The following is a 71,290-nucleotide window of genomic DNA, read 5'->3' as shown; positions in this document are numbered from 1 at the left end:
GTGCTGATTTGAGGAGGTCTTCAAAGGAACATGAGCTGTCCATTAGCCATGAGTGGAATACAATGAGATGCAATGAGAACCCGATGTTACATTATTTTGCCATCAACCTCGCTGCTAGAGCCATCTCAACTACACTGCAGGGTTCTGTTTCCCTTTTCAGATTTTTTTAACATGGGGAAGAAATCTGATATCCATTAACTTAGATTATGTGATTTGTATTAGACATCTGTGTTTTGGGCAACCAGGTCACCAAGTTCTTTTATTGTGGTTTCTATCCAGAGAGAATCAAAACCATGACGTCTAGGTTTGGTTGGATTAATGAGGCATGTAAAACCCTTGAGTTGGCCGGAGTTAGCATGGTTGTATAATCTGCTGTGTAATGTTATGCAAGGTGAACTGGCAGGTGCTCAAGAGTAAACCTCGCTGCCACACTTTTGTGTATCTTGGAGGACATCGTATTCAAAGCCTTTGTTCTTGAGCGAGAAGGATAACAAAAGCCACTCATTCTTTATAGTGGGGTAAAGTACGTAGGCCAAGGAAATGTTCCCAGTACAACTCAGAGGCCTTGGCGAATCATTGTAATTCATATAATTTGTCCGATGGGTAAAAATGCATTGAGAAAGTCTTTATTTTCCTACTTACTTACTTGTTCTTGTCGTACTTAACACTATTATAGTGCTGTGAAACACAGGACAAAAGGAAAGAACTTTGCTTTTACCAAACCACAGCTGATAATGAAAGGCTCGGCAGACCTCTCTGACTTAGGTTTGATTGTTTCCCTCTGACAAAGAGAAGAAGCGGTGAGTAGGGTGAGTGCCATTTTCCTGCAGAGATGGAGATTTAAAAGCATCCCAGAAACTCTTGAGAGCTCTTCCTCTCGCACAATACATTTCCCTGTGACCGGGTCATGATCGTTGTGACGTCCCTCCTTCTCTCAGCTTTTGAAATGCTCCTGTGTTTGAGTACACTAGTACACTTTACCTTTAGTGCTGTTGTATTACCTTTCATCTGAAGAATACATATAGAATACAAATGAGAAAAATATATTCATACTGAATTGTGTTGGTGACAAGAACCTAAACTTGTATCTGAACCAGTTTTTTGTAAAATAACTATGTATTTTGCAGCACAGTCCCTTTTTGTAGTGTGCCTTTTTAGATGTGTGGTCCAGCTGTCATTGATAGTTCAGATGCATGTTACAGCACTCCAGTGTTGTGACGGCATGTCACATATTGTGTATATTTCCCCTCCCAAAAAACATCCTCCTCTATATTGTGTACCTTTGGCAGGGGATTATTTCCCCCTTTTCCCAGACCGAGATGTAAACGATTGCAGGCTGAACTACCTCTTGTGCTCCAAGAGTCTCCAAGGTCCTTCAAACATATTTACCCCTTAAGAATACATGGAGGATCAGGATATGAAGGCTTAAGGAGTTTTTATTATGTCATGTTTCTTCGGTACAATTGAAATTCTCATTTGCAGGACATCTCTCATTACATCTGAAAATTGGGCTGTAATTACAGGTGATACAATGACAGGGAAGGGCGTGTATGAAAAAAACATGTAAATACAGATCCTTTTTTAATAATTATGGTTACACCACAGCTCGCTTCACACCAGTGCACATTAACACAAAGATTGAAATAAATGTAGGTTATATTAGTGTACTTTTTACTTTGTTTTTGAGGAAAGAGCCAAACTAGCAAACACTCTTTATGGAGTTCCCCCCTTTTATGTTGTCTGTCTTCTGAGATAAAAGCTTCCAACTCTCTGTGCCGTTTAAAGCTGGCAGAAGAAAAAAGACAAATCATTCACTGTACATGAAAAGAATGACTTTATTTGGTGTGTTTCAGTGTGTGAGCTTGTTCATCCATTTGATTGGTTCCTGTACTCTTTGCTGCAGGTGTGTATTGTGGCCATGCTGAGGTAGCGGCGGCCTGCAGGTCAGGATGTCTGAAGAGGAGGAGAGGCTCAATGGGAGGCAGGAGGAGACAGACGTCTGCTACATCAGTGATGAAGACCTAGACAACGATGGAGATGATGAAGATGAGGGGATACCCGGTGAGTAAAAAATGATAGAATATGACCTGATCACTATTGAGTGTTCACAATGCACAGACCAAGTGAGTTTAAGAGATACTATAGGTATTTAATAAGTATTGTCATTGATGCATTTGTGTATTCTGAATATAATATGTAGGATAAGTATTTGAATATGTAGGTGTATGTTAGTTCATTAGCTTTGTACAATCGCATCAGAAACATGGCGGCTCAAAATAACCAATCCAATGCCAGAATCTGTGACGGTCCTCTTTTATAAAAGCTGGAATTGATGAGGAGAGGGGATATACATACATGAGAGAACCACCTTGAGCCCAAAGGTCTGTGCGTCAGAGAAATATCTTCAATAAATGAAGCAAGGACACAAGCCGTGGTTTGGCTACAATTTTCCGTTTGCATTGTTCCCATCTACGCCTTCCAACTTTAACAGCTTGTTATTTGTTAAATAGTAGTCATCAACCTGTCATGTGAAAATTGCATTCAAATGGAGCTGTTAGAAGAAACCTGTTCTATGTGCACATGTGTGAGCAGACAAGGCCTGTCCTCCACATCAGCCTTTGGCCTAACTGTCCTCCCAATGGAAAGAAACTCCTCTTAACTCTCTCGCCTCCTCCTCTCCTTTCATTTCTTCCCTTGCCAGCATGTGTTACATAACGCCATGAATCACATATTAGCTCTATTAGATGCCGGGCCTCCTGCGTGTGTGAGATTTTTCTTCTTTTTTTAGGAGGTAAGATTGAAACTTTGGTTGGATAACTGAAATGGCGTCATTCTTTGGAAGACTTTGACCTCATTTCACCATCACAGAGAGAGAGAGCAGCCTGCAGGTCTTTAGTATGTTACAGTACAGTAGGATGTGAGATGATGATGGATGGAGGAGCTCAACATATTGTAATGTTGGTTGCTCTGGTTCTTTTTGGCGGGAATATTTTTTTAACAGAGCTTGCCTCTAAAAGATGTTTGAAATTGACTGACCAAGGGGCCGAGAGACATGCCGACCTGCTCAAGAATTAGGGTGCCCTCACACTAGGCATGTATATTGTGCCAAAGCACGATTGACTGTTAAAGTGTCGTTTGTTGGACCAGTGTCAGTGCTCCTAACATATTCAAGCACAGTACACTTCCCTGGCACACTGGGAAAAGGTGTGCTTGGGCACGGTACAGATGGTCCTGACGTCCAATGATATGAGACTGTTCCCCGCTACCAAATACGTCAATGTGCACAACGGACATTTAAAAAACTAAATTTGCAGAAGGGTTCGTGTTGGTCTGATGTTGAAATGGAATGTTTGCTGCAAATATGTCCGGATGAAGATATTCAAAATCACATGGCTACAAATACATTTGAAAACCCAAAACCGGGCTTCAAAGACGTGTTGACATATCAGCTAAAAGCAATCTTGCCTGGGCCTGGCCAGCGGGGGGATAAGAGAGGGGGGACAATCGCGCTTGAGCACAGCACGGATCAGCACATTTTGTGCAGTCAACACTTCTTTAAAGGGCTGTTGTTTAGGGTATAAGGTTAGGATTCAAGGTTAGGTGATATAATTGTTATTATGTAAATGAAGGTCCTCATAAGCATATAAGTAGAAAAGTGTGTTTGATTTATGCTGACCCAGTCCTACTTTTCACTCCATAGTGGGAGGTTTCACACGCACATTATGAAAGCTGAAACACCCTCCACCCTGTGTGCACACACACACACACACCACATCTGTGTGTTTCTCTCTGTCTTTTCCACAGTGCCTTTTACTTTTTCTATTTCTGCCGTTATAACTACCTGTCCCCTCTCTCCCTGTCTATCTTTGACATGCAAGCTAGCTAGCTTAGCATCCATTAAATCCAGCTATCCTGCACATTCTTTTGGCTTAGATATTAAAAGCACCATTCTTTTTTTAAATGTGCTCATCTGTTCTATTATCAACCGCAGCTACTTCCAGACAATCTAAACAAAGACAGTGTCAGCAGTTTTAAGAGGTGTATTTTATACAGCCAGATAAGGGGGAAATGTGGGGTCAGGTTTCTAAGCCTATATGGAGCTGTGGTCTCATCATCATTGTGAGTCAGTGTTGGATAACTCTTTAATGTGGCAGATTGCTTGCTATGTTTGGGCCTGGACTAGAGACATGTGAACCCGTGAAGAATGCCACACACACACACACACACACACACACACACACACACACACACACACACACACACTCTATTCCCTCTGTAATGCAAGCACTCCTGCTCTCACTCACTGACAGACACACACATACACACACACACACACACACACGCGCGCACTGTACATGTTATCCTAATTACATCAGTACATTGTTTCATGCCTGTATTGCATGACTATATAAGCATTATGCTTTTCAGCCTGCTCCTTCTCGCATGCATCCTTTTTTTTCTTGATGGATTCTGATGGATTTATCTATGTTTGTGTTTGATCTTGTTTACTGTGATCTTTTTTTCTATTACAGTACGTTGATTGTTTGAGATTAAAAAAAAATCTAATTTCAATTCTAGTTATGTAGTTATGTAGGCCGCTCTCAGAATGTATACGAGAGAAAGAGAGGGGAGACAAAGATTATGAATAATCATACAACAGACAACAGGGTTCCAGGTCTCTGTACCTGTCTACTGACTGCTTATAAAAAAAAAATTATCACATCAGTTATGCAACTCTTTGTATAACTGACCCAGCATAGCAGCGAGGTTGGCAGCAGTCTCAAGGGGTGGGTTTGGGGCTGTGAGGTTGCCTGTGTGATTCCCTTAGGAGCTGGGAGAGTCCTGGTGGGATAAAACACATGATGTGGCTGCATGTGTGGCATGTTGATGTTCAGTACTGAGAAAAGAATACATTGACACATATTGTTAAAGGTATGTCGTTGTGTAATGGTATTGCAGTTGTGAACAGGTTTGGTTCTCGGATTTCTGTTTTTGTTTCTGAAGGCATCTAACATCCAATGTCTGTTGTTGAGGACAAATAACAGGCAAACACTGATAGAAAATAAGGTTGCTCCCTGGCAGCCAAATGTTAAACCTTCAACGGTGTGTTGAAGGTTTAACATTAAAAAATGCACCAATAAAGTAGAACATTTTTAAACAGCATCTTTTGAATTGACAATATTGCTGCAAATGTGGCAAAAACTTTGCTTGTTTTTCTTTAAAGCAATATTAAATGAATGGGAGGGAATTTTAATAAGGAAATAAACCTCAAGACTTCTGTTATTTTTGTTCAAATGTATCTTGTGTTGCAGTGATATGTGAAAGTAGGCCTATATGTCAAATCAGTCCTGCTGTATATATTTTCTTCACATTATTTAAATTGAAGTAAATGTTACAGATTCGCAAAGTCAGTTTGAAAACTGTTGAACAATCTTTTCCGGGCTGGAAAGTGTATTTGCTGAGCATGATACTCTAGCATGCTGCTTTTGCTTTAGAAAGCACAGATCAAGAGTTGAACACTAGTTCTTTTAGATCCTAAAGAGCTCAAGCTCTCAGATTGTGTCCTCTTGGCAGATGGTGGAGAGAGTGAAAAATTGTTGGGGAAAGAAAAACACATTTACATGTTTACTGTGCCAGTCTATTTTACTCTGCTGACATCATCACCCCCCCCCCCCCCCCCCCCCCCCCGCAGTGTCATGCGTCTGCCCCTTTGGTCGCCATAACAACCGCATCAGGACGCCAGCCCCCTCGGAGATGTGACATTTCCCACATCCCCTTCTCTTTCTCTTTCAACCCTATTTTTCTTTTCTCCTTTTTCTTTCTTTCATTTTCCATTCATTACATTGTTCTTCCATGAAATGTATCTTTGCTCTGTCTGCCTTGTAAGGCATCTACATATTCTCACACCTTAATGTTCTTCACCTCCTCTTTAAACAACAAAGTTTGGTCTTGCAAACCCACCAAAGCATTTCAAAGACCCGACAATGTCAGTTTCCAGCAGTGTACCGAGTAGAAAACAGTACAATAGAACATGGAAAGTAATAGTAAAGTTAGCAAAAGTTTTATATCATCGTCACAACATCGTGCAAAAACAGAAAAAGTATAAATGGAAACGTGTAGGTGGATTGAAGATTTACAATTAACAAGAGTGTCCACAGCTGTCCAATGTATCGTCACGTTTACAGTTTTGGTCAAACTGAAATAGTAAATATTCTGACCTTTTTGGTCTTCTCTATGAAGAAGTGTGCAGTTGTCATGGTGATCACTGGCATCACATTAGACAGCCATAGAGAATGTGCAACTACCTACCTACCACTGGGGTGAGGTGGAAGTTCAATTGGAGATGGACCTAAAATCCAGGCCACACACACACTCATCCTGTAGGAAAACAAACAGGGAACGGGCACGAAAAAGAAGCGAGGCCATTCGTCAAAAAGTGACATTGAGAAATGGACTCTGGGAGGTGGGACCGGCCTCCTGAAATAAAACCGTCCTACTCAGCATTGTTGTGTGTGTGTGTGTGTGTGTGTGTGTGTGTGTGTGTGTGTGTGTGTGTGTGTGTGTGTGTGTGTGTGTGTGTGTGTGTGTGTGTGTGTGTGTGTGTGTGTGTGTGTGTGTGTGTGTGTGTGTGTGTGTGTGTGTGTGTGTGTGTGTGTGTGTGCGCAGATTGAGGGCTGTGTACTGCTTGTTATTGGCGGTCGTGAGGTTTAGTCACATCTTTCATAATACACACACACACACACACACACATATGTACTCAGGCACATGCTGACTCCAGAGAGCTGGATTGTAATAGTCTGTTAATTAGCCTGTTGCTCCCCTGCATGCGTGTAGGCGTTGGTAAGCAGAGAACACACTCTCACTCTCTCTCGACTTCAAACCCAAGAAAAACAAGTCAACACGTTTCCTCCCACGAACATTATTCACCTGATGGTTTAATCAGCCATAATGCGCATCACATTGCCAACGGGAGCGAGTTTACACCAGGTAAAAGGGTGATCGTGGTGTTATATGTTTCACGTCCAACATCCAACATCCAGCCATAAAGAAACCAAAGCATAATGGTCTTTTCCATACATAAATGGGGAAGAAATGATGACCGTGTTGTTATATACTTTAACTTTTTTATGCTCAACAATTGTTATTATTTTAACAAATAGTATTGCAAAATAGTTTTGGTCTTTTTCTACAACAATAGAATCCAGGAGAGAAAGAATGGAACCTGATTGGTTTAACTTTAGCCAATACAGATCCATTCAGATAGGCCTGGACCAATTCTTAGCATCTGCATTCTTAGCATCTGCTCAGGACATGTCCGTCTGCAGTAGAGTCAATTATTGTATACTCTTGTTTAATTTTGTCAAAAGAAAACTAGACCATAGTTACATGTAAGTTAAATCTTGATGGAGACAATCAGCTAGATTCAAATTCTTCATAGAATAGCTGTTCATCATCTGTGTTTGGGATCTATAGGCTGTGACTCTTATCTGACATTTCTCACACTGTCAGGTCCTCACTCATGTTATCAACATTGGTTTGTTTCTAATCAGATGGATAGGAGAACCACTGCTCTATGGTTGTGTTCACACTGCACAACACTGATCAAACTACATATTTTAGATGTCTTATTCTATTGAACAGCTTTAATCCAAGACTGTAGACCTATAGCCGGAGTCAAGAGAAAGTGAGGATATATGAGAAAAATCAATTATTATATAATCAAATGGGAATAATCATCTGGGAACTTTATTATTATTATTTGTAAAATTTAAATTTTTCAACTTTTTATTTGATGAAGCCAACTGTCAAATGTTTGATTGATATTGATGTTGCTGGGTTGCTGTTCATTCCAAGGGATGCATCTAATTGCTGGTGTTTAGGACCGATCACTTTCAAACAATGTATTTAGTCGAATCAGTTTTTCTATCATTTATTTTGTGATAGATGAACTCAGAAGGATATTAGGTAACACAAGCTACATCATTGTATTGGTTAATGCATACACCCCACACCGTTTCCATGCCTTTGTATAAGCAACGAGCCGATATACATCATTCTCACTCTCTCTGTTTCTCTATTGGTCAGTCTGGGTTATGTAAACAGTGAAATGTGAGCGTTCCTCCACAGAAGGAGGCGTGGCTAGAAAGCAAAACTGTGGTAGTGTGGCAAAGGTGAGTGTGTGTGTGTGTGTGTGTGTGACTGGGTGTGTCTTATGTGAGAGATTGGGTGTTTCATAGCGTATGATACGTTTCCAGGCAGTCCTCCGCTTCACATTGCTGTCACAGCCTCCCCTATGTATCCTCCCTCCCCTCACTATTTCTCTCTCTGTAGCCCCTCCCCCAGGCTCCCAGCAGTGTGTGTGTGTGTGTGTGTGTGTGTGTGTGTGTGTGTGTGTGTGTGTGTGTGTGTGTGTGTGTGTGTGTGTGTGTGTGTGTGTGTGTGTGTGTGTGTGTGTGTGTGTGTGTGTGTGTGTGTGTGTGTGTGTGTGTGTGTGTGTGTGTGTGTGTGTAATCCCACACCACCAACGTTGGTTTACAAGGGTCCCTGAGTTCACACTACCTTGTTGTTAAGAAAGAGCCACCTCTCCTTGTTGCCACTGCTCTTTTCTCCCCTTAAAGACTTCTAGTATTTGAGCTAATTGTTAAAACATCAATACATTTACCAAAAGCAAGGTCACTTTGAACCCAACATTTGATTTTATGCTGGATTGCTGTTGACTTTTGATTTGTTTAATTATTTTCTATTCTTCCTTAATCACCCTCTTTCTTTTCCCTTCTACATCAATCTTTTTTTCCTTGCATTTCTTTCCTACCTTGCACTCTAACTTGTCATCTCAATTCTCTGTCACCTTGGTCGACTCCAGTTTAATTTGTCTCGCATATGTATACTCACATCACTCGAAATTCCTCTCCACATCCTCTCCATTGACCACAGTTGAATGAAGTGTTGCTGGAATTCAATTGAAGTGTTTGCAGTGTGTTTTATGATGTGTTTATTCCTATTTACGATGTGCGACTCCGCCACCGTGAAGCCAAAGTTGCATTTTCTGACCCGGTCGTGCACTGTGCACAAAGTAGTGGCACATGACTTCATTCATCTCTGCTGCTTTTTTTCTGTTTTTTATTTTTTTTTCTCTCCCCCTTCATTTTATTTTCTTGATGTCTCTTTTCTTCAATTTTAGTTTTCCCTTCTTCACCTCTCTGTCCGTGTATGAATGACAGCGCCACCCTCAACACGATCATAGAGAAGCGTGCATGGTAATCTGCGTGGTTTGTAAACACATTTTTTCAATTTGGTTTTTCTTCCCTCCTGTAATTGCAAAGTAACTGTTGCATAAAAGCCACAGGGACACATCAGAAGAAATGACACGAAGTTGAGTGTGGTGATGATTTTTGTTATGTTATTTAAAAAGTTGGACAACATAAGAGGAACATTTCACAATATAGCCTATAACAGTCCATGACATGACAACACCACAAACCGAGTTGAATCTGGTCTCATCAATTATTCATTCAACATAAAAGCTTCACATACAGTCTCATTGAATGTCCCTGTAGAACTCTGTCAACATTTATTTTTTTCACTTGAATATATCTTTAAATATGATTACAATGGCAGAGACTTGTTATGAGAGAGGAGCGCTTGTAATGTATGCCATGCCTCAGTCTAATAATACTGATGAATATTATTTTGGTGTTTAAGCCACTTTTTCTCTTTTTCCCTAAAGCCTTACAGATTTGTCTTTGCACTTTATAGAATTTATTTTCTCATTGAATGCCAGTTATTAAAAACAAATTTAAATCTAAACAAGATTCCAGTAAAGCTTTTAACGATGCAACATATCATTTTACGTCCCTTCCCTTTTCTCACACTCGTCCCCCCTTGCCTGTGTCCGTTCATCCTTCCCTTGCATGAACCCACATTACCCCTGTTACCTAAGGCAGCCTCTATGGGGTGGGCGTGGCTTAGTGACATCACACTCGCTCCTATGTCAGTTGGCTGGAGGGGGAGGGGTAAGAGAGCGAGAGAGGGCAGGAAAAGCAGCACAAGTGTAGGAGGGGGATTCCTACACACGGCAGACTGGGGCACCTTTGAAGCGACCTCATTGTTTTGTAATTGTCCCAATGGCCTTATGTCCTCCAGCGGAGCACTGGTAAAGCTGCAAAGCTGCAAGACGAGACTAGAGCTGGATGTAGAGAGCCTCACACACACACACAGGCAGACAGACCTAGACGGGAGGAAGTGTGTTGGTAGTATGTTGATGTTTAAAAGGAGGAAAACAAAAGCTGGAGATAGATACAGTGATAGAGTAGAGAAACAATGGCTTTCTTACCAGAGTAAAGGGACCAAAAAAAACTTTGAACCACATGACATGGGTGAGTAGCTTAAAAAATGATTTCAGAGTGAGTGGATCAGTGTGTAGCAGCTTTTGCTTGTAGTTGACTTCTTTTTTCTCTCTCACACATCTCTACGTCAGTGCCGGTATATCCCCTCCCGAGTGTGCTCTTATCAGTGTGCTCGTAAGTATGCAGGCACAAAGGGGTGGGGGGTTCTACCACACTGACCTAGATGTGGTGCAGTGCCAAATCGCTGTCCGGGCCACTTCGGGCTCAGCACAGCTCAGAGCTTTCGTAAGGCGTGTTATCAAATGGATGCAAGAGGGTGCTCCTTGCTCCCAATGAAAAAACTTCAACTCCATTCACAACTTCAATGTCAGTTTGTTCGGATAAAGCTTTTACTGGCCGAGGCCCATGGGGGTGTACCCCCTACCAACTGAGCTAAGGGCACCCCTACACATTGTACTCTCTTTACATGGATGTACTTCTACACTGTCTATGTTAACAACTACTCATAAAACAAAGAGAGCTTTTTGATGGGAAGTGGGGGGACGTTCTTGTTGAGTTACGAGTGGAGGAAAAACTACTTTGAGGGGAAATTTGAGTCTTTGACTTGAACGTTTGACAAAGTTTTGTGGAAATTACCTTTTGAATTACAGTATTTAACTCAATAACATTGTGTGTGTGTGTGTGTGTGTGTGTGTGTGTGTGTGTGTGTGTGTGTGTGTGTGTGTGTGTGTGTGTGTGTGTGTGTGTGTGTGTGTGTGTGTGTGTGTGTGTGTGTGTGTGTGTGTGTGTGTGTGTGTGTGTGTGTGTGTGTGTTAATGTCCTTTGTTTCATAAAGAGGATTACGTATGGATCATGGAACCATGGAGCGTCTGAGACTTTCTTGAAGTCGTTGTGTAGTAGTAGTTTAACAGACCTCGACACAGTCAGACCCACATTCCATTAGATAACAAAAATTAGCTGAGATAACTTCAGTTCAGTTTATTAGCTCAATTTGTAACATTTAAACAAGACTGCTCAGTCTGTGTGAATCTCAGGACAGAGAAACAAGAGCAAATGATTCACTGAGGTTTGCATTTCATTCAAAACATTTTTAAACTGTAAACATAGTTAAGGTGGTGTTTTTTTATTATTATATGCCAATAGGCCTTCTGTGATGCGATAACCAATAATTCATTTATGTTATTATTAGTCTACTTGCTTGATTTCTTTTTAAATAGCCTAAAGAGACACTTGGAGACACATGTGGACATTTATTTACTGCAAATCGCGGCCTTTCGCGCGGATATGACCATACACAAGCACACATCACGCTTGCTAGCACTTTAAAAAAAATTAAAAAAAAAAAAAAGTTGCAGGGGAAGTAAGATTGGCCTATCATTCTTTAAATCGAATGTACAGTTGGCTTAAACCGATGAGGATTGAAATAATACATAGCCTAGGTTGCCTAGGTAGATTAAATATATTTATTCAGCACTTTTTTGTTGGGCAACCTGGCATTGATACCTGGTACGTATATTGTCGAAAGTGCAGACAGCTGCAGACATTGAAATGAGAGAGTGAGTAAAAAAGACTGTATATGTCTAGACAGGGGGTTACTGTGTGTGTGTGTGTGTGTGTGTGTGTGTGTGTGTGTGTGTGTGTGTGTGTGTGTGTGTGTGTGTGTGTGTGTGTGTGTGTGTGTGTGTGTGTGTGTGTGTGTGTGTGTGTGTGTGTGTGTGTGTGTGTGTGTGTGTGTGTGTGTGTGTGTGTGTGTGTGTGTGTGTGTGTGTGTGTGTGTGTGTGTGTGTGTGTGTTGAAGACTTATTTTTTTAGAAAGCTGCTAGAACAAGGGTCTAGCATCCATGGATTTGTGTGTTTTTTTGTGGGATCTATTCCTAAGAATAAAACCACTGTCATAGTTTTCAAATGTAGTTCTTTGTGTGTGTTCGTGTTATGCCCATTTTCTATTAATGTATATTGTACGTCCTCTGCATGTTTTTTCGGTTGAAGTGATCCAATGACATACATTTCCAATGTCTTTCTCCTCTTTCCTCTTGTATGACCCTTTTTTTTTTGCGTAACTATTTTGTGTAACTGACCAACAAACCTACAAACCAGGCAGCATGACTGTGTGGGCGGCTGCTTCCGTACATGCTCTGTAGTCCATATTATGGGGGAGTGGTTTTCTCTAGAAAGGGGAGGGACTCATACATAATGGATCTGAATGTCTGTCCGTCCTAGTCCCCCCTCAGCGGGGCCCCAGCTCCAGCATTGAAGGCTTATGTAAGTTTTTCAGCTGCTGCCAGCCCTCCTGCCTGTACTGTGCCTATGATGCCTCACACTCACACTGCCGCTCACACAGACAGGAGCACACACACACAGAGCGGTCCACTAGTATTCAGTCAGTCAGTCAGACAGTCACTGAGGCAGTAGATTAACAGACCCGCCGAGTGCAAGGCGGAGGATATATACACCTCCAATTACTTCTTTTTAAAGTTAGATTTTCTCCATACGAGGAGGCGTTTTTAGAGCGTTTTTTGACAGGGGAGTTTGAGGGCATAGAGAGAGGAGAGGAGAGAGCAGCAGAGAAGACACCAGGCTTTTCTCTTTACTTTGATAACCATGCTGCTCCTGGACGAATCCGAGCCATTTGCAGGTAGGTGTGACATCCCTGTAACCCATGGGGCATAGGGGGGGGGGGGGTTGGCGAGGGGTTAGGAAGGTTTGAGATGGGGCGATGCTTCGAGAGCAGGAGAAAAACGCTGCATTTGAGTTTTATATTGAGAGTGAATGAACGCTTCATGAATGAAAATATGTGAGATGAATGAAAGGCTAAAGAGGACTGGAGAAGAAAAGCATTTCAGGAGTGTCTAGAATGTGCTGCAGTAGTCTTTAAGTTACTTAACGTTGTTGTGTAACACTGGATCCATACCTCCTTACGTATACTCTCTCTCTGTCTGTCTCTCTGTCTGTCTCTCTGTCTGTCTCTCTCTCTCTTCATCTTCTGTTTTTTCCCCTCTGTCTTCATGTCTACTGTCCCTTCAGTCACACTCATTCACACACTTTGTCCAAATTCATCCCATTTTTGTGCCTTTTTGTTTTCTACTTCCATCTTTCCCCTTCCATTAATCTATCCCAACTCGTGCCGAGCCGGCTCTGTTGTCTCGTGCCCGCCCTCCCATTGGCTGTTACTACGGCTACCCAAAGCGATGCCGCAGCGTGATTGGTTTGGATTATGTTAGGGATTTGGGACCATGCTGGAAATGTGTGAGCGCGTGTCGTGTCGTGCAGTGCAGTGCAGGCAAGGGGGGAAACATATGGTTGATCAGAGCACAGTGCAGTGGGTTAGGGGGGTAAGCGCGTGAGACAGGCAGGCAGGCAGGCAGGCTGGGGACAGAGCAGCGCCGCAGTCTGCTGTTTGTCTGGATGAATCAACGTTAAAAGGCAAGAGACTCAGGAACTGTACAAGCTCAAATTACTGTTAGTTACCCCCCAACATAAAGGGAGCTAAACCTTTAACACCACTAATAAGACTGGAATGTAGATTTTGGATACAACTTTGTCCCTTTGATGGAAAACATTCTGAGTTTGATGCTCTTTTTAAAGTCATTTGAAGACATCATTAAAAGTTAGTTTCCAGAGATAACTCTTTAGGTGTCTCAATAAAAGATGCTGATCACACAGTTGAAATCCTAGTTGTTTTGTGTCATCTCCTGGCTCCTTGTTGTTATTGTGATGTGAGTGAATGACAGTCATGCTATCAGCATTGTCTTTGGAGTCTGTGTGCACATTGGATTCAATATCCGTAAAGTCTGTTGCTGACTTCAAGATTTGTATCAAGGATGTTTGTATCAACTTTAAAGGGATAGTTCAGTATTTCAGTAAATGCTTCCCTGAAAACTAATTATCTGTTCAATTGTATGCAAAAAATCTCAGATGTTTCTTCCCTGTTGATTTGTGGATTTAACTCTACGCTGCACCAGTAGCCATATTGTTCTCTCAACTCATGCTGTTGCAGTGCAGCGTATCAGTCCACAAAACAGCTGTGAAAACATCCTAAATTTAGTGTACAATTAAATGGACATTCATTTTTAAATAAGAATGTATATACATTTTATCGCTGGACCACTCTGTAACAGCACAATGCTGATGTCTGCCCCAGAATCCTAAAAATGACTGTGTTGATCGCCATGTCCATATTGTAACAGACTAACTATGCCTAAGTACCCCATACAATCCCACTACAAAAATACTGAACTATCCCTTTAAGACATAAGACAATGATGGCAGGCCTTATTAATACATAGACTCCCAATGTTAAAACACTCAAGTAAATAGACTAATAATATAGAGGCAGACAAAACTAAATTGAGCGTCTATTTTCTCCCACGAGTGAATTAGGATCATGTGACTAAAAAGCTCTGCATGTTTAGCATTGTCATTACATTGTCCCACATGTTAACCCTCATTGCTTTATTTTAGATCCACAAACAGTACAGAGACAAAACAGTGAAAAACAAATACCTGTCCTGACCGTTATCAGCCTCTTGTGTGGAGAGATTTACATAAGCGTGGTGGAAGTATGTGTACACCTGGAGGTTGGAAAAGGCATTCATTCAGTTACCTGCGGGCTATGGATATACCAGGAGAACGACAGCGGTGTGGAGTATTTGAAGCAAAGGCAAACGTGTCTGAAAAGGTCATCCGTTCCCTATTGAGCGTCTTTGAACTGATCAGTGAGACACTCAGACTAGTTCTCCCATTTGCTGTGGCTCGGGGGCAGTACTGTCTCTCACTGTGTGCTCTTCAGGATTCTCTCTCTACGGAGGAAGAATAACTTGATGTCTACATGCTCGTAATTCTTGGTTATTGCTCTGGGTGTGTTTGGCTGGGCCGTGAAGACAAGAACACTGACAGTACTATGCCTCGTCATCGACGCAAAATGTTCCATGTCGGAGGAGGAGAGCGATAAAGCCTAAAAGAACACACTGTTCTCCCCTCCAAGCCCCCGTGTGTGTGTGTGTGTGTGTGTGTGTGTGTGTGTGTGTGTGTGTGTGTGTGTGTGTGTGTGTGTGTGTGTGTGTGTGTGTGTGTGTGTGTGTGTGTGTGTGTGTGTGTGTGTGTGTGTGTGTGTGTGTGTGTGTGTGTGTGTGTGTGTGTGTGTGTGTGTGTGTGTGTGTTTTGTTGTATGCTTCCTAGAGAGGACAATCTGCCCATCAGTGACCAACAACCGTTTCTTGTGAAAAGAATAGAAAATGAGTAATTTCTTTATAAGAGCAGTAGCAGCACTTCTGGGGTCCAATCAAATACAGGCAGGGGCTTGTTGTACCAGATTCTAGTTCTCCATTGCGCTCTCTTCACTTGTAATTGGTCTCTAGCGCTCACACAGACACAGACACACACACGCATAGACAGACACACAGCCACACACCGGGCAGGAACAACCTGTCCAGTTCAGAGCAGGGAAAGGCGTGTGGTCGTTGCCAATTTGGGTGAGAGCGTGTGTGTGTGTGTGTGTGTGTGTGTGTGTGTGTGTGTGTGTGTGTGTGTGTGTGTGTGTGTGTGTGTGTGTGTGTGTGTGTGTGTGTGTGTGTGTGTGTGTGTGTGTGTGTGTGTGTGTGTGTGTGTGTGTGTGTGTGTGTGTGTGTGTGTGTGTGTGTGTGTGTGTGTGTGTGTGTGTGTGTGTGTGTGTGTGTGTGTGTGTGTGTGTGTGTGTGTGTGTGTGTGTGGGCTAGGCTGGCTGCTTTCATAACACAGCAGCACTGGGAGGATGTAGGCTTCACCGGGCCAGGCCACATGGCTCTCATTCCCCACTTCCTGCCCTCTCAGATCTGCTGCCGCTTGCTTTGTTCTCCCCATACAATCTATATATCCTCCGTTTTAACTTCTCTTTGTTGACTGATTTATTTATTTTAATTTTCTCATCTGGCGCCATACTTTTCACATTGTGCCCCCGCCCTACCTGGTATATGTCAACCAAGGGGGGCCCAACGTAGCTAGCATCATGCCTGTTTACAGAGCCTAGGCTGTGTATATTAACACTGGATTATTTGTCAGTGCACACACAGGGCAGACAGGTTGGTTCGTGAGGAGATATTCACTGATTTTGACTAAAAGTGATTTTAGACAACAAAAGCTCTCCAGGAATGCAGACTCCCCCTTTAAATGGCCACAGTGCCGTAAAGTGTTTGATACTGTATAGTTTCAACAGTCAAGGGCAGTGTCAATTATTTTTACATCGCAACCAAAGACTACCTGCTTTACAACCAGCACCTTTTAATGAAGCCTATGGCTGTGGAGCCAGTATGTGCAGTACCTGATATCACAGAAAAGGATTAAACTCATCACTTAAGTAAAACAAGTTCAAATGCATTCCAGCTTTCCACTAACTTGAGGTCAGAATGCTGTTAGGACCAGGACAAACTGTGAATCTGAAGATGCGCCAACAGACGCTGACACAGTGAAAATGCTCGTAGTCAGTCTGATGTGTTTTGACACATTATTGTGGAGGTTGAAAGGTTTCAGTGCTTTGGATTTGTGTGTAGGTGAGAGGTTGACCAGTGCTGTGATAATGGGTGGCAGCTTCCAGACGTGTGTGTGTGTGTGTGTGTGTGTGTGTGTGTGTGTGTGTGTGTGTGTGTGTGTGTGTGTGTGTGTGTGTGTGTGTGTGTGTGTGTGTGTGTGTGTGTGTGTGTGTGTGTGTGTGTGTGTGTGTGTGTGTGTGTGTGACCCCTTCTCACTCCTCCTCTTCTTCCTCCTCTTTCTTAGCAGCAGTGACACACTTTCCCACAAACATAGTTCCACCTCACCTCTCCCCTACACTGCTCTCTGTCTCTCCATCACACAGGCAATGTCTCTCAACCTCTTTCTCAATTCGTCCCCAATTTCATTGTCATCTCTCACTGCCATCAGGGCTCTGACACACACAAACACACTCACATAGACACACACACACACACACACACACAGCAGGAGTGCTTGATGACTCATCTGTAATAAAGTGGCCATATAAACTTATTTAGGGCAGTCTGTTATATAAGGTGTGTGTGTGTGTGTGTGTGTGTGTGTGTGTGTGTGCGCGCGCTGTCAGTCGAAAGCTAAATTAGTCTTCTGATTTGGTCTTTCTCAAGGCAAGTTATGTAAGCCAGTTAAATCGTGGTGTGAAACCACTACTGTTTTCCACAAGTAATTTAGTTCTTTCGTTTTTTCGCTTTTGCTTTTTTGTCTCTCTACACCTGCTATTTTGCCTCAAGATCAAAAGATAGTGTAGCACAAAAACACTCATGGAATTGATGTATTATTGTGTTGATAGTGAGAATAAATACATATATAAAGCTATATACAGGTTTCAACATGTCCACCTGCATCACTTTGTTAGTCGTGTCTGTCCACTTTGACTCATCTCAGACATTTGCACTTGTATCTGCAATTTCTAGAAATGGTCTGCTCTACTCTGCTGTAGAGCCGAAGCAAGGTGAAAACCCATTAACAAATCCCTCTATAAGTGTGACAAGATGTTCTCCAAATGTCACTGTATTCGTCTGGCTCTGTGTTGCTGGTGTCTGTGTGTCTGTGTGTGTCTGTGTGTGTGTGTGTGTGTGTGTGTGTGTGTGTGTGTGTGTGTGTGTGTGTGTGTGTGTGTGTGTGTGTGTGTGTGTGTGTGTGTGTGTGTGTGTGTGTGTGTGTGTGTGTGTGTGTGTGTGTGTGTGTGTGTGTGTGTGTGTGTGTGTGTGTGTGTGTGTGTGTGTGTGTGTGTGTGTGTGTTTTGTGCGTACAGGACGTACTTGTGAACATGCTGGTTGTGTAACAGCCAGAGGCAGCGGTTATATAAGCGTCCCCCCCCCCCTCGTTCGACCAGCCCAATCGTCGGTGGCCTGTCTGTCTGTTGTGAGAGCAACGTATTCTGTCTTAGCGAGACTGTTTGTGTGTGTGTGTGTGTGTGTGTGTGTGTGTGTGTGTGTGTGTGTGTGTGCGCAAATGGGAAAGGGGGGTCGTCTTATTGTGTGTGACAGCCTCTTAAGGCGCCTTGAGTTTGGGGGGAAAAAAGAAGCGAATAAGAGAAGTTTTGTGCGTCGCTGGTTACGCAACCTACTGACCCAGTTTAACACCTTCACATTCATCCGTGACCAGTCTCCATTTTGTGTCATGTTGTCGTTGACCCCCCCCCTTTTGACTCTTTGACACTAACGCCTAATTGAATCGGATGTGACTTGTTACTTTTAGATCGAAATCTGGCTTCCCGTTTTCTGGAGGCTATTTAGTAGTTTTCCATCACGCTCTCGGTTTTCAGGCGTACTGTGTGTGTTTTGGCTTCGTTTACTTTTTTCGTCGGATTGATCCAAGAACTCAAAATAGATTTCCATGTAATTGTGTAAACAGTTTGGCCACTAGCCGAGGTCATGTTGGATCAAGTTCTGTGATGGTGTGATCAATTATTTTATGAACGTAAAGGAGGGGATCTTTGCAGGGAGATATATCAGTTTAGCTGAAAGTGAAAAGGAGTGATCTTGTTTCTGGGTGTTAGTGCAAGTTTCAAGAGAATTGAATATCCTTTGCTGGCGGTGCCTTGTTGTTCTGGGAGGGCTCTGCTAAAATAAATCCATCTGAAACTCTTATCATTGGAAATCTGATACACACTGGGCTTGTTCCCTGTTATTATTTGAGATGGAGTGAAACCTCTTCTGGCGAGGACATCGCTAACCCAGAAATCTCATTAGAGTTTCATTAGTCCATTGTATGTTTATAGCAGCAACTCATTAGCTACTATTTGGTTTTTCTCCTGCTTCTTTTGCTGGATATCTTACAATTGTTGTACAAAAGTTCCAATTAGATGAAATGGGAGAAGAAGGCAAGGTAATTAGATACAAGTGATGCATTATTTATCGCTCATTTTGTTTCAACATAGATGAAACATTTTGAACATTTTCTCCATTGTAAGTTTACATTTTATATCAGTTTCCACAATTGTGTCATTTGTGATTGCTTTGAAAAGTACTTAAAAGCAGTACTATGTGTTTTATAAGCAGCGAAAAAGGAGATTATATAACAAGGCAAGTAATGTGGCAAGAGGGAAGAAAAAGAAGAGACATTATGTATAGAAAAGAGAGGCAATTAAACACATAAGGGCTTAAAGAGGCAATGGTATCCTGCTACAAGAACATGCTGAGCACAGCCCTCAAAAGATTACAAAAATCTCAATCGAAAATTATTGATTCCGTTCCCTTAAGATATCACAGTGCGTATTAATGGCGTAAGGTTGTCTGATAGGGTCAAACTAAATATATTTTCTCATTATGTGATTTCACCGCTAGACTCTTGTTCGGCAACAAAAAGCTGCCCTCTCCTGCCCGGCTTTTTTTTTTTTTCAATAAAGTCAGACATTACACAATTCCCATTATGCTTTTTCCAAAACATGTTGAATAACTATGACGGTGTGGATTTATCTATTTTATGTTTCTCAGTAGAGAGGGAACAAACGGATTGTATTTTTTTTTCTCCCTGGTAAAAAGTTCAGTTAAGGTTCAAGCGATTAGGTGAATCATTTTTTTTTTTTTTTTTGAATGAATTCTGTGTACGTTTCGTTTCCTGTCTACTTCGTGGAATCCCCCATCTGTGTTGGATAACCACACGGAGTGACCTCTCTCTCTGTGTGTGTGTGTGTGTGTGTGTGTGTGTGTGTGTGTGTGTGTGTGTGTGTGTGTGTGTGGGATTCTCTGCCACGCTGAAGTAAATATCTGCCGTCATCTTTAATCTGCTTACGTGGATGGCAAATGAGGACAGATTTCATAATTTTTTTGGGCCTGTTCGCAAATGACCCGCATGGAAGTAGAGTAGCAAGCATACCCATCTGTTAAGGTCCAAGCAGGGAAGGGTTGGACATTAAGACATGGGTGGACAAAACGCACACACACACACACACACCTGAAAACAGTGGATCCTTTGCAGCAGTTTGGTATTTTGTTTGTCAGTATAGGCAAGTGATAAAACTGGACCTGGTATGTAGGCCAAGCAACCCAGGACTTCCTATTGCCTCCAAGACGTGTGTGTGTGTCTGTAAGTCTGTGTTTTTGTGTGTCTCGCCTGCGGCTGAATTCATGATTTATGGATGCAAATAAATGTCATGCAGGTATTGGATGCCTGCTTGTTAAAAAGCTCTCCAAAGTTTTGTCCAAATTTCACGTGAAAGACTTCATCTTATTTCAGCTCAATGGAGTTTAGTGTCTGTGGTTTTCCTCACTCACTGATTGGCTAACCTGATTAGCGTGACGCCGGATGACAACGTTACTCGAAAACACTTACAGTAGTTCCTTTATAACACCAGACTCCACCAACTGATTGAACATTTTAGTTTTTTTTTCAATAGTTAACCAGTGTGATCTTAATCTAAAATGTAATTCTAACATCTGTCCCCTTTTTGTGATTCTGTGCTATGCTATGCCACTCCCCAAGTTACCTGGAGAACTTAAACATCCTGTAATATAATTAGGGCTGCAACTAACGATTATTTTGATAATCGATTAATCTGTCGATTATTTTCTCTATTAATCGATTATTAATCAATTAGTGTTTTGGTCTGTAAAATGTCAGAAAATGGTGAACAATGTTGATCAATTTTCCAAAACCCATGTTGACGTCCTCAAATGTATTGTTATGTCCAAAACACAACGATATTTCAGTTTACTGTCATAATAGGATTAAAGAAACCAGAAATATTCACATTTGAGAAGCTGAAATCAGAGAATTTGGAAATGTTTTATTAAAAAATTACTCAAAACGATTAATCAATTATCAAAATAGTTGGCGATTATTTTAATAATCGATTAATAATCGATTCGTCGATTAATCGTTGCAGCTCTAAATATAATCCCAAAAGTTAAAGCTTAAATCCCTTTATTGCCTCTCATCTCTAAGCAGCTAAAATTGCTGCCCTTTTTGATGTGTGGCTCACCGTTTTTTTTTATTATTTTTTTTTTGCCGTGGGGAGGTCACGGTCGGTTCTGTCCGAGTGTGTGTTATGATTTATTAATGTAGCACGGCGCAGGAAGATAGTTTACAGATTCTAATCTTTACTGGTGCTTTGAGCTGGAGGACAGATGCACCCATCTGCTCTGTACAAGAACACTGATAGCTTACAAGCAAAACCTCATTGGGTGCAGGCTGAAGCTGTTTTCGTCACCACACAACTTTTCCTCAGAGCCTTGAAAGCTGCCTTGAGGTTATCTAGTGGTTTTAGGGGGCATCACAAACATTTTATGGTGATTATATGATATTTCCATATATATATATTATATTGCTGCTTTTAATATACTCTCCACTTTCCTTCTGTTGATCCAGTTCCGTATAGGAGGGTGCAATGTTTGGTTTCTCTTTTTGTCTTGCTGCGCTCTTGGTGTTGGGAATGCCACTTATTTGAAACACACACTCCGAGTGACGTCGCATGGCTGCGTTGCTATGTTTGTCTGCGCAGTGTGAGGAGTTACATAAACACCTAGCATAAATGTAGATGTGGCTGCACGGCCTTGCGGTAACTGAAGACATTCTGTGCTGCAAACCCCCCCCCCCCCCCCCCCCCTCCGAGACAGACACACACACACCAATAGACACTCTCAACCCTGATAGTTTAACCGATGGCCTCACATTCTTTGGAGCGTATCTCTACAGTATGTGTTGTGTTGTTTTTGTGAGGAGCAGCCAGTGGGTAAGGCACAGGGAGTGGCCATAAGAACGGATTGTTGGCTTAGAAAGTTTGTTGTGGAAGGCTGTTTACTCTGCGGAACACTTAACAGACACTTGCATTCTCTCACTTTCTTTTGTTCAGTGTGTACGTGGTCAAGAGTTCATCTGCCTCCGTACCTGGCATCAACTCATGTTGCCCCACGTATTGTTGCCAAAAGGTTTGCTGTTTTTTTCGCGCTGGCATCCTTGTCCTCGCCACAAGGCAGATGGGTATTTGAGTTTTGAAGCCGTCGCCTAGCAACAAACCGTCTCTCCAACGGTTCTTTTCACCTTAAGACAACACCTCCCAGGGAGTGTTTTACTTCTTAATGAGCTGTGCAGGCTTTGGATGAATATGTAAAGCAACCTGCTGTGCAGGTGTGAGTCCATCACACAAGTTGCTGTTTCATCCTGAACTGATCAGTTGTGTGACAAGTGTCTGATAAGAATTTCCAAATGGAACTTTGTTGCCAAAGTCGGAATTTGATCGAATTTCTTAAATCAGCCCTAATGTAATTGTGTGTCTGTCTGTGTGTGTGTGTGTGTGTGTGTGTGTGTGTGTGTGTGTGTGTGTGTGTGTGTGTGTGTGTGTGTGTGTGTGTGTGTGTGTGTGTGTGTGTGTGTGTGTGTGTGTGTGTGTGTGTGTGTGTGTGTGTGTGTGTGTGTGTGTGTGTGTGTGTGTGTGTGTGTGTGTGTGTGTGTGTGTGTGTGTGTTTCCCCAATCCTTTTATCTGAGCTCCAGTTTTGATTGGACGGCTGCCATTCTTGTGTCAGGTTCATTTCCACAGCGGCCAACATGTGTCCATGTGTGTGTATTTGTTTAGCACCACTCAAGAGAGGTTTTCATTTTCCTTGCTCCACAGCAGGGAGTTTGGAATGATTCATTAGTTATGTAATGTCATTTTGGTGTGTTGTGTAACCTGTCTAGTCACGATGTGGTGAAGCGCTCCGCAAGATGTGTGTATGAATCTGCACATCTATCTTTGACTGTGTGTGTGTGTCATTTCAAGTTAAGTTTAGTCCAATGGGCACCTGGTGAGATAATGTCATTACATTAGTTACAGGATGAGAGGGTACAGGAGTATGGAAGTCTGATTGTACATGTGTATCCTGCAGGTTATGAAACATGTTTTTCTGTGGAATTTCCCTTTTAAAAAAAGTAGTGGAACATGTGATTGGCTGAATGCCAGCTTGTATTCAGAGGGACATACAGTAAGTTACATAAGTGACCGAGACACTGTGTGCCCACACTTAAATAGCAAAAGTTCAAGCCTCAAAATGGAGGAGGAAAGAAAGTTCCAGCCTAAGCAATATGGCAGCCTATTGTAAAAACTAGTTTTATTATCAATCCATCTGTTTATTATTATTGATCGGCTGTTCTTGAAGAAAAAGGGAAAAAACACAATATGACACGGGGAAATCAAATGTACATGTGATGTGTGCATAATACACCGGATGTATGCATAAGGTGTGTTCTGTCTCAGTCTCTGTCTCTCTCTGTCTCTGTCTCTCTCTCTCTCTCTCTCCCTCTCTCTCTCTCTCCCTCCCTCTCTCTCCATGGTGTTTAATTCTTTGCCGTCCTATTTTTTCCCAGAATCTACGTATTTGGGTGTGTGTGTGTGTGTGTGTCTGTCTGTGTCTGGAGTGTATCTCTTTCTCTTTGAATGATGACCTGCCTTTCATCTCTCCCCCTTTCCTGTCTGCCCCCTCTGTGTCTCTGTTGAGTGCTGTGTGTGTGTGTGTGTGTGTGTGTGTGTGTGTGTGTGTGTGTGTGTGTGTGTGTGTGTGTGTGTGTGTGTGTGTGTGTGTGTGTGTGTGTGTGTGTGTGTGTGTGTGTGTGTGTGTGTGTGTGTGTGTGTGTGTGTGTGTGTGTGTGTGTGTGTGTGTGTGTGTGTGTGTGTGTGTGTGTGTGTGCGCGCGTGTGTGTGACTGTGTGGTAGTGACGCTGAGGCTCTGTGCATTTCAGGAATGGTTATATAACTGTTCCGTACGGTAAAGCTGTGAGGGTGACTCGGCTAACAGTGTGAAGGGCTGGTTGAGTGAAGGTTTCTGGGACATATAGGACTTGTAGTTTTTCCTGCTCTTACCCCCCCCCCGCTTCTATAACAATCATGAAACACCTTTGTCCAGTCTCATGGAAGCTATTACATTTACTGTTCCAGGCAAACAATGTCTGTGAAACTTATTGATGGGAAAATAAATCATTGAATTCACAGGAAACAATTTGATTTATGTTTCCTGCTTCTTTACTATGACTCTAACATAAAACCTCTACACACATAAAGGGATAACACAATCATGTCTGTACAAAGCAAGTCATGCCAGTCTGTGGTTGTTGAGATATTTCAATTGATACAAACATTCTGGTCTCCAAAGGTCCAAAGTCAGTATGAGCCAGTACGAAACACACCCAAGCCAAGCCCATGCATATATTCATTTGAACAAAAAAGTACAATTAGATTGAGAAAACACACACACACACACACACACACACACACACACACACACACACACACACACTCCCTTTAACTACTGAGACATGCTGGTGTCTTTAGCAGCCTCATCAAGAAGTTTGTTCTCACGTAGACAAACTGAAGAGGCGTTTTATGTAAGTTGTTTTCCAATCCGCAGTGAGCTCATCAGCCTAAATGCTCCATTAAGTTAAGAACTTCGCGTGCGTGTGTGTGTGTGTGTGTGTGTGTGTGTGTGCTTGATGTGGGAAACTGACACCCTTGTTTGCCAGGCATCATGCAGTTAACATGTCTTGAATGCATTTCTTTGTGTGTGTGTGTGTGTGTGTGTGTGTGTGTGTGTGTGTGTGTGTGTGTGTGTGTGTGTGTGTGTGTGTGTGTGTGTGTGTGTGTGTGTGTGTGTGTGTGTGTGTGTGTGTGTGTGTGTGTGTGTGTGTGTGTGTGTGTGTGTGTGTGTGTGTGTTTTATGTATGTGTGTGTGTTTATGTGTGTGTCCTTGTTTTGTCCACTCATCCCAGGCAGATTCTTGGCTGGACTGGCCTACACATGTTGATCTATTTTTCATAAGTGAACACTTGTCCACTTGAATGTTTCTGCGTGTTTGTGTTGATGTCCTGTCTTGGGTTTCATAAGCTGTCCATATTTATGATCCACTTCTTACATAAGCCTCATATCTGGTTCAGTGTGTCTCTGCCAGAAGAGAGAGAGAGAGAGAGAGAGAGAGAGAGAGAGGTGAATAGAAATACATGGGATTGGGGTTAGAAGAAACGGAGAGAGAACTAGAGGAGAAGACAAGTTTTGAATAATATTGAATTATAGATTAGGGACGGACAGAACAGAGTTCAATGTGCCCTACAGTGCAGTTCTCATGATATTAGCTTTAACTCAACACGAGAAGGATCTTCCATGTGGGGCTTTGCTAATGTAGTTTACAATACAGAGATACAGCTGTTTGCTTACACGTAGCATATTTATCAAAGAGAAACCATTACGTTTAAATGTACAAAGTATGAATTTTTTGGAGTATGTCAATTGTTTACGAATTGTTGGAAATGAAAATCTATACTATATGTCCTATGCATCTCTGAGCATATTTACGATGTCATATATACTTTAATTAACCATTACTGCTTCTCTTCTGTTCTCCCTTTAAACAGACCAGACCCACGGCGGGCCCTTCAGTTCAGAGAATGAGGCTGAGGGAGGAGAGTCTGCGCCGTGGCAGTGCACCCCTCCCTCATCTACCTCACCTCCAGGGGGGGAGAGCCAGAAGGACAAGCCCACAGCCAGGCAGCGCTCCTCCAGGCCAGACAGCCAGAGCCCCTCCCCTCCAAACACCATGAGAGACACCAAGAAGAGGAGCTCCAAGCCCACACACATGAGACGCAACATCAGGTAACCACACAAACTTGAAAGATCTAGGGTGACATTTATTTTTTTTGCATTTTTTTTGCATTTTTTATTGAGTGCAGAGAGCCAGAGGTGAAATGGGGCAGAGAGGGGAGTGACATGCAGAGAACGACCGCAGGCGGGAATCGAACCCGGGTCTGCTGCTGGGCCCGGCCCGGGGGGGGGGGGACGCCCTACCAACTGATCTAAGGGCGCTCCGCAATAGCTAATTTTTTAGGTTCAAAATTGTAATTTGGGTTTCTATTTCTACTAGAATGTGTTTTCATGGTGCTTATCCCAGGTTGAGGTATTGCTAAGTTAGGTAATAAAGGGACGAGACATCACCTGAAGTCATCACGGGAGAGACACCTGCCTGGGGTTTTTGAACACATGTTTCCAGAAAGGTCGAGGTGGACAAAAAGAAAGAGGGTTATTTTTCTCTTGAAAAACAATGGAAAAATAATAATAGGTGACCTTTAACAAATAATTGATGATATACCATACATTAAGCACAATGGATGATGGTTTCAAGTTTCTCTCAGCCATGTCTCTCAAACTACATTTTTAAGAATGACTCATGGCCTGGCAGGCAGTTACCTGTCAACCCTGAGATAAAAAGGGATTACTGCACAATCCCCTTAGGTGTGTGTCTGCCGAGGTGCAGAGTAAACTAACACTCGCTCGTCTCCTTCAACACTTATTGTATTTCTAATAACCGTTCACTGTCGGCTGGATAATAGGATTTAGAATATTCCCCGCTCCCTGCTGCACTGTATCTCTTCCCCTCTTCATTTCATTTCACTTTCATTTTGAGGCACTAAAGCACGGCCCAATTACCGCTGAGATCTGTCAATGATTACACTCGATCGTACTAAGTCTGCATTCCTGTGGCTGCCAATAACCACTATTTAGCCCCGACCGCAAGTACGCCGTTGCTCTCACATAATACAGACTAGAACAGCATTCAGAGACACAAACTCTGGCTCCTCCGTTTGTGTTTGTACTGTAGGTGTGCATAGTTGAACTGATGTATACAATTTCCCTCAAAAGTTTCTGTAAAAAAGTATTGGAAGTGTTGTCAGTTTGAGGCAGTGGAAGAACGAAAACTCAATTCAGCTTATTCCTTTGTGGCCATGTTGGCACTTTAAACTGATATCTCAATTATAGGGGGCACTTTCCAAGAATAATGACTTAAAAAGGGATACACTCTACATTTTAGATGATTTACACATATAAGCTATAAACTGGACTCCATATTTGGCATTTAGGAGGAGGAAAATCTCAAAATCAAGCCAACAGACACTGAACCTTGACATAGTCCTTATGGTTAACGTATTGGCGAGCAATTAACACACACTTAGTGATATATTAATATGAATTTGGATGTGTTTCTGTCCACCAGCGAACCAAAACAGAGGATATGAGGCTCCTCAGAACTGTACCAGTCGCACACTTCACAACACCCCGCCATGTGATTCCATGTTAACATTAAATAAGCGGTTAATGATGCAGGGGAACAGAGAGCACTGTCATAATATGAATACGTATCCAACGTGAACCGTGGCTGATGTTAGTTAATGGGAAAACACAGTACCATATATTTACACCCAGCATTGTCACTTCTGTGTGCAGGAAGTTACTGAGGGAGCATCAGTTGGAGTCGGGGACCAAAGCCGCTCAGCAGGATGAGTTGGAGAGGAGGAGACGACTTGAGCAGCAGAGGAAACAGGACTTCCCCGTGCCACTGCTACCTGAATACACAACTGGTGAGCGCCTGTCTAAATACCTTATGAAACCATTAAACAAACCCCCCTGAATGACCATGTGAAAACCAGCTGGCTTGCATCTGGACATTATGTCTGTCTATGAGGCCAGTGGATTAGTGACCCAGCTGCAAAGCCTTAGGGCGACTGTGGCTCAGGTGGTAGAGCAGGTCGGCCAATGATCGAAAGGTTGGCGGTTCGATTCCCGCCCTGCCACCTGTGTCGTGGGTTGTTGTGTTCTTGGGCAAGACACTTCACCCACCTTGCCATCGTGTGAATGTCGATAGTTAGCCTGCAATGGGTGTGTGAATGTGTGTGTGTGGATGGAAGTGGGAATGGGAACAGGTCTCCCTTGAAAAAGATGGGATTTACCTGTATAAATAATTTAAAAAAAGCCTGCATCTAAACACAACCACTAACTCTCTCTCTCTCTCTCTCTCTCTCTCTCTCTCTCTCTCCCCCCAGGCGATGTGACGAAGCACGCCTCGTCGGCAGCGCAACAGGAAGTGAGGTCGTCCAGACAGGAAGTCATCTGCCTGGACTCCAGCGGCAACGGCATCAGCGAGGACGACGGCAAGACCAACGGGCCCTCCTCCGCCGCCATCGCAGAGCACGCACGCAAAGCAGGTGAGGCGTTTGTTTTATATGACTTGCAGTTACAGTCAGCAAGCGCTTTGTATATGAAAATATGAGGCTGAAAAGGATTCAATCGCCTCATTGAAAGTTGTTGAGGTGATCTCATTTCCCTGGAGAGGCTAGATTCCACATAACATGGTACTCTATCTACTCTATCCAGACTGTATTTACATCACTGTTTAAATGACAGAGGAGTTCAGTCGCCCCCACACGTTGAAGGTTTCCGGCCCCACATTGCCTGTTGACCTTTGACTGTCTAAGTGGGCTAGTGGGTCAGATGGCTGAGGGAGGTTGTGAAAACACAGCCGTGACGTCATCCACAGTTGTATATTGTGAGCTGTCGGTGTCCAAACAATGTCTCTAAGAAAACACATGCCCTAGACAGATCTCTGTCACAATGTACAAGTATGAGCTAGAATGTATGTTCAATGTATTTTACAATGATGGAATATTCGTTGTAGCTCCACGCGTTGAAGAGCAGTTCTACCACAGGCCATGAAACCCAACCCAATGATGCAATTTGAGATGCTCTGTTTTCATAGTCTGCTGGTTAATTGTGGAAAAACCTCGTATCTCCGAAGCATCAGTCCCCCCGTAGATTAAGCAAAGCAGCCTTAATAGCCTCCACTCACACACTCCGGCTCAAATTGCTATCTGGGTTTCATCGTGTCTGGAAAGTCTGCTCTCTGAAAGGTCACCTCAGCTTGAATTTCCTGGAAAGACAAAACGAAAAAAGATTAAAAAAAGAACACAAAATATGAATGAGTTCTCTCAGACCCATAGAGAAAAATAATGAATGCGGATTTGCTTTTTTGGAAACATTTAAACCCAATTACAGCAAGTTCATCCCCTCTATTTGTGTGTGCGTGTGCGTGTGTGTGTGTGGCCCTTTTAAAAGTGCAGGGAGTTGTCGTAGATTAGCTGCATCAGAATATTTAGAGCCTCCACGGGGTACATCGTGTACCTTTCCCTTATTGCCCGAGTGTACAGACACACAAGTACACACACACACACACACACACACACACACACACACACAGTCCGCATTGAAAGGGAAGACAGAGGCAAACCGCAGGCACACACACCTGCAACAGACACACACACACACAAATGAGAGAGGGACAGGAAGAGAGAGAGACAGACCGAACAAATCAACAGAGACAGTTAATATGTTGATTTGGGAAATGAGAGAGATGAAGGACGAGAGATGAAAGGGTGAGTGTGTCTGTGGGCCAGAGAGGAGCAGGTCTGCAGGGCAATTAATCTGGCTAATCCTGGTTATGAGCCAGAACACACACACACACACACACAGTGGCACAGTGACATTTCTAGTTGGGGTTGCATAACAAGTCCCCCCTCCACTCTAATCCTACTTGTATAACCAGCCATTCACTGCAGTTATATAAGCTCTCTCCGTACATACTGACACACACACACACACACACACACACACACCTCCTCTTCCCGGCGTGCCCGCTAGCTTGTGTAACTTTCACCACTTGATATGGTCGACGTCCTTTTTTATCAGATATGGACGTTGGCCAATCTAGTCCAGAAACGCGCACACATCACGCACACACACACAGTGACGTCCATGTTAGATGTGACCCACTGTAACACAAGATAAGCTTGTGACGGAGTCAATGTACCGTGTCACTCAAGATGCAACGCATCATAGACAGCACAAATCCAGTATTACTGAGGTCATTGTTGTGGTTCTCATACGTTATTCTTTCGTTTGGTTTTCAGTTTATCTTGTGATACATTTTACAAGGCTATTCACAAGGGGGTGTTTAAATACCTTTTGAAAATGAAGTATAGCCTATCCTCCTTTTCATTTTACAAATCAATAAAAACTACGTACGGGTCTTAAAAATGCATTTTTGTCACGTTTTTAGGAACAAACATGTGTCATAAATAAGTCTCTTAACAACATATGAACAGTATATTTCGGTGATAACCTTCTGAATAGTGATAAAGAATGATTAGGGAAAGTTTAGTTGATGTAAGTGCTGTAGAAATTGAGATTATTGGTTCAGGGTATTAAAAGAAAACTATATTGGCACTTAAAGATGGTTGTAGGAGAAAAAAACTGACTCAAACTGACAAGGTCAAGTCAAATAAACACCTTAATGTACATTTTAGACCTTTATATTTATAATATGAAATAATACATTTTAGTAAGCTCAGAGCCAAAAATCTAAAACTTGACCAGTGCTTGAAAAAAACTGTTTACTTTGCGTGCAGTGTAAATCAGTTTGCAAGACCTGCAATGTTTATTTATTTTTTCATTTCGTATAAACCTTTTTAATCCAATATTACAGACGTGATTGATCTGAGCTCAGGGGAGGATGATGCCTTCGTCCACGTCAGCGGCGATTCCACCCACGAAGAAGAAGAGAGCGAGCCGAGTGGAGCGCACGCCAACGACGCACACAACCAGCCTGACGCACAGGGCAGGGTGCAGGTCAACCTCAACACACCGGACAAAGAGAAGGACATATACCTGTCTCCTCAGCTGGCACGAGCAGTCAAACCTCACCAGGTAGGTTAGGTTTACTATTAACGATGCACAAAAAAAAAGCAAGCTAGGTCATTTTGTCAGCTCCTCCTACATGATATATACATTGTGTATATATGGTAATTAAAGGTGCTGTAAAATGGTTCTTTTAGCTAACTTCCTGTCAGTTACTGCAGTTAGCAGTCCCCTCGCTCGTCCCTACGTCACCACATTAATGCACTGCGGTCTTAAAGCAGCGAGTTATCTAGCATCATCTCAGATCCATAAGTGTGATAAAAACATGATAAAAACCATCAAAATAGACATTGGGAAGGATTTTTACCTGCTCCGCCATTGTAGGCGCATAAACATTCACCCATTTGTTGCTCTGGCGTGCACCGGCAGTGAGACCATGAGTGAGACGGGTCTCGGTTTGTAGCGTTCTCTCTTGTGATTGGATAAAAATTTCGGGATCCTCCAATAAGTTTATTTGCCGATTACATGCAGAGCAGCTGACTGAGAGATCGGCTTTATGAAACGCGCACATTATGTAAGTGATCACTGTATGAATAAAGAGCGATTTTACACTTATATTAACATAAATAAACTGTTTACTTCACCTTTAAATACCAGAATATTAAAGGTGGAGTCAGCGATTCTGGAGAACGCATGTTGTCATAAATCACTTTCTGTCCAAATCAGTGAATATCTCCTCACAATACGGAGAGGTAGCGGATAACTGATAATGACAAAAAAGTGATTTTGACAACAAGCGTTCTCCAGAAACGCCTTTTTAATAAATCACAAAATAGATTGGTGTTTGTCCAATTCTGACTTGGTTGAGACATCGGTCTACCTTGCCATGCTTTAATTATAAAAGTGAAATTCCGATTACTTGACCTGATTTAAAGTTGGTGTGACTTTTCCTTTTAGTTTTAATGAAAAATCACCTTTGCTCCCCTGTCTCATCCCTTCCTGCCTTTTCCTGTCTCTTTGCCATTCGTCTCATCACTTTCTTGTCTTTTATTCCCTCCTCTCATCAGATCGGTGGGATCCGCTTCCTGTATGATAACCTGGTGGAGTCCGTGCAGCGCTTTGACAGCAGCAGTGGCTTCGGCTGCATCCTGGCTCACAGCATGGGCCTGGGCAAAACACTGCAGGTCATCTCCTTCATCGACGTGCTGTTCAGACACACACAGGCCCACACCGTGCTCGCCATCGTACCTGTAAGCAGCCACGCATTTTATGTTGGAATATGGGGGATGAAATTGATGTGTAAAATGAAAATAAAAGAATAATTTATATGTCGACCATTGACTCAGATAGTTTTTTTTTTCATTATCTTTCCATCCCAGGTGAACACATTACAGAACTGGCTGGCAGAGTTCAACATGTGGGTCCCGGCCCCGGAGGCGTTACATCCAGACACTGACCCGGGACTGGTGACGCCTCGCCCCTTCAAGGTTCACATCCTCAACGACGAACACAAGTGAGTGGGACTTCTTTTTAAGAAAGAAAAGATGGCCAACGCAAGCCAGTTTGTACACCCCAAAACATGCTGACTGAGGCTTCCTAGTGTATCTTAGGAAATAGGAATTCAGCTTAGGAAAACTTGGGAATTTCGATATGATGAAAAGGTATCAAAATGTGGATACCGCCCAACCCCATCACCTGCTTTATTCACAGACAAAGTAAAAGAACCAAGTGTTAAGAGTAGATGAAGAGGAACTTTAGTGATCACTTAAAAAGCATGAGATGAGAATAAAATACTTTTTTATAAATCCTGCAGGGCGTGTATTGACACACACACACACACACACACACACACACACACACACCCACCCACACACACACACACACCTACACTTCAGGGTTAGGGATACATTGAAAACCCTCTTCAGGAGGCTGGATGCGGTAGCCTTCATTCAAAGCAGAGGAGACGACCTCCCAGCTCTCTCTCTCTCTCTCTCTCTCTCTCTCTCTCTCTGTCTTCTATAAACGACAGTGCTGACCTTCTGATGAGCCTCTGCACTTGATCCCCATCTGGCCCGTGCTCACTTCCATTTCCACATCACGCTCCGTCTCAACAGCTGCTTCTGCCGGAAAGATTGTCTGACTCTTGAGCGTGTGTGTGTGTGTGTGTGTGTGTGTGTGTGTGTGTGTGTGTGTGTGTGTGTGTGTGTGTGTGTGTGTGTGTGTGTGTGTGTGTGTGTGTGTGTGTGTGTGTGTGTGTGTGTGTGTGTGTGTGTGTGTGTGTGTGTGTGTGTGTGTGTGTGTGTGTGTGTGTGTGTGTGTGTGTGTGTGTGTGTGTGTGTGTGTGTGTGTGTGTGTGTGTGTGTGTGCGCGTGCGCGTGTGTTTGGGATTAGGGATGCAGGAAGGAATGCTGCAGTGTGTGTGTAATTCCATGATACGGCCGTGACTGAATGTGACACAGTAACCTCGTTCTGTCGCTCTCTCTCTCTCTGTTCCATTGAAGAATATCTTACCAGTTTAACTCTTAACGTGAACTCAATTAACAAACATTTGTTCCTACTGTTCATTTATTAATGAACTTGTCTTCTAATGAAATTAGAGAGTAAATCATAGCAGTAAGAAAAGCCAAGGATCTCTTATCTCAATGTCTTTCTTCAAAGAGGGTGCCAGATTTCAATGATTCATACTTAAGAAAAAACCTCTCTGTGATATTTGTACTCTATTATAACTTGTCTATTTATATAAAAAAATGTAGTCCGTGCGTACATGGTATATTGTGTTGTGTTGATAGATGTGTGAACTGTACACGCACTGATGCTCTGCACAAAATACATTTTGAACGGATAAATAAAGTTATATAAATTGAATTGAGTCTTGAGTCATTTGAGCAGAGAGCACACGTGGTAACCCTACTTCTCTCCCGTTCTCCTCAGGAACACTACCAGCAGGGCTAAAGTGGTGTCAGACTGGGCCCAGGACGGAGGAGTGCTGCTGATGGGGTATGAGATGTATCGCCTGCTGTCCATGAAGAAGAGCTTCACCGCCGGGAGGAAGAAGAAGAGCAAGAAGAGCTCTGGACCGGCTGTCATAGACCTGGATGAAGAGGACAGGCAGCAGGAACTACTCCAAGGTGAGGGAGGGGGAAGGGGAGGGGGGGGGGGGACAAAAAACATGGTGGCAAAAGCATTTAATATGGGCTTCTGGTGACAGGTTCAGTGTACAGAAGGTATTGGCGTCTTTCAGAACAGACTTGGTAGAAATGGAATATAATAGTCATAATAAGTATGTTTTTAATGAGTGTATATATTTTTGGAATACTTAAAAATGGGAGTTTTATATGGTTTTATATGGAAGGGGACATGACGCCATGTTGCACCACTATGTTTCTACTGTAGCACAGAACAGACAAACTGCCTTACACTTGTATGTACTGTATAGTGGGTGTCCTGGGAAAATGCACCTGTTGTAATACAAAGAAGAAGAAGTACTTTTGGAAAAAATAACTAAACACATCTTCACCTCATCAACTGATAGTGTGGAAAGACTTGAGGCTGGGTGGTGGATGATGCCATCTTTAGTAACTAGCTTCTTGTCCTTGAAGGCCACCGTAGCTTCTGTAAATTCTCTGAATGGGAGGGGTCATTTAGAGCCTCACCACTAAATGCAGCTTGATACTCCTATAGTACACACTGCACCTTGTAAAGCACCAGTGTAGACTATCACTGAAGACATTTTCTCTCTGTCCTCCTCCTCCTCCAGGTATAGAGCAAGCCTTGTCCCGGCCCGGCCCTGATGTAGTGATCTGTGACGAAGGCCATCGCATCAAGAACTGCCACGCCAGCACCTCCCAGGCTCTGAAGAACATCCACACCCGCCGCCGCGTGGTGCTGACAGGCTACCCGCTCCAGAACAACCTCATAGAGTACTGGTGCATGGTCGACTTTGTCCGACCAGATTTCCTAGGTAAGAGCCAATGCAGTTTGTTTTCCAAGTCACTCGCTTTTATACCAAGTTCAAAAAGAATGATTTGGTTACAGTTTTGAAACACCCTGTGTGTATTTCCAGGCACGCGGCAGGAGTTCAGTAACATGTTTGAGCGTCCCATTCTGAACGGGCAGTGTGTGGACAGCACGTTACATGACGTCCAGCTGATGAGGTACAGGAGCCATGTGCTGCACAGCCTGCTGGAGGGCTTTGTACAGAGGTGAGACCGCTAATTATACCAGACACATACCTGACATTCTTACAGCACTTTTTCTTTAGTTTTTAATATGTCTTGGCAAATATTGACCATTTCCTTTTGACTCCAGACGAGGTCATGACGTCCTGCGCGACCAGCTGCCCTCCAAAGAGGAGCATGTGATCCTGGTGCGTCTGTCTCCCATCCAGAGGGCTCTCTACACTGAGTTCATGAACCGCTTCAGAGAGGCAGGCAACACCGGCTGGCTCAGCCTCAACCCACTCAAGGCTTTCTGTGTCTGCTGCAAGGTGAGGAGAGGGGGAAGGCTACCTGGGTACAATACAACCACTATTTAATCATTAATCATGTATCTATGGTAGATTATTTCAAAGTGGGGGATCTGTTTATGGTCCAAATATTATTATTTCTAAATCATAAATTACAAAGAAAATGGCCTAAGAAAAGCATTTTATTTAAAAAGATTTTACTAAAGGGTCATTGGATCTGCAAGTCAACTAGTTTCTCGTTGATCATCCCTCAGATTTGGAACCACCCAGACGTGCTGTACGAGGCCATACAGAAGGAAAACCTGGCCAGCGACCAGGACTTAGACCTGGATGACATCGCTGCCACAGGCCCCGCCCGCTGCCCAACCACAGCCAATCAGAAGTCCAAGCCCCTGGAGAACCCCAACCCCATTGGTGGACTGAGTCTCAACCAGCTGCAGGAGAAAGCCAATCAGGTCATCACTTACGAATGGGTACGTTGAGATGTGACACAACATAGCTTTTAAACTAATTCAATGTTTTAGTCTTTCCCTTCTGCAACATGATTCTTTTTAGGAATACCATTAAAAAAAAATGTCAACCTTAATCTCTACTCATTCATTCACAATGATCCATGATGTTTGTAGAAAGGTTGACTCACCGACATACATATAACACCTTTCAAGACGGCAATATTTGAACACTTGTCTTTCCCTGACATTTAGAGCTGCACGTAGCTCGAAATAGCCTTAATACAATCGTTTGCTAGAGTTGGCAGCAACGTATGATTATACATTCGGCAGGGAAGAACTGGAAACTATGGAGAATAGTCTAAATTGCTTAAATGGCAGCATGTATTAGCTGAACTATGAATGTCAAGGTGATGCTTAATAATACAGCCACCTTTTAACAATATCTCTCTCTCTTCAAATGACCAGGCAAAGGAAATCATGTGTGACTACGAGCCAGGCCTGCTGGAGAACTCTGCCAAAATGGTGCTGCTGTTCCACCTGATAGAAGACAGTGTGAGGAAGGGAGACAAGATCCTTGTCTTCAGGTATGAGATCAGAAAACACAAGAGCACTCCAACTGGCTCATTCCTACTATGTTCTCACTCACTGTTCTAGGGAAGGGAACAGGGGCTGTGTCTTATCCTAGCTTTTATTTTTCTAAATTTGGTTAAATACCGCTTTGCATCCAAATTTGCATAACTGATCCGATGTGTGTCGTTCTAATCCGCCTGCAGTCAGAGTTTGTCCACGCTGACGGTGATCGAGGATTTCCTGGCTAAGAGGCCCGTGCCTCCGTCGCCCAACACGCCCGGCAGAGACAGACCCAACCAGAACTGGCTCCGCAACCTCAACTACTACAGTAAGGGAGCAGTGTAGCTGGGATTTGAATGCATTTTCTTTTTTCCTTGTTCTGTATTTGGTGCATTTAATGTTCTGAAGACCCAAAGATCTAAATGATGGTCAGTTTATATACATGTCAAGGAGAAAGTTATTGTATGCACAAAGTGGAGGAAAAAGGTGCAGTTAAGTGTGAGAAGGGAAGCTGGTCTGAATGCTATGGACTGCTCTCTGCTTCTCCTTACAGTGAGTGCTGCCCCCTGCTGGTGATTCTGAAGCCAGACTTTGTGCAGGAATTCCCAGCTTTTTATGATTAGTTCACGTCTTAAAGGATATTTTAAGAATTGCCTTCTATATACAGGTTATATATGATCTGTATGGATGAGGTATAATAGCAGGTGGATAATTCAATCCACAGGGATGAAGTTGCCCTTGTGAAGTCAGACACTGTTTCCAGTTAACATCGCGCGCAACTTGATTTGGTAGAAACTAATGATGAAGTAAATAAATGAAGGGGGATTTCAACTATAAATTGAGAGAAAAAAGTAGTTGAATAAGATAATAGATATTTTAGATATCCTAAAGCTAGTGAAACCCCTGTGTTAACTCTCCATTGGTTGTGTGTTTAAAGGACTGGATGGAAGCACAACGGCCTCAGAGAGAGAGAGACTGATCAACCAGTTCAACGATCCCTCCAACACCTCCGCTCACGTCTTTCTGCTGTCAACCAGGTAACTGACACACACACACACACACACAGACAAACACACACAATCACTAAGACAACTAACAATACCAAACTGTGTGCTTCAGGGCCGGCTGTCTGGGTGTGAACTTGATCGGGGCGAACCGCGTGGTGGTTTTTGACGCGTCCTGGAACCCGTGTCACGACGCCCAGGCCGTGTGCCGCGTGTATCGCTACGGCCAGAGGAAACGCTGTCACATCTACAGGCTGGTGTGCGACTTCACCCTGGAGAAGAAGATCTACGACCGACAGATCTCCAAACAGGGCATGTCAGGTGAGGCATTTAAAAAGAAAGAAAAAAAGTATGAATGAGATATGCTTGAATTGAAGTTGTTCGTATAACAGATTAAAGCTATAGTGTGTAATTTAGATGAATTATAAAGATGAATGTCGGTTACATTCAAGCCATCAGCCAAACGAGTTGACACAAAGTTGATCAAGCCTATCAGCTCCACAAAACTCTCTCTGTATTTCTCAGTATGGCAGCGTTTACAAACTGGTGTCACCCCCCCCCCCCCAAGAAGTACCCAAGAAAAGTTTCAGTTGTTGATTTTTAGCAAAAAAAAGGAAAGTTAAGAAAAATCTTGGACATACAGTAGAAGGAATCAAATCCATGCGCCATCACCAAATGCTTAGCTCAGTATATGCGCCGACAGTGTTGTTCTGCTTACTCAGAATTCCTAATGGGGGGGGCAACAGAAGTTACGCACTTAACCGTAGCTTTTTTTTTAATTCTAAAATAGTCAAATAAAAAGGTTTGTTCTATTTGTTGCATAATAATGTTACAGAAACAAGCTATAGCACAGGTAAAAGAATAGAAAATATAGTCGCCGTGTTATTAAAACACACAGTCTTTCTCTGTCCTTCCCCTCTGTCCATTAGACCGGGTGGTGGATGACTTGAACCCCATGCTGAACTTCACCAAGAGAGAGGTGGAGTCTCTCCTTCACTTTGTGGAGGAGGAGCCTGACGTGTCCCAGGTCCAGCTGCAGTGTCAGGACAACATGGAGAGTGTGCTGGGGAAGACACTGCGCCTCTACCCTCACCTCATCACCAAGGTACATGAAGGAAGGAGAAAACACTACTGTCCCTATGTGTCCCCTATGGGTGTTTAAAGGCAGGACATGTGGGGATGTTACTGTAGGCTTTACTGTTGCTCATCCTACAATGCTTCACTGTTTATTGGCTTAAAATGTGCTGAGGACAGGTGTCATTTAAAGAAGGCTGCACAGTGGATGGTTGACAGTTATGTACTAATTGGATGAGTCACTGGCTGATATGGTGACTCTTTGAATTCATGTGTGAAATCTCTCCTCAATATGTTGTCTAAATCTACTGGTAGAAAAAAATCTGAGGTGAGAATTATGCCAAGCAGTTGCAATTACTCACCGTTTTATATTTATAACCTAGTTTTAGACGGCTCACGAGGAGTTTGGGTGGTGATGACTCACCTCATTATTAAACCTGCTGGATTGTCAGCAAAATAACCCAATACAAGCTAACAAGGTTTTAATCAAAGAATTGCACATTTTCCCCATTGTGTTTTCTATTTGCGCTGATAAAAAAATTGTGTTGCTTTACTTGTTTTAAAAAGAAATGCCGTCTCACATCCTTTTTTTTCCTCCACCCTTCCTCCCCTCCAGCAACCCTTCCCTCACGAGTCCCTGCTGATCGACCGCAGGGAGCTGAAGCTGAGCAAGGCCCAGAAGAAAGCAGCGAGGAAAGGCTACGAGGAGGAGAAGAGGGCCTCTGTGCCGTACACACGGCCGTCATACGCCCACTACTACCCAGCCAGTGACCAGAGCCTCACCAACATCCCTGCCTTCAGTCAGAGGAACTGGTCAGTGACTCACAGTGGCTGCCGTATATAGTTCATTTGTGTGTCTTTCAAATGGCTCTTGAGTATTAGGGTTACAAGTGACAACTTAAAGGTGGAGTCAGCGATTCTGGAGAGAATGTCGTTAAAATCCCTTTTTTCTCAAAATCAGTCAAGTGAGCTAAAAAGAAAATCCAGTGTTAATAAACAGCCTAGCTTCTGTAAACTGGTATGTAAACAAAGGGGGCCCACCATAGCTATATAAACCTGGTTTCAAGAAAAAAGGAGCTTAAGTCATTCACTAATGCAAAATAACCTCTCCTCTCAGGCGCCCACCACCTCCTACTGAGAAGAAGCCAGTGGCCAGTGTGCGGCCGGTCCAGTCGACTCCAGTTCCCATGATGCCTCGCCAGGCGTCTGCAGGCTCCGCCCAGAGTGACAGCTCATCAGGGTCATCAGGGTCCAGCCTCGGAGCTTTCCCCGTCAACTGCCTGCAAAAGGCCGGGGTGTTTGTGCAGAAGATCGTCACCACTACTGGTAAGTTCATTTTACATATAGAAAAACTCATAGTTCTTCATTGGTTTGGTTTGTTATTCATATATCTACACTATTTTTATTCCATCTTCATTCTATCAATCCTTTTTAGTTTGAATAAATTATCAATCAAATGTGTCTCTCTTGGTCTCTTCTAGACATGGTCATTCCAGGCACCAACAGCTCAACAGACGTCCAGGCCACGATCAGCGCTGGAGAGAGCATCCACGTCATCAAGGGCACTAAAGGTGCAATACCTCTTTATTACGCCCGTGAAAAACCTCTTCAAGAATCATTTAAGCTTCAGTTGACGGAGAGTACGTGTGCTAATCTTTTTCATTTTTACCTCTGTTTTAGGGACTTACATCAGGACGTCTGACGGTCGAATCTTTGCCATCAGAGCAGCTACTAAAGCCAAGGCTGCAGAGGAGAGTGCGACAGTGCCACCCACAGGTAGGAGGAGTTATTACCAGAGCTGAACTTCAGCCCAATGGATACAACAAGCAGAGATGTAAAAAGATAAGGCACTATGATGTAAAAAAAAAAAAAGCTAATATTTAACCCCTTTGTTTCTCATTCTCAGACTCCCAGGCTTCACCGGAGCAGGTGTCGACCAATGGCAGTAGCGGTAGCCTGTCACCTGACCAGAAGCAGCAGGGATCCTCCAAGACTCTCCCCCGCCCCGTTTCACCTGACAGCCCAGAGATCATCAGTGAGCTGCAGCGCTACACGGCTGGAACGGGAGCTAGTGACAACAAGGGAGCTGAACCAGAGAGCGGAGAAGAGATGGAAATGATCGACCTGCCTTCCACTAAACCTCCTCACACCAGTGTCAGCAATGGGAGCCACCAGGTCTCCTCCGCCACCAGTGTAATCAAGCCCAACATGGACGCCATGGCCGCCCAAGACCTGCGAATCAGCTCCAAGCGCAAATCCTCCACCCCTCCTCTGGACGAGCGCCCCACGAAGCAGCCCTCTGCCAGCAAGCACTCCTCCTCAGCCCCTCTGGCCTCACAGGGGGGCTTCCCTTACATGGGCGGCTACGGCCTTCCTCCTATGGGCCTCAACCCCGCCATGTTGGGAGGGCACCCGCTCTTCATGGGGGCTGGCTCGCCTTACTTCCAGCCCCCACACACTCAAATAGGGGACGGCGGTTACCTGTACCCAGATCTGTTTGGCTTCGGTGGCCCCAACTCCTCCTCTACTTCCCCCTCCTCCACGACAGCGTCCACCACTACTACTGCCGTCTCATCGTCGTCATCTTCTTCTGCATCAGTCAAAGCCTCCAGTTCAGTCCCAGGGGCCATGCCTCCGTTCATGCTGAGCCCCAGTATGGCTGGTATGACTGGCATGCTCCCTCCGTGCTTCCCCCTCCCCTACGGTCAGTCCCTGGCCAGCCTCTACACAGGCTCCATGCATCCGGGTGGGCTGCCAGGTCCGGCTGCTATGCCCGGTCCGGCTGGAGCTAGCTTCCTCTCCCAGTACCCTCCAACAGGAGGGAATGTGAGCAGCACAGGAAGCTCAGATGATGATGACGATGATGATGATGATGATGATGTCATCGAGGTGAGCGGACAGTGACAATTTGAATGCCGTGGATCGTTTTGAGCAAAGCCCTGATTCAATTTAAATATTCGTCCAAAATAGGATAACATCCTATTTGGCAAGGACAGAAGCCTCAAAGAGCCATGAGGGAAATGGATAAAACATAGGGATGACAGCTGAGTAAATGCTGAAGTGTGATAGGTGTGTCTCTATTGGCCTTGGAGAAACATTCTGATTGGGAATTGATTTAACACAGACTGGAAACAGAGCCACAAATACTTATGCTGAATATCAGAAGATAAAACATAAGGAATTTTTTTTTAAAGCTCCAGAGGGGAAAGAAGAAAATGAAAATCTGAGGACATTTGGGCTTCCAGGTTTTTGTCCAATACTGGCATTGAAATACTAATAATCACTGGACTTGGTGCTCATGAGTGCAGGGCCTGCAGTGACCACACATGGCCACTAGTTGTACTGTTGTACTGACTTTAGAGAATCTAGTTCTGCAACTTTGCTAAATGTCAAGACTCTCTTGCTTTTTTTTTTCCTTCGGCTAACTAAACAAATGACTGTAAATGGTGGAGTTGCTTATTACAAGAAAAAATAAGTTTGATTATTAGGTTATTCTGGTAGTAACATTTGTTAAATATCGGTAACTGATATGGTATTGTGTGTCACTTGTTGAGTATTGCTACTGAATTCTTCTTCAAATGGTTAAAAGTTCAAAGAAAAGCTAAAATGATCAAACGGAAAAGCATTTCTGATTTAATATTTCACTGCCAGGAGAGGGGTATTGTGTTTTTTTTTTTTTTTTTTTTTTTTTTTAAGAAACAAGATCATCTTGACTTATTGCTGAAGCAGTTGAGTCTTACTGAGGTTGAAGACATTTACTGAAACCTTAAAAACTCTAATGAAAGAATGTACGCGTAATCTAATGCCTTTAAACAAGGCCTTCTTTTGAAAAATACTTCTTCTGTTTAGGCATCAGACGTGGGAAGATCTGATTTTTCCATTCTTTTTTTGTGAGTGTATTTTGTATTCATGTAATCTCTTTGACTTTCTAAAGAAAAGAAAGGATTGCCTAAAAAACAGCCAGGTGAAAAAAATAAAAAAACTAGTGCGGTGTTCCTCCTCGTAGCGGAGAAACAACCAACTGAAAAATGCCTTTTTGCCTCCGGCTCTCTGAATGTTAACTGTGAGAGAGGAGAGGCAAAGTCTTACTGTAGCCTAGCGTAAAATACGATGCAAAACACTCACTCAAGCCTATATATATGTATATCGTACGACCCCCCCCCCTCCTCCCCCCCTGAGGAATTAAGCTTGCAACCTCCGAGTGTTGGTGACGCTCGTGTCGTTACTGTGTTTTCTAGTTTACGTGTGTGATGTCGTGTTCGTAAGGGTTACAAAAGGAGTCCAACTCTTTTTTTCTTTCTATGTCCCATCCCATTTTGAGGTCATTGTGAAACCAAACTGATTCTTTATGGAGAGATGGTGTAGCTTTGCCAAAAAAAAGGAAAAAATACAGAAGCACATCAGAAGCCCTCCAATCGAGGAAGAGGATTGTGTCTTAAAAGACCAAATGTTTTCAAGCGTGTAGAGCTGAACGGCAACACACGCTCGCCTCTAAAAGCCTCCTCAGCCAAACTAGAAGTACACACATCCACACCTCCTCTCTGTATGACCTTTTGCAGGTAACACTGTAGTTACCCTGTTCCGCACTGTAAAAGAGACACAAATCTGTATAAGTCTGTAGACCTGGATGAAAGCCTGGGAACGCTTTTCATCACGTGACCATTCGGATTAACCACGAAACCGTCACTCAACTGATCTACTTCTAGTCGGTGCTGTCCTCCTCGACGTCGAAAAAAAATCTTCTCTGAAAACGGCTATAGCAATGGCTGTGAAGACCATCGGCTAATTTTTTTTTGCTGAAAATGAAACTCTTAAAAAAAAACACCGTCGACAAAAGACTAAGCATTACCTGTTCTCTCTCTTATCTTCCATGTGTTTGTACTTCATACTGAAATTGTTTAGTTTACTCGCGTTTCATTTTTTTTTTTTGTTCTACTCTTTTTGAACTTACCAAATTTTATTTATTAATGACGGTGCGTATTTATTCATTTTTATTTTTGTACTGTACTATTTTGTGGTTTCTATTTTTTTTTTTGCTTTTTCATGATTTCTTGTTTGTAAGTTGTATGTTTATGGTCATGCTACTATTGTTGTTACTTCAGATGAGAAACACTCTTTTTTTTCTTTTAAGGAGAAGAATAAGTTATGATCTGCCAGTCTGACCCAGCGCATGTGAATTTGTGCCGAACTTCATATGGACCAACCAATGTGTGCGTTACTGTGCATACTGATAGCATCTTAAAGCTGTACTATGTAACAGGCATTTGTATTGTCTCTTTATTGACAGCTCTGCCATGTCTAAATAATTAGCCGGATAGTTATCCAAAGCGTGTTTTTGTTTGTTTTTTTGTCGCTGGTAATACAATGCCTGCATGATTCTAATGTGAATTTCGGGGGCTAGTCTAGTCACATTCAAATTTAAGTAGAATGGTTATTGTGGACAAAATGCCAGTGAAAAAAAATATTTAACAACCTTACATAGTACAGCTTTAACGAAGGTTTAGAGTAAATATCATATCCCAGTTACACCACTGAACAGCTCTTGATTATGAGAAACCCGCTCCAAAAAAAGGACATCTGGGATTCCGTGATATTTAACGTGAAACAGAGCTGTGTTGAAACCTTTTCCCAATCTTTGTAAGCTCCTCTTCTTTCATTAGAATGTCCTGCCTGTCAACCTATTGGGACACAAATCTAATGTAATGTAATATGAGCCATTTGTGTGCATGTAAATGAAGCTCATTCACAAGCTAATGGGTCAGAAAACTGAGGCAGTCCAGTTGCAAAAGACAGAACAATATAAGTGCTTCTCTTTCCATTTTTTTCTTTTTCTCATTACCATATCATCAGAAATGTCCATCTGTGTCATCATCATCATCACCGCGAAGGCAAACAGAGCGAGTTTCCTCAGTGTTGAACTGTGCGGTTGTCAGCCCGGCGTTTGGCTGCGCTGACTTGACTGCCCTTTTTGTTTCACAGCTTTCTACTTGAATTTACATATATTTATTTATACAAATTGATTCGGTCCTCCGATGCCGACCGTCTGAATTCCATTTTAGCTGAGGAGAAAGACTAAAAAAGCTGCTGTCATTGAAGACCGGCTCTTAGTCAAAGCCTGTTGTGTAGTTTATCGATGGATGATAATAATGTGTGCGTGACCTTGGATTACTTTTCAGATCCTTTTTTTTTTTTTAGTTTTTGTTCGTTTGTGTTTTTTGAAGTTCGTAAATAAAAAGAAACCTGTTCTAAATAATACTTTTTCCTAATTTCTTTGCATCAGTAGTAGTAGCAGACATAGTGTTTACCCTCCTCTCACACACACGTACACAAACACACACACACACACACACACACACACACACACACACACACACACACACACACACACACACACACACGCGGCCAAATGAGAACATGGAAGGTTGGGAACTATCATACAATGTTTCAAAAAAAATAAGCACTTTAAAGTTTTACAGTCGCATGACAAGCATAGAATTTGTGCTCAACCACAACCCTACGAAATTTAAACATCACATATTTATAGGATTTGAACACTAATCTGCAGTACATTAAGCCTATTTTATGTTTGTCTTGTAGTAACACAAATGTAAGACTTTACAGTATCTTTCTACCTTAAATGTCATCATTGATTTCAGAGCTTGTTGGTGTGTTTCTCTCATTCCTTCTTTAAGAAATAATCACAAACAATGAAAAGGTCATAAACTGGAACGGTCTCCAGAAACTTCTTTATGCTTTCAGTTGATTTTAAGAGCATCCTGCAGATAATATCAATACTATCTGCATGTGTTTAACATGAAAATCTAATATTGCGTAGTTTTTTTTTAAATATGTTTTTTGGGCATTTTTATGCTTTATTGATAGTGCAGAGAGACAGAGGTAAAATGGGGCAGAGAGGGGAGTGACATGCAGAGAACGACCGCAGGCGGGAATCGAACCTGTGTCTGCTGCTGGGCCCGGGCGCCCCATATTGCGTAGTTTTAATGATGTTTCAACATTCTTGTCACTGGGAAAATAGATGAATAATGACACAAACTGGACCTAAGCATTATAGGACTATCTCTCATTGGTAACATCTGCTCTTACAATTTGGTAGACAAATTTAAAATGTGGCATTTTTTAAAGAAATAAATAGAAAAACAGTCTTATTACTTATTAGCTGTATTTTGGATTATCCTGGAAAGATGAATGCTTTGTCACATTGAGGGTGATATCTGGGTTTAGCTTGGACTGGCCCTGCTCTACACGTCCTACTTTAATAAACTGATGTTTCTGTGTGTGCGGTTGAGACCTGCCATGTCCAAACATATATAAATACAGATGTTTACTTTGCCGAATTTGGAGTCAAATTTAAATCCTGGAGTCTTCATGTCTCATAGTTTATTTAAACCACAAAAAAAGAGGATAAGGTGGAAAGTATGTGAGGAAGTTTTGAACTTTGTAAGCTTTGACTATCACCATTTTACAACTAAATTGTGCCTCCAAATCAACTTCATACACCATACTGTACATGAGGTTATATTCAGTGATAAATCATTGGTTGGCTGGTGGTAATATTCCAGGCTGGAAAAGACCAGCACACCTAACTATGTAGGTTCAGTTTTGAAGTGTCTCCAAGTTGTGTGTATAAAGTTGTTGTATTTGACTAAAGTACTCTGGATGTTGTACCATGAAGCACAATGAATATTTAGTCATTTTCCGGGACTCCTGTTTTCTTTATCTTGGACCCCAGGCAGTAGTTGTTACTAAAGGGGATCCTAAATAAAATAATAAAAAAATTAATAAATCTTAAACGTATAAATGAAGGTTGCAGCTAAAGTGTGTCCTTGTCCTTGTATGCGGTTTGTCCTGTCCTGTTCTGATAAAAATTAATGCCACGTTGTTTATGTATTTTTCCTTTAGTGTTATCAGAATACAATTACAATAGGAAACAAGATGATCAGCTTGTTTAGATTTTAAAGTCAACTATAATGATTGTATAATTAATATACAGTATATCATATTTATAATATCGAAACAAAACTATCGGAAATATGGGACATAATATCCCATGGAAATTATACTCTATTTCCACAGTAGAACTGTGTGTAAAACCAGGTCATTAGGCATTCACTGGCCACTAATTAGAACAACAATGTCCAAGCCTATGTGAAGTATGAAAAACTAAAGTAGGCTACTCATTATCTAGAAAGGATCCTTTCATAAGAGCCTATATTATTATTTATTATTCTAATTGTACATTTACGAGTAAGCCGCCTTTAAGTTTTAATTTTAATTAGGCCATGAAATACAGTTAACTGTAGCTAATAAACAAAGTTGATCTTATTTAGGCCTAGTTTATGCTACATATTTATCTTTGAAAGAAATAATAGCCTAACTAAAGCTGTCAAATAAATACAATCCAGTAAATACAAAGCATTCCTCTATGAAATGCAGAGGAGGTGAAATAGGAAGTAGACTAAAATGTAAATAGGCCTAGGCTACATAGGCTATAAACCAAATAACCTAATTGTAGGCCCAATTGAGTAAATGTATTCATCTAGTTTTCACCACAAGCAGCTAGACGCTTAAAACTTATGAAGCCCAATAGCGAATCATTTTGAACCCATTAAAACTTTGCTTTTGTTTATCAACGTGGGGACTGGGGCGTTGACGCTTCATTCGTTAAGAACTCAGTTTCCCAGAGTGCCTTGCTGTTAAAACGTTGCGTGACTTGACGTTTTCTACCCAATTCCTGATGACGGTGGCACACACACAGCGCAGGTCAGTTTCTGAACGGTGTTACTGGGAGGAGGAGTGCCTGCCTGCCAACATAACACAATTTCCCTGAAACGACTTGTTCTCAAAAGACGAAAGAACAGTCGAACTAACGAATGAAGCCCAGGTAATATGAAAAGACCTGCGACCTACGGAGTTACGCGGATAAACGCTGGCTCCAAAGCTTCTCTAACATTGTTTTGAAGGCCTGTTGCTAGCTGCGGGAAATCCTCGGGCTAGCCCCCAGCAGACATCGGAGCCGCGAGAGCGCTGAAGACCCGGACGGGAGCTCACCTATGGGGTTGTACGGACGCTATTTGCCTTATTATCTTGTATCCAAACGAAGACGTAACTTCTTGTGCTCCTCCGCGGCGGATATAAATCAGGGTAACTCTTTCAGTTAAACGGTTAGCTAACCGTTGCTAGTTTTGTGTTTACTCGCTAACTCAGACGAGATCCCCTGGAAAAGTTGGCACGAAGGTCTATTTATTCCCCTTAGGCATTGTCATATGTGTCTCCTACCACTCACCCGCCTGCTGACTGAAAACAACTTGCTCTACGCCGACTGAAGGTCGCCAGCTAGGCTGCTAGATCAGAAGGTCTCCTAGGTAAGGTTATCACATCATTGGGCTTATCTGAGATTGTTACCTTGTTTGCATAGAAACAATAGACCTCACTGAGTTGATTACCAAAGCTGTCTTTAACCAGGTGAAAGACGGACAGTATCCCGGATGAAGGCCCACAGAGCAGTGTGGAGTTTGATGCTGTCAGGACATACAGGTGTCAGCTCCTGTTCTGCTTGGCATTGTTAAATCTCACACCAGGACCCAGAACATCTGCCCACCAGAAGAAAACCTGGTCTGCTGTTTCCTCTGTTTTGAGCTGACTGGCTCAAGAAGAAGAAGAAGGAGGAGCCTCTTCAAGTTAAAAAGAACACAACAATGAATCGCTATCTGCCGGTGGCACGACAGCACTTCCTGGCCGCCCTCGCCAGCACCAGTGTGGTGGTCAAAACTATAAGCGCGGTGGTGGTCCTCCTCTACCTGTTGTCATGGGCCGTGGACAGTCCCTACGCGCTGGGTGTGACCCCGGGCTACCTCTTTCCTCCCAACTTCTGGGTGTGGACGCTGGTGACCCATGGGGTGGTGGAGCAGCACATCTGGGGCGTGGTAGCTAACGTGGGGACAGTGATGGCCTGTGGGCGCCTGCTGGAGCCTCTGTGGGGCGCCATGGAGCTGCTGATCTTCTTCGCGGTGGTCAACGTGTCTGCGGGCCTCCTGGCGGGCTTCTCCTACCTCCTCACCTATGTGGCCACCTTCGACCTGGACTACTTGTTTGCGGTGCGCGTCCACGGTGGAGCAGGCTTCCTGGGTGGAGTCCTGGTGGCTCTCAAGCAGACCATGGGGGACACCACGGTGCTAAGAGTGCCACAGGTGAGGGCAACAACACATGACAAATGTTATTTCTGTTCTGCATATCTTCAGAATGTATGCCATTAGTGTGAGCCCGTAACTGATACCAGACCAGTGAGGAGTGGGACAGCAGCACAGTTATATTGAGAACACAACACACACATAGCAAGAATGTAGGGAGACCACTGGGCCTTTGAGATGTGTACATGAACAAGCCTGGGACAGATTATGGCCGGCACACATCAAGGATGTTCCCAGTTGTTTTCACAAAATAGAAACAAAAAGTTATTTGATGTTTTGTTGTTGTTTATGGTTAAATGAATATATAATTGTTCAATGGATATACAAACAGTAGGGGCAACACGATTTCCCAAGGCTAAATTACAGGAACTTTTCCTTTGAGGCACTCACTACGAGTTACACCAAGAATCCTCAATAAATCAAGAAACCTCAACATGACTGTGTGGAAGCATAGTGAGTTGAAACTTTCTACTTTCACTTAAAGTGTACCTTTTTCAACATGACCTTAATATTATGGTAGAGTTAAATACTCAAATGTACACACTTACAGCCTGCATTGTATTTGACAGAAATGTATCAAAGGATTACCAAAAACAACAACATCAAAATCCTCTTCCCGCAGACTGTATGAGTGCTGGAAATCCACATATGTTTTTTGTTTTTTTCTGACGTTCAGTGGTGTCACTTCCAATCAGCTTTGAGGTTGCAGATTTCGTTTTTTTTCTTCATGAAAACAACACTACAAATTACAGCCATAAGAAAGTCAACTGAGGATAACATGCAGATGAACAACATCCATTAACATGCAGGGCTGCTGTATAGAAAGTGTCAGAGCCTTCAGTCTTTCTTGTGTAAACTCTGCCTTTTTCAGTGGGATGACTTCCCAGATTCTTGAATTATGTGTTATGCTGGGGGAGGGAGGGAGGATTGGCAGAAAAGGCAAATACTTTCACATTTCTGCCAGATTTACATAACATATTACGCTTTAACAGTTACATCCAAGTAGCACTACATCTATTTAGGTTATTTCATTTATGGCAAATGTGGTGGTGAGGAAATGAATACAAATGGTTTTCTAGGCCCACACAGTCTGTACTCACATTAGAGTGAAATAGAGTGATCACTGATCATGTGCTACAGTTGTGATGTAAGCAGGTGGTTTACAGTTGAGCAATTGAGTGTTTGCTCTACTTGTGTGATTCTCTTCCACATTTGAAATACAATACACTGTCATCTGTTCATTTACATTCTAAGATCAAATCTGTTGCTCTCCTGCCTAGCAGCTTGTGCTCAGTGCCCAGATGAGGGTTCAGTTAATATGTGAAGCAAATATAAGCAAAACATTCCTGATGTGTCTCTTAGCTACCAGGCCACTCCACTTTAGCTACTAGTATTTCTGCTTGTTGTGCCTGTTGTGAGTTTATATCAAACTGGGTTACTTCACTGTAATAATCTCCCTCATCTCAGCTGAGCAGGGTTAGCAAATGTTCTCCACCCGACAACACTGGTACAAATTGACTATGACGCCCGCCTGCCTGCCTGCCCACACTGGCATCTAACCAGCCATTGTTCAGTGTGTTCCAATTCCTGAAACAAGCTGACTTGTGGGAACTGGCAACCCCCGGGCGAGCCACAGTCCCTCTACTAGACAAATGGTAGCTGTCTCTTTTTGCCCGTTGATTTGTTTTGTTCACAATAACTCAAATCTATCTCTGTCTCTCTCCCATCTTTTCCCAGGTGAGACTCAAAGCAGCGCCGGCCCTGGTCCTCTTCCTCCTGGCCTTGCTGCGTCTGTCGGGGCTGCTGGAGACCTCGGCCCCCCTGGCTGCCTTCAGCTACGGCGCGCTGTCCGGCTGGGTGTACCTGCGCTTCTACCAGAGACACAGCCGGGGCCGCGGGGACATGTCGGACCACTTTGCCTTCGCCAGCTTCTTCCCCGAGGCGCTGCAGCCAGCCGTGGGGCTGCTGGCCGGCCTGCTGCACGCCGCCCTGGTCAAGATCAAGGTCTGCAGGAAGATGGTGAAGAGATACGACGTGGGAGCTCCATCCTCCATCACTATCAGCCTGCCGGGGACTGACCCACAAGACGCAGAGAGGAGGAGGTCAGTCAAACATTTACATCTGCTTACATTAGAAACATGTGCAAAAGGTTGGGACTGACTATACACTGGTGGGCTTTGTCTTTGAAACTAGAAAACAGGCAAGGCAACTTTATTTGTTTAGGACATGTTGTACACAAAAGGCAGCTCAAAGGGATTCACAATAAACATCAATCACACAAGAAAGTATACGGTTGAATAAAAAAGTAAACGAAAAGCTAAATTACAGGGTCGAATGGGCAATACTAAAAAAGAGTTAGAAAGTTTAGGCTTGTCTAATATCTGGAAGGCTACTCCAGGTCTGAGATACATAATAACAGAATGCTACTTCACCATGTTTTGTTCTTTGAACAACCAGTAGGCCTGAGCCCCAGGTGACAACAGGGTTCTACAAGGGTTACATGGCACAAGAATGTCGCAAAATGTATTTAGGCCCGGTGCCACGGAGGGATTTATAAACAAGCAATGACATTCTGAAATTGATTCCCTGAGCTACTGGCAGCCACTGTAATGATTTAAGATTAAGAACTGGTGTAATGTGCTGGTATTTTCTAGTTATGGTGAGGTGAGGTGAAAGCCCATAGCGGCCTATTAGAGACTATAGTGTGTGGTGTATGTTCCTCCTCCGTGACCTGACGTTAAGTTTTATCATTGAATGGTTCAGTGTCGTTTGTAAATTGATTGCTCACTTTATTGCAACATTAATGACCCAGAGTATCTGTGCCATTTACATTCCTGGGCTTGGTCAAACTGCCATAAAATGGTGCAGAGATAAAGCTGTTATGGGTGTTTTTATTATGGTGGTTCCATTAAGGGAGAGTGGTAATCCGAGTTTTACTCTGCCCCAATGGTCTGAATGCTGTTTCAGAAGGTTTTCATTATTTTCTACCATTACAAGAATATTCAGAAATAGAAAAAATTGCAAATAACATTTTTAAAAATTGTACTCTCAATACAAAATACTGAAACCTTAATAGGTTAGCCCAGAATGCAAGCACAGTAGCTAGCATCAGAACAGGGAATTAAAACACACACACACACACCCATACAGTCAAATACATGCAGTGCTCATAGACAAGTGTTGTGTTTGGTTCTGTTTACTCAGGGAAGGTTTGCTGAGCCTCTGTGCTCCTTTTCACACGCAGTCATCAAACAGATCATGCTGCAGTCCTACCAGACACCAGCCTTTACACCCACTCACTAACACCTACTCTCAAGCTGTCTCAGGTCATTTTCCACCTGCTTTATTGTCTACCAGACACACTTTCAAGCTGTCAAACAGATTCGGTTACATATAGATGTCAGTGCTTTCTCTCTCTCTCTCTCTTCTTTCTCTCTCTCTCTCCCTTTCTCTCGCATACACAAACACAAACACACACACACACACACCCACCCACCCTCCTGTAATTGTTGAGGGGTAATTTGATTCTCTCTTTTTTTCTATCTCAGTGTTTAGAGTGTTTTAAAGAAATAAGGTTGCCCCCATTATAGTTTGAAATATAAAACATTTTCCAACCTCCATCCATTGTAGTTCCCCAACTTGAAACTTGCTTGTGAAAACATTTTGTGACACCAAACACGTGTCATCATTGCAACATTTTTACTCAGTAACTGGTTGAAGTCTGTCTGCATCCGTCACTCCTGGTTTGGGCAGTGTTTCCTTCTCCCAGTATGACACACAGTTAATATTGCCTTTTATGTGATTGAAGATAAGGCCTCTGTGAAAGCTTTGATGAGCTGGCTGTTGAGAAATCTGACGTCGGCTGAGCAGGAAATTAACATTATGGTGATGATGTAAAAAATGAATTGGTGCTTGTCCAGGATAAGTGGGGAGATGTAATCAACAAATGATGAATTTCATTCCAAATGCGCCATTTTCAGTTTGGTACATCTGCTATTCTTCTTGATTGCCAGTAACAGAGGACAGTGGCAGCAACATGCGTTGTGATTTGCCTGGATTCTCTTTAATCAACTAACTCATTTGATACGTTCATTGTAAATTCTTACATGTACCAGTTTGTTCTCCATATGGAGGACACTTAACAAATCAGGGAATCACAATTCATCTTGGGGTCAAGAGTCTACCAGCAACTCTTGGACTAGACTGCATGTACAAGATGTACACAATCATAGTGGTTAATGTTACATGTTGGAAAAAAAAATACTGTAATAAGCAGCCTGTTATGACATGGCACATTTGAGTGGTATATGAGAAAACAGTATTTCACCCTTAAACAAATGGTGCAAATGATCGACCTAATGAAGACGGAGTAGCAACACATTGACGCTAGCGGGTAACGTCGCTATGATGGCCAGCTACACAAAGATGGTACTCTAATGTAATGGAAAACCACATGCAGCAAAGTACCTGATACCAAAAGTATAGTATAGTATAGTACAGTACAGGTAGAGTAGGTACTATGTAATGAAGAAGCACCATTACAGTACCTGAAACATTTGATCTGGGGCTTGTACTAAAGTCTTTTGCGCACATCATCTTGGCCTGGTGTCCTTGACCAAAGCACTGAGCCTCCAAAACTGCTCCCATGGCCCTGAACATTTGCATCTAGGGATTTTGTTTGTTGTACAGTATAACAGAGGAAAGAGGCATCTCTCTCTCTCACACACACCCCTCTCTCTCTTCTCTCTCTCTCACACACCCCTCTCTCTCTTCTCTCTCTCACACACACCTCTCTCTCTTCTCTCTCTCTCACACACCTCTCTCTCTCTTCTCTCACACACCCCTCTCTCTCTTCCCTTCCAGACAAATCGCCCTGAAGGCTCTGAACGAGCGTCTGCAGCGTGTGGAGGACCAGTCGGCCTGGCCCAGCATGGAGGACGAGGAAGATGACGAGGATGACGAGGTCAGGACGGACAGCCAGCCTCTGCTCCCCTCCTCCTCCTCTCCTTCCTCCAATCAGAGAGCAGCAGCGGTTGGCTCCTCCCCCTCCTCAATGACCCAGAGCGCCGCAGCAGCCTCAGCCACACACCCAGAGTCCAGCATCATCAGCTTTGAAGACGCACCTTCTAGATCGTAACAAATACAACACCAAGTTGTGTACAGATAACACTCTTGTCTGTTCAGGTGGACACTGGCCCAGGTAATACTGTACTAGTGTTTTTTTCAGTGTCCCTGACTAGTAGACGGGATATATTCAGTGACAGTGATTAGGCCAACACACACTCGATATCGCACACGCCAACACACACACACACACACACACACACACAATATCTTGGACCAGTTTGTACACATGGACGACCGTGCCCTCACAAACACTCTGTCGATGTCATAGTGAAACCCTAAGGAAGAGGTGGTCACTGTACAGTGCGTTCACCTCAGACGTGTCGGTTGTAAACGTCAGTGTAGTCGAGCAAACTGGACACTACTCAGTTTTTTTTTCTCTCTCACTTCCCCCTCAATACGAGACAGACATTCTACCTTGTCCGGACTCGCCGTAACTTACAAAGAGCTCTGTCCAATGCTTCATGTGTCTCTTTCTCTTGCTTTCTAAATAAATAACTAAATGGGTGTAAAATGTTCCTTTTTTTTTTTGTGGCGGAAGTCTTTTTCGGAAGCAGCCCACAATTGCTTTGTGCCATGAGAAAGCGGAGACTCGGGATGGGCTCTTGAATCTTGGTGGAAAAAGGCAGACTACGCGTACCGGTTCGACAAGCTCTGAAAAATGGCTTTAAGTGACATTAGCTGTTGGTTCCCTGGTTATAAACATGTAACCCAAGTGTGGTGTCAAAAGCACGCACCCTGAACCAGAGGAGAGAAGCTGCTGCAGGTCTGTCCTGCTCATGAACTACGATACAAAACTTCCGCCATTTTGGAATTGGTGCCAGGTTTAAGGAATTTTTCCCCGGAGCAGGTTTTTGGTCTCTCAGAGATTTCGATTTTTCTTTTCTTCCTCCTTTGTTGTTAAATGGAGATCAATTCTATCATTCTTTTCCTCTTGGGTCCATTCATCACACCAACCTTTGTTTCCGTGCACTGTGTTTGATTCACACACATATGTGGATGACGATTTAGATTTTTGCTTCACGAGTTGTTATTATTTTTAAGCTTAGTCTCCTTGCCTACTCTGTTAGCATCACCCTGTACCATTTCCTTCTCCCTCCTTCTTAGATGCAAAGTGATAGAAGAATCAGCAACAGCTATTCAATGATCTGGGCACGTTTGCTGCAGAGAAGGGGTCACTCACTGTCTGTCAGGGCCGTCTTTGTCATTTGGCAGTGTTACAAAACACAGAAGTTCAGGAGAAGGTTAGAGAATAGCATGTTGGGTTATGCATACACATGCTCTGATGTGTTGTATGTCAGACCCTGACTTATGAGGGTAAGGCCTCCATAGAAAGCCAGGCCAAGGTTCTCCCACTCAAAATCTATTCTAAAAATCCCAATTGCCAAGCAGTGACCAGCAGTGAATTATGATCTAGTGAGGTTGATGGGCAGCTCGATTATTTCATATTTAATGCTTCATAAATTCTATGCAGACCAAGAGGTCACCCATTCATTCATTTTGTTGACGGTTATCACTGCAGGTGTTGCAGTCTATTACAGTAATAATCAAATCATCCATCTCCCACTTGTCCTTGTTGATCAACATCCGTTGCAGCCAATAAATAATTTCAAAAGTTGTGAAACCAGGAATGACAATCTGATCATTTATATTTTGGAAATAATCCTAAATAGTTCAAGTGGGCCACGCACTTGTGCTGCACATACAGTATTTAACAAAGACAAGACAGCAGCACAGGACTTCAGCCATCAGAAGTCTTCCTGTGAACTTATTGGTTCCTTTATAGGCAATGTAGCCAATGGTATTTTTACTTCCCAAAAACCATTTGGTTTGGTTTTATCAAAAGCAGAGCCCAAATCATCGAATCGGATGTTAACAAATATTAAATAAATAGCTGGTCATTTATTACCTTTTATTATTGCCTTGTTTCAGTAAGAAGAGTCTCTTCTGAATGACCCTGTGATTTGAAATCAGAAAGAAATGCTATGTGTAAAAGTTTTATTCACGTGTGTGAAATGGAAAGAAATGCGGTCCCTTTTCACCTGATGAAAGTGTAGAAGTGATAAGCCATATTTAGACGGGATTCATTTCTGCGTGTGCTATCCTGTGTTTCCCCCTCTTTTCCTTCTGTTCATTCACTTTGCTCTTGGTTTTGGCAGGAAGATGTTTACGTTGAAATGAATGGCGACATTCTTTGAATACATTTGAATGAGTGATGGTGTTTTCACATGGACGAATGGACACCGGGGGTGGGAGAAGGAGTCAAATCCAGCTTCACACTGGAAAAGGTTAAGCTACAGTCAAATATCTGAAATCTCAACCCACCTCCTGCAATTGACAGACTGATTTACAGTAGCAATGGAGGAAAAGGGGTGTCTAAACAAGCCTGTGCATACAGTAACTGCTGCCCATAGCTGTCCTGTATTTTGTCTTTCTCGTTCCCTTTTACATGGGAGTGACTCTGAAAATAGCATGACATTTCTTTTTTTTTAAGTTTCGCTGCTGGCACATCTCGGCTTTCATCGACACAAATCGGCGACATAACTCATTCTAATGTGGACGTCTGAAAATAACAAGTGTGATTTTTAAAGAGTGCAAGTGCGTAGGAAGAGTTGTAATTTGGCAGTCGGGGGGTTTTCAGATTGAGCCTGGCCAGTCTCACTCTCCAGCCCTGTTCCCCTTTCTGCTTTGTAGATTTATTTATTTTAAATTCTCAGTTTACCCAATTTGATCCGGCTGTGAACATCCGCAAAAGAGAAGAAAAGAATGCCAGTCACATGCTGTGTATTGGTGTTTAATGCCTTGTTTGCAGTTGGTGTTCACAAACTAGAAAAGCCACATGTGAGGCTGAGGAATGATGTCACGCTGGGTTTGACACTCGCTGGCCAAACCCTTTTAAGTCAATGAACACACTGGCACTAAATTACTATCAAGGCAATGCGGCTACATCATACACATGTATGCTGGCAGTATGGTTTTAAACTGCTCGGTTTTAACAGAGCAATTACATTAATGAAGAACCAATCGCAAGCAGGTACAAATTGATTACTAGCAATTATAAGAGTGCAACGGTGCCTCTGTCTCTCTACCTTCTTTTTGAGAAACACTTCTGCACTGGCTTTCCAAACCAGTACTTCCATTATAATTTAGTATTGGGACTCCATCAGCATGTCACACAAAAAAAAACAGCTGCCCTAAAATGAGTGACGGATTACAGATGAGACTGCTCTGTTGGGAAAGGTGGTCAGTCATTCACAACATTTATCTTTTCTTATTTATAATTTTCACTTCTTTCATTTTCCATATCTGTCTCTATTTTTGCACCAACAGATATTGTTCATCCTAATGAGCGTCTTTCTCTCCCCCCCCCCTCCCTGTATGTGGCTGTTGCACAGACCTTTCTATTTTAGTTTTCAGATATATTTCTTTATCTGTATATGAAATAAAAGGCGGTTGTATGAAATCAAAACAAACGTTTCAGGCTTCTTTATGTTATTGTTATGATCATTGTTGTCCTGTTTTGTGCATTTTGTTTAAAGGATTTGGCTAAGTGGTTTGACCCGTATCAACTTATCTATAGGAGTCTTAATGGATCCTGGATACTTGTTCAAGTTATTTGAAGGAGACACACTATATATAGGGCTTTTTAAACTTGATAATTAACTCAATATTTGTACTCACATTTCGCTGGTAATTACAAAGATGACACAAAATACAAATGAGTGATGGAATGTGTACTATATCTTACCAACGTCAAAGTTGATCTTTATGTTGAGAACAACTATAGGCAAGAATATACTGAGGGGGACTACTCTGACTTCATTACAAAGTTGTGTCTCATTATTGTCTGAGAAGATGGTTAAAGAGGACCTATTATACTACTTTTCTGGTCTTAATTTCTTGTTTTACACTGCTATAGAGCAACCTGACACGAATCACATCACAAAAAACTATGTAGATTTTCGGGAAGCTCTTTCTCTTATTTTGGCGATCCAGCACGTCCTGTCAACACTTGAGTGTGTGTGCTTCGGCAATCTCCGCTCCCTCCGCCTGTGATCGGCCATCTCCGCCCCCCCCCCCCCCCCCCTCCTGCAAACCCCACTCCGTTGTGATTGGTTACCTTCCTTCCGGAACACTTTCAGTGGCGGGAAGCGCGAGCATGGACCTATAAGGGCGCGAGGCAGATGCGAACAGGGAAGTGACAGCATTACCATACATGGAAACATCCGCGTGGTGACTTCACAAAGTTACATGCGACGTCACAAAGTTACGGAAGGGTAGACCGCTTTGAACACGTGACTTCTCGACTGGCTAGAATAGTGTTTAGACACCCCAGACGGTCAGCAGGGAATAAGTCGAAATGCATGTAAGTCATTATTTGATAATTTAGTATGGTTAAGCATGACTATGAATCATAACAACGTTTATAGGTCATAAAAGTCAAAAAGCATCATAGGTCCGCTTTAAGGTTTTCAACATATGACACATACACACTGGCCACGGACAGATCAATTCCTCTGCACTTCACTGGTAGGCTACTGTCATAAATGAGTGGTGAATTTTTTTTTTTTTTTGAGAAGACAAACACTGTATTTAATTCAAACTTTAATATAATCCTGACTGGACCATAAGAGCTAACAGTTTATTCCAATTATAAGTGTATTATTTATTCAGTAAAATAGCATACTATCGGTACATAGAATAGTTACTCAATTACATAGACTATTTGACCAAGTATTAACTTTTAATCTCAAATTCTTATCCAACCCGTAGATAAAATAAATTAGGTGCTTTGAAATTTAAGCATTCAATGATCTGTTACACCCGCTTAAACTCCATCTGCTGGGGAAGATCATGGAATATGAGCATAAGCAAACCATTCTGTCAATAAGCCTACTGTTTGGACCACTCAATAACAGTACCAGCAGCATTTTATTTATTAGCCTACCTTACCCCCCTTACAAAGTGTCCTTTTTTCTATTATTTGAAACGATTTGCACTAAATGTGTTTCGTTACCTCAGCTGGCCGCCAGGCGGTGCAGTAGGCTATGTATAGACAGTAAAGTACTGGCTCAACACAGAAGGAGGTCACAACGAAACAAAAGTTCCAGCTTCTCTGTTGGCAAAGCTTTCATGGGCTCAATTAACTCTAATTAAGGGAATAATACAATTGGCTCAAAGCTATATACGACCATGGAGACATAACCCCAGCGTGCAATTTACACTGGGCGAGGGTTGAGCCCATTTAAAGATTGTCATAGGCCTATAATTAAGATTGAACAAATGTGCAATTTTTATCCTATAAAACGACAGTGGTAAGCTTTGAGAAAAGAGGTTATATTCTACTGTGATTCATTTTTGGACTGTATTTCTTGGTTTCAAAAACATTCATTTAGATTAGAGATTAGCCTACCTGTAGCCTAGTGTAATGATAAACCCAGCATTACAAATGTGTGTCTTGGTAGGCCAATGTTAAAAACAGAATCCTAACAACACGTCAACTCTCTGGCAGTCATGAAAATGTCACGCCTGAAAATAGACAGTGTTTATAGCACGACGTAATTGCAGTAACGTTATAGATTTCCATGCAGTCAATACATAAACTCTGCTCATGCACGTCGTGCCCGCGCAGGTGTGGCTCTATTGCTCGTTCCCGTCACCCCTCCCCCTAACTAAAAACTACATGCGCTGGCGGCGCGCTCCCGTGAAGTAATTCATTGTATCAGATTGAGACGGAGAGGAAGCAGCAGCAGCGATAGCTATTTGACTTTGTCGGCAAAGCAACTGCTCCGGGAAACACTGAAAATTCCGACTGCAAGCCACATAAACTGCAGGTAAACAACTTTCTGAAACACCGGGCCATGATATATGGCTACTTCTTTCGTGTTGTTCGCTTTAAAAGAAGACAGGTTTATTTTAAAAGTTGTCCGGAGCTTTTAAAAAGACCGTGGTACCAAAAGCTAGCGAGGTTAGCTTACCGTAGCTAAATTAGCTTTTCCTCCCTGTAGCCTACTAACCTACCTCAATTTCAACGCCGCTTCCGCAGTTGCCACACACAGTTGTGCTGTGGAGAAAACGGGTGTTGTCTAGCTTGTAAGAAGTCATTTGAACGAAACACTTTGGGCAGAGTTAACAGAAAGCTGACCATTAAACTGCGAAAACTTCAAGTTTTGCATTTTAACTGAACCGCAGAGACTGGCCTAGATTAGCGACCCAGCCGGAGACAAACAATGAGGCTTTTTTTGCTCGACCTGCCTCGGCTGACCAGGCTGCTTCCAAACGGACCAGGGTAGTTCATTGATAGATGTAGGCTACATTTTCCACTAACATGTGAAAAGTATAAGGTTCAGCTACAGTACATTTGCACACAATATTAGTATGTTGCTTTGTAGTTTTTTTAAAGAAAGATATGAGTGAGTGACCACAATGCACACATTCTCAACTTGTAGGTTTTTTTTTAAAGTTTTACGCTTTTCCAATATGAGTTTTTATTTTCTCGAGCTGTCTTCGCATTAGATAAGTCGTATGTGAAATATGCGTGGGTTCTCGCTCGGCGTTTCGTTTGGATCGGGGCCACCCACCCATTCTTCCACTGCGGACACACTAGCCATCTGTTGCCTCTGTGATGACGCCATCTTTCTGCTGTGACCCACCCAGTGGCTCGCTGCTTTTAAAAACAATGTTTGACTAAACACTGGGGGCTCTCACGGGCAAGACAACAACTTTTTCTGTGCTTTGGTTGGTGGCTAAAAGAGGACAGGAAGAACGAGTCATTTCTTTCTAGCCGGCCATATTAAGTGTAACATATTTCACCAAGTCTGGGTGGGGGATACTCACACATTATTCTGTCATATAGGTTTTAACCATGGTTACTGATGCTGTGGCATGCATAGTAAAACAAAGCTAGACATGTAATATGGTCTTGAGCTGAGCAGATTTATTTCTTTTTCATTTCTCCCTGACAAACATTTAGTCTTAATAACAAAGTGAAAAACAGTGTCGGTGTCAAAATATTAAATCCACATTTGAATCTGAATAAGTGAGCCACTTTCATGTAAGACTAAAAATCTAAAATGTAATTTTTTTTTGGAATAGAGGCTCGGTTAAGTCTTGTGTAAAATGATCTTAAGGCTTGCCAATGCAGAATAAATCCTCAAATAGCATTGAGAAGATGATGTAGCTCCCTTTGCAGCACCTTAGGCAGTGAAGGAGGGTGAGGCAGGTTTTACACTCTGTCACCCTTGAAGCTATTAACTAAAATCATACTCTCTCCTCCACTGGCGCAGGTGGCGGTTACTGGATGGTGTCCAATTTCATTTAATTGCTAGTTCATGTATTTATTCAACGACGCAGTGCAGTTGAAAGTCAAACGTTTTCAGCCTTTTGTCGATTAATTAAACCATAAACAATCGATTCAGTGACCTCCATGTTTACTTCCTCACAACTTGACTATAATGATGAATGAGACTTGCAACTGTATTAAATATGAAACAATATTGCTTATTAACCATCCGTTTGTTGTATTGAGACGTTAAAGTTAGCATTTATAATGACATCGGTGGTTTGAATGAACCTGGTGCCAGTTCCTCTGAAGGTCAAACGATTCAGTTCATTGATTAATCCTGTTGACGTTTTGAATTAAATATCTCTTGAGGACGCACATGTTACAGATGTCATCTTCAATTTGTTGGTTAGGCCAGCTTACAGCCTCATTAGGGAACACAGACTAACAAACAACCTCCGCAGGGGACATATATTTTCAATACAGTATTTTCATAATGCGTGTGCTGCACTTGGTGGGGACGGAGAGAGACACACACAGGGAGTGGTAAAAATATATTATTTTCTGTTCCTTTTGAAATGAATGGATTAGTTCAAAAAACTGCCCCACCCACAGAAATGCATGTCAGGTGTCGGAAGAAAGGAAGCGGCCAAGGGTCTCTGTCAGAAGCTGAAATATTCATCAGCCGCCCGGCAGTCAGTCACCCATCATTAACCTCTGGCTGATTTTCCACGCTGTAGAATGAGTGGGTGTTTCCTGGCTAACCATACACAGGTTTTTAGATGCAACTGTTGTCCGTGTGAGGTTCTTCTAAGGAACAGGCCGATGAATCATCAAGCACATCATAAGCATTTTAGTGATACATTTAACAACACCTGAATATTGATCAGCTAAAAAACACCACATAATAGTATTTTTTTTTTGATGGTTGGTTGTGTGAACACATAGGTGGGTATTGTCAATAGGCTGTTTAGTTTGATGGGATTACAGTTTAAAGATACACAACCATCCCAAAGGTGGGGATTAGCGCTATCAAATCTTGCTTTGTTTAGACCATTGCCTGTCTTATTCAGCAAAGTTGCTGGTACATCTCCTCCAGCACTTCACATCTGGATTTTAGGAAAGGAAGGAGATAACAACTGAATCCCACCCAGATTTCATAATCCCATACATGTAAAACTGAAGACAACCAATTTCCAGAGACTTAAAAATCTTGTTTGTGCATTGATGGAAGGGGGTGATATTCATATACGAACACAAGGGGGTTTGTTTCCTGCATTCATCCCCCTTTGCTCTTTCAAAATGCAGGAAAACATGATTTAAATATTCCATATGTTGATACAAAGTCATGTAGTTATCTGTTTGTTTTTCAAGAGCAATTATTCAGTGCGCATTTATCCTGGCTCAGTCAAAATGATGGACCTACTGAATGTTGAACACTTTGCTAATCATGGCCACTGTAGTATGTATGTCACCTCACTCTTTTGAGAGTTCAGGCAGTTCACAGTTCAGACACAACAGTCTCCGCTGCTAATGGACATTTTCCTGTGTTGCCCCTGTTGTTCTGTTTAGTCTTGATCACTCCCTGTTAAGTGTTTTCCTGCATCTTTTTTTTTTTGCATGGAAGCTGTTTACATACTTGGAAATGTGCAGTCTGACGCTGACATTAATACCTAGAAACTGCTTTGAATGATCAGCCTCAAGATTCCTGCTGCTTTAAAGGAACAGTTAGTGGCTTTAATGAATTGCTTGTAGGCACATAAGTAGCATTTCGTGGAAAGGAGGGCACATTGTTATTTACTCATTTTACCCACTGGTCAAATGTTTCAAGCATTGACCACACACACACCTCCAGGCTACAGCCAACCCAATTATTGGTTGTATGGTTTTGTCAAGTCAAGGAGGGAATGCTCTAATCTGTTTTGACACTGCTGTCCTACTTAGTGTTCATCTACCATTGATAGGATGCTTGAAGCACCCCAAAGTGCTTTAGTGCATATCAGGGTCAGCAGGCGAGACCCCGGGCTAAGGTACTTTAGTGGGTGTTTTAATCAGACTTGTCACACTTTAACACGGGAATGAAACTAATGTCTCCAATGGGACACAGCAGGCGTCTTATGTTGGAACCGGTTACTGTGGTTTAGAAAGAGGCTGAGAGAGGGCATCAGAAAAGGACCGAATATGAACCTAATAGCTGGAGTAAAGGCATGCACCACACAATTTACATGACAGTCGCATAACACCGGTTGTATTGACAAAGACGCACACAAAAAGAAAAAAAGTCAAAGAGGACAGCCTTTCTGCTTCAGGGCCATCTTGTATACAGCAATATCAAATCATGCCATAGTTCATTGAAACAGACCCCCAGAATATCCCTCCAGTTCAAATAGGCAAAATATAAATGGAGAATTAAACTTCTCAGAAGGACCAGAGTGGCGCCATTTTAATGCTTCAGAAATATAGTTGAGCTCAGTGGGTGGTTGGAGGATAAACAGGAGAGTTGTTGTAGTTTTCTCTCCACCATGTCTCCTGCTGACTCGCTGTGATGGAGATGCTAGAGTAGAGGGAAGTGATTGACACTGCACAATGCTGTATCTTCTCCATCCAGAGGAAACGACCTGTCCACATGATTTATGGTCTTCTCTGTGCAGTCCTGTGGTCCCTGATCAGTTAGTGAGAACACAGTGCATGGACTGTGCTGCTGCTGTGGAAGTTGTGTCTTTGCAGCAGTGCCACCATGACAGATGAGGAGTGTTTGATGTGAACTTGGTGGAAAAAAGTAATTGTGACTCTTTCTCCACCCAACAACTAAAGCCTTTTGGACACAGTTCCTGTTCATGTATAACGGGAAATAGCTCCTTTCCTGTTTTATGATTTGATCACACTCTGTTGTTGGTAAATTGTGACTGCAATTCAGGTAATATTCATTAATGTATGTTGGCTAGAATTGAATCATTCTAATGGATGTTGGTTCCAAAGAAAAACCACAACACTTAGACCTAGTCTGTGTCTTTTTTGTAGAATGTCATTTCCCAATATGGAGTGATCCAAGCTGCTCTCTCAGCCAATGGCACAAGACTAGATGACATTTGCTTGCCCCAACTTCCCCTAACTCAGTGAGGCAAGCTTGTTCTCTCACATTCACACACCAACATGTCTGTTGGGTATTTTACTGTCGCGAGTTACTGGAACCTGTGCTTAATGTTACTTCCTGGTAGCTGACATCTTGTTGGGCTGTGCATTGACATCTGTATGTTGACATGTGTGTGTTTTGTAAGGGTGCGGTCCTCTCCCCAAAGCACTCATCCCACCCTTTATTCCGATGTTGGCAATCATGGATAATAATTATTGTAAATATTAATCAGACAATTGATCATCAAATGTAACGGATGACCCAGGACAACTAACCATGCCACACTACATTGCTTTCATTCCACAAATGTCACACATTTCTTTCATGGTTCCTTTTGTCTAGAAGGTGCAGTCAGTGATTCCGGAGAACGCTTGCTGTCAAAATCACTGAATGTCTCCTCTCCATCCGCTATCTGTTCATAATGTCTGTGCGCACTGAAAAAACAATCTTAATACACAGCCTAGGCTCAGTAAATGGAAATGTAAGAAAGGGGGCTTACCGGAGCTATCAACATCCCTCATTACAGAGCCTAGGCTGTGTATCAATTCAACGCCATTTTTTTTTCTTTCAGTACGCTCACAGTACAGGTAGTGGACCGTGAGGCTATATTTACTGATTTTGAGGAAAGTGATTTTGACAACAAACATTCTACAGAATCGCTGACTCCACCTTCAATGCTGAGGGCTGTTCTACAGCTCCGTGAAAATACAACACAATTTTTTTTATACATGGGCTAGTTTTTTGAACGACCTTGAATGTGGGTGTCTTTGGTTAATTAAATGCCCTGCCGGTTGCACATGCGACTTGATTCAATGTCATGTATTCCCTGTGGCTCCTTGATAATAACCCGTACGTACCTCTCTCCTCCAGGGATGGCAGCCATCCGTAAGAAGCTGGTGATCGTTGGAGATGGAGCGTGTGGGAAAACCTGCCTTCTGATTGTCTTCAGCAAGGACCAGTTCCCCGAGGTCTACGTGCCCACAGTCTTTGAGAACTACGTCGCTGACATAGAAGTGGATTGCAAACAGGTGAGATCATCAGTCATTCTGTGTCACACTTCCACACTTTCGTTTTTTAAGCTCCAAGAAAAAAAATTATTAACGGAAATAAACGGTTCGTGATGGGGTTTTTTTTTGTTGCATTTCCACGGTCAAAAGCTGGAAGGGGTACCAAAGTAAGCGAGCCGAGCTTGCATCTATCTTTGTCATTGTTTCGTTGGTGTACCAAGCCGTCCTATAAGGGTGGAGCTACACGCTGTGGTAGACGGCATCAGTTCCATGTGAGAGACATACCGCCATGTGTAGTCACCTCCGCAAGAGAGACGAGTCTCGTGTTTGGAGAGACATGTCAGTGTGCAGCCCTTACTTTATTGTGTGGCATTTTTTCCTTTCCATGAAGTTAGTCAGCGGGCTACACTTTGTCCCGCTGCTATGCTGTGACTCCAGCAGCTCTGACCCATAGACTGTATACCTCTGACCGCAGCATAAACCCGGCCCACCGAGTAAGGGTGCTGTCTGCAGTGGAAACGCAAGACGGATCGAGGGTTACTGTGATCTGCCGACCCGTGCCAAACTGAACTAGACGCACACCTTTAGTCGCGCGTGTCTAGTTATTTCTTTGATTTTATAGCAATGCCTACACAAATATGTAGCTAGTGTTCATGCATGATACAGATACACCTTTTTAATATCCCGGAAATCACCAAATGATAGGCCTGGGATTGTGTTTAATACTTAATAATTCTAGGGAAATATATTTACTTGGAGTTGGATTCTTTGTGACATTAACGTTTATGATTAACTGAATGTGCGTCGTTGGATAACTGCAGGAACCAGGCCAACTCATCAGTCATAAACCCCTCAGCATCTCATTCTGAGGTTAATGGGATTCTGGGACATTGAGTCTTTATTGGCTGGTTTGATTACTGCCCCTCTGTGCAGCTGAGCAGTACTCGTGCCTCGATGTTCCAAACGCCTTGATCTGGTTTATTTTCTCTATTTAGCTTTAGGGTCTGCTCAGGGAGGTTATAATGTGTCACTGTCACATTTAGTACTGCCAGGGCTTAAGAGCTGTGTGCTTGAGTCAATTAGAAATGAACAAGCAGAACCGTGAAGGCTTTTTTGTTGCTAATTTCTTTGAAACTAAAACTGCCTTTTGGAGCTAATTGTTGGCTGGTAATAGAATTGTTCACTCATTCATTGCTGCATCTCTATTTATTTATTCAATGAATTAAAAAATGAGGTTAATATCCTGGCCCTGACAAACTGTCCTACGCCAGCTCTTCTGTTAATGGATGATGGGGAAGTTGTTAAATTGAGATGTACTGCTTGAGTTCAGATTGTTGCTCATATTCAAACTGCAATTACATGACAATATTGCAAAGAAAATCTAAAAATAATTTGTCTGCCAAAGCCTTATACAGTTAACCAGCATGAGGAAATCCTTCTCATGTTAAACTGTTTGGCTATTCATTTATGATGCACAAATTCTTCTTGTGGCAATACGTCTGTCCATTTTATAGTTGGTGGTCAGGCGGAGGTCTGCTGCGTTCCCTTGTTTATTTATCTTATTTATTTGACGGCTTCAATATTAAAGTTCAGTGGATGAGGTCGGACATGCTCTGCTAACTTATTCCCTCCATTTTCCCCCCTCTCTACCCACAATGCCTTGCGTCAGGTGGAGTTGGCTCTTTGGGACACAGCGGGTCAGGAGGACTATGACAGGCTGAGGCCTCTCTCCTATCCAGACACTGACGTCATCCTCATGTGCTTCTCCATAGACAGCCCCGACAGCTTGGGTGAGTAAAACAAACGCACACACACCTACACACACATGCCACCCTCTTTCCTGTGAACTCCCCCATCTTTCCGTTTTTAATGACCAATGTTCTGCTGGGGTCTGCAGATTGTGTGTTCATCTTGATGTGACTATTAATGTAATCTTGTACTGGAGGAACTGCTTGCATATGCTCAATAAAACCAACACACATCAAGACATCATTCAGAATCATTTTTCAAACCGTTAAACAACAAAACATGCTTTTTCTGTCATAATGGTTTTGAACAGCACTTTCCTGATTACATGGAAATGGCTTTGCATAAAACAAGGCGATAAAAAAAAACGACACATAATTAAAGTGACAGCCATAAATGAAACAGGATAAGGTGAAAGGAAGTCACAGTGGGAGTACAGAGGTTGAACTCCCACTGTGAACAGAGGTCCATTGTACTAAAGCTTGTCCTTTTTAATTCATTTTACATGACACGTTTGTTAAAAGCAGTGTTTTTTGCCATGACTTGCATTTTAAATCAAATTACACTGTTGAATCTAAATTCTGGCAGTAACTCTTGACTCATTTAAAAAAACAATAGGTTAATTACTGCGCCATCACAAATTATTTCTGTTATTTTTTTATTTTTTTGCAATTTTTATATTCATCGCCTATTGTAATGGGCCTTGCATTTTAGTTTTATGTTACAAAGTTACCTCAGACATTCACACACGTATACACACAGACAGTAAAATGAATATCTCTAACCAATTATTATTATTGATCCGTTCCTTCACAGAAAACATTCCAGAGAAGTGGACCCCCGAGGTCAAACACTTCTGTCCAAACGTTCCCATTATCCTGGTAGGAAACAAGAAAGACCTGCGCAACGACGAGCACACGCGCAGAGAGCTGGCCAAGATGAAGCAGGTACGTTCATTTTCTCTTTTGCTCTGCTATCATTTAGAACGGGCCCTTTTTTTTGATGAGCTATTACCATTTTCTGCTGATGGGGCTCTTGTGGGTGAATCAGGGCATGCTATATGGGAACAACTGCGTTTAGTCTGGTTTCTCAAATAAAGCTCCCTCGCCTAACTGTCAGTGGTATTTCAAATGGTGATCAGCTTCATTAGCAAGTTTGTTAAACCTGTAAATATGCGTGAATGATTTCCCTAAACCAAATTCTTTTTCCTCCTGATCCAATAGGAACCAGTGAAGTCAGAAGAGGGGCGGGACATGGCGGGCCGTATCGCAGCGTTCGGTTACATGGAGTGTTCTGCTAAGACCAAGGACGGCGTGCGGGAGGTGTTTGAGATGGCAACCAGGGCGGCACTGCAGGCTCGCCGCGGCAAGAAGGGCAATAAATGTGTACTGCTGTAAACCGGCAGACATATTTGGACTGTTTTCACCCCGGGCTACTGTAGCCGGGGATAGGGCTCTGGAGGGAGGGATTACTATATGGGGGAGGGGGAGGGAGAGGGAAGAAAAGAGTGCAGTAAATGACTACCGCTGTAAAATGGCTGTTTGTTGGACTGAATTTACCCTGGGACTTGGGGAGCTTTGGCGTGGGGTGGGTGGGTGGGTGGATGGATGAATGGAGAGGGGGAGAGGGAGCAGGAGGGAGCACAGTCAGTGACTACAGCTGTACACCTCTGGGCTCTTTACCTGGGTTTACCATCAAGGTGGGACATTTGTTTTAATGAGCCACTTACACTGATAAAGAGCATTAGGAGGTCCAGGTTCTCTCTTTAAGAAAGGATTCATAAGTCTAGTTGACTGGTAAAACTGATTGCATCGGAATTACGGGATGTCTAGTGTGGACAAAAAAGGGGTTAAGTTTTCTGCCTGGATGACTTGACAGATGGATGTGGGCAAACCTACAGCACAGTAAAAGAGTATTGGACTATTTATCCCCAGGTGTTCATAGTGCCCTCGCCCTAATTCCAAGTATGGAGTTGGACAGGTGAAAGGATTAGAAGAATGAATCACAGTACGTAGGTGGGACCATGTCCATGATGAGACTTATACACACCAAAACCAGGGCAAAATATACAGTTCAATTAGTTTTGCATATTTAGCTTACTTGTAATATGCTGTTTCCTGGGCGTGTGATTTAAGCAGCCCCCAAAAGTAGACACATCACCAGTAAACCATATCTATCAAGTGCTCCTCATAATAGCGCAATACGCAGGTTTGAGATGGATTAGCTAGACAAGCCAAATAAGGCTTTTAGAAAAGTTTGTCCTGAGGTGGTTGTATCCAACAGTAAGTGTTCACGTGCCGTCAGCTGCTCTGGCCGTGTGTGTCTTATTAGAGAGGCGTGGAGCTACGCGCTCACATGTCCCGCTCAGTGCCATTCTGTCTGCCACCGTGGCTAATCCTCTGTGACCAATGCACTGAGCCATACTCTCACTGAGCAGATCTGCTACAGCCACCGTATCATAAAATCTATTTTAGATTCTTGTCTTGGAAGTGAACGAAAGTTACACTCAAAGTACATCATACATCTGATCTGTAATAAGTGGCTGTCATCACCGCCCTGTATTCCAGCTGCTGCTTTGAAAGGCAGTCATCTTACCATTGCAGTGTTGTAGAGTAGATGACAGTTAAATCTCGACTTTATGCTATGAGGCAGTAACATTCTGGTGTACGTTTACTTCGGTTGGTTTGTCTACTTTAGGAGTTATCACCTGCAAGTTATTTTAAGTAACTTTCTTTGGACTGAAATCAGTGGAAGTGGCAGGTGATATGTGGTCCCCACCGGATGACAAAGGTAGCTTATTGCCCTGTATAGTACAACCTTCAGCTCCCATCCCCTTCCTGCTCCACATTAGCTGACTGCTGGTGCTCATCTTCCCCTGGCTTTAGACCAGGACAAAGAACAAGGAGAGGAGAGTTTTGAGTTTACACGCACACCACTGATCTCTCCCTATTTGGTGGGGAACAACTATTCATTATTTTGTGTCGGCACACGCGTATAAAGGTCAAATGTACAATAACCAGAAGTAGTTCATGTTTGAGGGAAGAAAGGGTGCCTGGGATAATACCATGTGATCCACCATATACTGTACATGTTTGCTTTCTACTGGTTTTACTGATGGGACCTGCCGTCTGCTTTAACTGCTAGAAAGACAACTATGACAAGTGACTTGACCTTTTCTCTTTTTTTACCCAGAATACTGTGCATGAAAATGGCAGAATTGTCAGGATGTTGCTGAAAAATCACTAACCTTTAAAAAAAAAAATGTTTGATTTTAGAAATGTTCTCAAGGTTTTTTTTTATTCTACAGATTACACGAGTGGTGGGTTATATTTGGGATTTATCAGCCACCAGCATTCCTTGACTGTTCTGTGTATTTTCAGGCCAGTCTCAGGCTCTCTTGAAAGTGTTGTACCCTCCTGTTCTTCTTCCTGGCCTACACGGAAGAGCCTGTTCCAGAAACCTAGTCTTGTGTTGTTGTTTTTATACTTTTATTTCCTGCTTTAAAAAAAAAAAGGAGTCAAATGTTTTGTCTATCAGTATTTAAACTAAGAGGGGGAAGACTGGGGGAATGCTTATGTGACGTTGCTATAGTTTATTCTTCTCATGTGCTTTAACTGAATTCTTCTGATGATTTACTGCTGGTTGTAACGACCCGTCAATCATCCCTGCCAAATGCCGTTGTTAGGCAGTCAGGAGAAAGGCTGGCCTCTCGGCTGCCTGTCTAGAGCATTGCTAGGACCACATGTGCTGGCTCTTTTTTTCTGTTTGTTTGTTTGGAACACAAACTTGGCTGAAAAGACAAAAACAAAGGAACAACAGGTCTCCTTTTTATTATGTACAAATCATTTTTATTTCTACTTTTTATTGTATTTTAAAAAATCCTGATATTTGAATGCTGAAGCATTGGCGTAAACAAAGGAACAGGAAAAAAAACCAAGCTGTATGCAAAGTCTGTAAATATAAAAATGTGGGTCTGTTCATACTAGACCATACACACACACACGCACAGGACTGGAAACTGTATTTGTAAACTAGCTTTGGTTTGTGTAATAAATTACTTTCTATAACACTCAGCTCCTATTCATTGTGGTCTCGGGTTCGGCTGGGAAGAGCTCTTCATTTCAATCGATACACATGAAGTTAAATGGAGTGAGGGAGTTGTTAGATGAGTCCCCAGAGCAGTCTGAATCCGACACACCACTGTATTACATAACGTGAAACAAAAATGTGAAGAATTATTTGGACACAAGTTATATTTTCTCCTAAACACTTAACCACTAAGAGTTAATAGGAAAAACAAAGTTTATAAAATGGAGGGTGTTGCATAAGCTGAATATTAAAGGGTGAAAGTGTGAACCAGGCAGCCTGCTCCAGCGACTGCATTTTAATTAGTGTTATCTGGCTGCCGCACACCCTAAAGCTATTTTCAAAACTATGCATTTAGTGTGGG

General features: G+C 42.7%; 3 protein-coding genes across 4 annotated transcripts; all 3 read left to right on the top strand.

The window, feature by feature from the left end:
• Window positions 1-12,892: 12,892 nt before the first annotated feature.
• On the top strand, window positions 12,893-44,585 carry LOC307253197 (helicase ARIP4-like). The gene is made up of 22 exons (XM_080031109.1): window positions 12,893-12,981; window positions 25,669-25,906; window positions 27,533-27,666; window positions 28,129-28,290; window positions 30,624-30,844; window positions 31,843-32,025; window positions 32,155-32,288; window positions 33,707-33,903; window positions 34,533-34,736; window positions 34,839-34,977; window positions 35,084-35,261; window positions 35,495-35,713; window positions 36,158-36,276; window positions 36,466-36,590; window positions 37,200-37,299; window positions 37,382-37,587; window positions 38,196-38,371; window positions 38,957-39,153; window positions 39,458-39,666; window positions 39,822-39,911; window positions 40,021-40,116; window positions 40,247-44,585. The coding sequence occupies exons 1-22, from the start codon at window positions 12,948-12,950 to the stop codon at window positions 41,242-41,244; spliced, it is 4,359 nt and encodes a 1,452-aa protein (XP_079887235.1). The 5' UTR covers window positions 12,893-12,947; the 3' UTR covers window positions 41,245-44,585.
• A 2,557-nt stretch (window positions 44,586-47,142) lies between these two features.
• Window positions 47,143-57,114, top strand: tmem115 (transmembrane protein 115). 2 transcript variants are annotated; one of them, XM_080030961.1, is made up of 4 exons: window positions 47,143-47,723; window positions 47,824-48,548; window positions 50,286-50,650; window positions 53,412-57,114. In XM_080030961.1, the coding sequence occupies exons 2-4, from the start codon at window positions 48,057-48,059 to the stop codon at window positions 53,683-53,685; spliced, it is 1,131 nt and encodes a 376-aa protein (XP_079887087.1). In that variant the 5' UTR covers window positions 47,143-47,723; window positions 47,824-48,056; the 3' UTR covers window positions 53,686-57,114. The 2 variants fall into 2 exon arrangements, with proteins under 2 accessions (XP_079887087.1, XP_079887088.1); XM_080030962.1 differs by having other exon boundaries at window positions 47,810-48,548.
• Window positions 57,115-59,384: 2,270 nt separating this feature from the next.
• rhoab (ras homolog gene family, member Ab) lies at window positions 59,385-68,320 on the top strand. Its single transcript, XM_080031740.1, has 5 exons — window positions 59,385-59,506; window positions 64,958-65,115; window positions 66,764-66,884; window positions 67,657-67,787; window positions 68,064-68,320. The coding sequence occupies exons 2-5, from the start codon at window positions 64,960-64,962 to the stop codon at window positions 68,235-68,237; spliced, it is 582 nt and encodes a 193-aa protein (XP_079887866.1). The 5' UTR covers window positions 59,385-59,506; window positions 64,958-64,959; the 3' UTR covers window positions 68,238-68,320.
• Window positions 68,321-71,290: the final 2,970 nt, after the last annotated feature.

This window comes from Ammodytes marinus (genome assembly GCF_949987685.1).
Source record: "Ammodytes marinus genome assembly, chromosome: 7".
In the NCBI taxonomy this organism is placed as follows: domain Eukaryota; kingdom Metazoa; phylum Chordata; class Actinopteri; order Uranoscopiformes; family Ammodytidae; genus Ammodytes; species Ammodytes marinus.
Note: the sequence above shows the minus strand (reverse complement) of the source record. Positions and strands in the feature narration are given on the sequence as shown.

What these genes read in the sequence shown, in the direction of transcription:
- LOC307253197 (XM_080031109.1), top strand. Translation starts at nt 12,948, where the DNA reads ATGCTGCTCCTGGACGAATCCGAGCCATTTGCAG. An exon ending in CACATGAGACGCAACATCAG is followed by an intron (nt 25,907 to 27,532) that starts GTAACCACACAA and finishes TTCTGTGTGCAG; the next exon opens with GAAGTTACTGAGGGAGCATC. An exon ending in CTGGAGGGCTTTGTACAGAG is followed by an intron (nt 34,978 to 35,083) that starts GTGAGACCGCTA and finishes TTTTGACTCCAG; the next exon opens with ACGAGGTCATGACGTCCTGC.
- tmem115 (XM_080030961.1), top strand. Translation starts at nt 48,057, where the DNA reads ATGAATCGCTATCTGCCGGTGGCACGACAGCACTTCCTGGCCGCCCTC. An exon ending in CGGTGCTAAGAGTGCCACAG is followed by an intron (nt 48,549 to 50,285) that starts GTGAGGGCAACA and finishes ATCTTTTCCCAG; the next exon opens with GTGAGACTCAAAGCAGCGCC. An exon ending in CAAGACGCAGAGAGGAGGAG is followed by an intron (nt 50,651 to 53,411) that starts GTCAGTCAAACA and finishes CTTCCCTTCCAG; the next exon opens with ACAAATCGCCCTGAAGGCTC.
- rhoab (XM_080031740.1), top strand. Translation starts at nt 64,960, where the DNA reads ATGGCAGCCATCCGTAAGAAGCTGGTGATCGTTGGAGATGGAGCGTGT. An exon ending in TAGAAGTGGATTGCAAACAG is followed by an intron (nt 65,116 to 66,763) that starts GTGAGATCATCA and finishes GCCTTGCGTCAG; the next exon opens with GTGGAGTTGGCTCTTTGGGA. An exon ending in AGCTGGCCAAGATGAAGCAG is followed by an intron (nt 67,788 to 68,063) that starts GTACGTTCATTT and finishes CTGATCCAATAG; the next exon opens with GAACCAGTGAAGTCAGAAGA.